Source organism: Rhynchophorus ferrugineus, unplaced genomic scaffold, assembly GCF_030347505.1.
Source record: "Rhynchophorus ferrugineus isolate W39M unplaced genomic scaffold, kcgeb_rfMv2 rfM3, whole genome shotgun sequence".
In the NCBI taxonomy this organism is placed as follows: domain Eukaryota; kingdom Metazoa; phylum Arthropoda; class Insecta; order Coleoptera; family Curculionidae; genus Rhynchophorus; species Rhynchophorus ferrugineus.
Genome location: NW_027472582.1, coordinates 65,714,866 through 65,786,954, shown reverse-complemented (window position 1 = coordinate 65,786,954; position 72,089 = coordinate 65,714,866). Strand labels below are relative to the sequence as shown.

Sequence of the window (72,089 nt, the reverse complement as noted above, 5' to 3'; positions counted from 1 at the left end):
CTAGGTTTGTGGTAAGGGGAGGAAAGTACACAGACAGAAAGAAAGAGCGATATTTAGCTTAGCGCTATGTGTAAGAATAACAATACTTTTCTAAGCTAAAATACATTTGTTTAATTGTACAAACAATTTAACTTTAATGTGGATAATATTATTATTTTATTTATTTCAACTAACATTACATTAATTTATTGATTTATTGGATTCTAGAACACTCTTGATAAATTATAAACTTTTTGAATTTCCCGCCCGAAAACTTCATATATCCATAGACAAATAGAGATTTAATAGGAAATTTTGGAGAAATTTTTCGCGTCGTCCAACGTGTAGATGTCCCTACCTTTAACTTCTTACTTGCTTTAATCGCTACGCTATAAGCCGCTACTGAATCTGATGGGCATACTCAGTTTCTATGGTACGTTTGTTATTTATTTATTTTGAGCGCCATTTTCAGTATGGCTGTCATAAGGAATAGTGCGTTTAGAGATTAAATTATTAGTTTATTAGTATAAATAAGTCGTTAGTACAAAAAGTAAAGTGAATTATTGATCTAGGAAGTGTTGTGTATCCGGATAAACAGATAGTAAAGAAATGCAGAATCGTTTTCGTTCGAAGAAGTATTTGGCTGTGATTAAAAATGATTGATATTATTAAAAATCCCAAACCGAATGAATTAAGTATCAAAGAAATTTATGATCATTACATCATGTTTTGTTGTTCTAAGTTGGGGTAAGTTTATTCATTATAATTAACATTAAATATTAATTTTTTGAATTTTAGAAATCAATCCCTTTCCGAAAGAAATCTATGCAAACGGCTATTAAGAGTAAGTTAACCGATGTTCAATACATGAGGAATATTGCTGTAAAATTTATTGCTCAAGTAAGAACAAATTTGTTAAAGTGACATCAATTTAATAACTACCTTGAGAGGTTCTTTTCATTAAAGAAAAAAAAGTTTAATTATCCATATAAATATATTGGCTTAAGGCTATTTAACCAAGATTGTTTTTTTTTTGGATGCAGCTAATGGATTCAGGAATACACATCCTCGGCTAGTATGTTTTAGAAGTCATTTGAATCGTTTAACATAAGTTAATTTTTTTCATCTCCATTGGCCTTTAGGAAATTGTGAAGAGGAAGAACATGAGGACTCTTTAAATAATTATAATAGCGGGGGATGACTCTATAACTTTCAGATGTTCCTATATATATATATATATATATATATATATATATATATATATATATATATATATATATATATAATATATTATATATTTTATAGATAAATTTACATTATATATTTATTATTATCGCTTATATTTACATTTATTTACTTACATATATTTATATTTAATTGAATTTTATTTAAATAAATTTATTTCAGAAAAAAATTGTTTTTTATTTAAATTTCATTGGTCAATTAAACATAACTTCAAGGCTTTCACGTGCCAAGCATTACTAATGAGCCAATCAAATGTCTTTAATAAATGTCTTAAATAATCAATTATGCGACCTCTGGATGTTGGGCAAAGCAAAACTTTGCGCCAGAGTCCCCTATTGAGTTGCATCTCTATTACTCTATGTGTATATATACTGTTGCTTTATGACTTATGACAGTAATTTAGGCATCTTTTTGTCGAAACTAATATCATGCATTCAAAAAGTCGCAGACTATCAAGTACCCTATTTATCAATCTATAAACTATCAATTCAATATTTCCATCATTTTCTGCAACTTTTTTCCATCTTTCTGATAACATGGCGAAACATTGAAAATTATATTAATTGTTATATTATAAATTATAAATATTATAAAATATATAATTAATTATATTCATTATTATATCATTGTATTCCATCTTATTTCCACGATGAAGCAATGCCCTTTTATAGAATTGGATTATTTTTGAACTTAAAAGTTTCTTGGCTAGTGGAAAAAGTTATAATTTCTATTCATATCAAAATATCCTTTTCAATATCTCAACAGAAATTATTAATTTTTGTTATATACAACTAAGAGCGTATATTTTACTGAATATCTTTTGGCTAGTTTATCAATGAATGCTTACTGCAATTACAAATTTTCTATGTTGAAATAATTGTTTAATCATTATGGATTTTAAATATATTTGAAATTACCTTATTCACAAATTAAATTTGATACCAACATTTCAAGTTTACTACAATAACTCAGTGCAATGACAAAAATACAAATTTGTTCCTTCATTTTAAAATTTTGGAAAAATCAGTCTTGAATGAATCAAGAGATGTTTATATCAATAAGAATTAATAAATTTCATTCTGGTTGTGACCTTATATTTTTTTTCTGACAAAAAATTGAATAACTGAATAGAATTTATTTTCAATACACAGTTCTCATAATATTATTTTGCAAATAAAAGTTTTTGATTCCAATGTTTGATCACCAAAAAGGTTATATTTAAAAAGATAGCTACATAATCCAATATAATTGTTAAATTTCATTCGCAGTATAATATTTAATACTAATGATAAAAACAACGAAATATATCAAAATTTGCCTTTATATAGAATTTTATTTAAACAGTAACATAACTGGTTAACTAATAAGATTAGATTAATAATGTAAGTCGTAAAAATATCGCAGGCAACTGTTTCTATGGGGTAATGGTTAGAGCGTTAAGCCGTTACGTGTAGGTCACGGGTTCGATTCTAGATGGGGGCAACAACTTTGTTCTTTGTGCAACTGTTCTAGTTTGGTTAGAACATTTGTCAAATCACACACGTGATTTCACGTTTATTCTTGTGAAAAGGAAAAATAGGAATAAAGAAACAATTTATTCCTATTTTTGCACCTATACGCTGTAATACCTAATAAAATAACTGCATAATTCATTGAATAAACGACTTCAAGAAATAAATAAGAAACTCACTAAAAGGTAAAAAATAATCAAACTTAGACTTTTAAAACACAAAAAAAATGTTTTAAAATATATACATAATAAACGTTGTAACAATTAAATAAAAATAAACAAAAACCTTATTTAACCTATCTACTACACGTATTCTATATTCTAATATACACACAATTTGGCTTAACACCTGCCTAAACCTATTTATATATATACTATATTATTTTAACTACTATAAGCTCATCAGTTTGAAGTCAGTGCCGAGCCCAAAGAATACAAAAATAATAGTATAATTTTGTGACATATACACAAAATTAAACTACGAACTAATTATTAGTATTAGTTAAAATAATACTGTAAATAGATAGATGGTTTACGTACGTATTAAGCTAAATTGTGTCTCATATTTTCCATTGATTTTAATGGATGACCAGGTAGTCATTTTGATTCTTTTCACTTTTTATTGTTCGAAAATGACTAACACATGACAAGTTCAAGAATCGTTGCCAAAAGCTTCTCGGGGAATCTTCAGCTACCTTATTCTTAAAATTAATGTGAAACAGCGAGCATTCCGCAAATGTGATATACTCGGTACAAATACAGGTATTCCTACATATACTTCCACGAAATTACACATATTGAAAAATGAAACTTCAACGTAAAGTTGGTTACTAATACACCCGATGCGTTTTAATACCCAGTAACACCTGTTTTATAACAACCTGTTTATAACATCTGTTATAAATCCTTTGAAGTTAATTTACATGCCATAATAGAATGCAAATATAGAATAACTCGAAATATTAACTATTACATTTATTTACAATAATTACTATTAACATTTATATATATATATATATATATATATATATATATATATATATATATATATATATATATATATATATATATATATACCTGCCTAAACCTATTTATATATTTACTATATTATTTTAACTACTACAAGCTGATCAGTTTGAAGTCAGTACCGAGCCCAAAGAATACAAAAATAATAATATAATTTTGTGACATATACACAAAATTAAACTACGAACTAATTATTAGTATTAGTTAAAATAATACTGTAAATAGATAGATGGTTTACGTACGTATTAAGCTAAATTGTGTCTCATATTTTCCATTGATTTTAATGGATGACCACGTAGTCCCTTTGATTCTTTTCACTTTTTATTGTCCGAAAATGACTAACACATGACAAGTTCAAGAATCGTTGCCATAAGCTTCTCGGGGAATCTTCAGCTACCTTATTCTTAAAATTAATGTGAAACAGCGAGCATTCCGCAAATGCGATATACTCGGTACAAATATAGGTATTCCTACATATACTTCCACGAAATTACACATATTGAAAAATGAAACTTCAACATAAAGTTGGTTACTAATACACCCGATGCGTTTTAATACCCAGTAACACCTGTTTTATAACAACCTGTTTGTAACATCTGTTATAAATCCTTTGAAGTTAATTTACATGCCACAATAGAATGCAAATATAGAATAACTCGAAATATTAACTATTACATTTATTTACAATAATTACTATTAACATTTATATATATATATATATATATATATATATATATATATATATATATATATATATATATATATATATATATATACCTGCCTAAACCTATTTATATATTTACTATATTATTTTAACTACTACAAGCTGATCAGTTTGAAGTCAGTGCCGAGCCCAAAGAATACAAAAATAATAGTATAATTTTCTGACATATACACAAAATTAAACTACGAACTAATTATTAGTATTAGTTAAAATAATACTGTAAATAGATAGATAGGTTTATGTACGTATTAAGCTAAATTGTGTCTCATTTTTTCCATTGATTTTAATGGATAACCACGTAGTCCCTTTGATTCTTTTCACTTTTTATTGTCCGAAAATGACTAACACATGACAGTTCAAGCATCGTTGCCATAAGCTTCTCGGGGAATTTTCAGCTACCTTATTCTTAAAATTAATGTGAAAAAACGAGTATTCCGCAAATGCGATATACTCGGTACAAATACAGGTATTCCTACATATACTTCCACGAAATTACACATATTGAAAAATGAAACTTCAACATAAAGTTGGTTACTAATACACCCGATGCGTTTTAATACCCAGTAACACCTGTTTTATAACAACCTGTTTGTAACATCTGTTATAAATCCTTTGAAGTTAATTTACATGCCACAATAGAATGCAAATATAGAATAACTCGAAATATTAACTATTACATTTATTTACAATAATTACTATTAACATTTATATATATATATATATATACCTGCCTAAACCTATTTATATATTTACTATATTATTTTAACTACTACAAGCTGATCAGTTTGAAGTCAGTGCCGAGCCCAAAGAATACAAAAATAATAGTATAATTTTCTGACATATACACAAAATTAAATTACGAACTAATTATTAGTATTAGTTAAAATAATACTGTAAATAGATAGATAGGTTTATGTACGTATTAAGCTAAATTGTGTCTTATTTTTTCCATTGATTTTAATGGATAACCACGTAGTCCCTTTGATTCTTTTCACTTTTTATTGTCCGAAAATGACTAACACATGACAGTTCAAGCATCGTTGCCATAAGCTTCTCGGGGAATTTTCAGCTACCTTATTCTTAAAATTAATGTGAAAAAACGAGCATTCCGCAAATGCGATATACTCGGTACAAATACAGGTATTCCTATATATACTTCCACGAAATTACACATATTGAAAAGTGAAACTTAAACGTAAAGTTGGTTACTAATACACCCGATGCGTTTTAATACCCAGTAACACCTGTTTTATAACAACCTGTTTATAACATCTGTTATAAATCCTTTGAAGTTAATTTACATGCCATAACAGAATGCAAATATAGAATAATTCGAAATATTAACTATTACATTTATTTACAATAATTACTATTAACATATAAATATATATATATATATATATATATATATATATATATATATATATATATATATATATATATATATATACCTGCCTAAACCTATTTATATATTTATTATATTATTTTAACTACTACAAGCTCATCAGTTTGAAGTCAGTGCCGAGCCCAAAGAATACAAAAATAATAGTATAATTTTGTGACATATACACAAAATTAAACTACGAACTAATTATTAGTATTAGTTAAAATAATACTGTAAATAGATAGATAGGTTTATGTACGTATTAAGCTAAATTGTGTCTCATTTTTTCCATTGATTTTAATGGATAACCACGTAGTCCCTTTGATTCTTTTCACTTTTTATTGTCCGAAAATGACTAACACATGACAAGTTCAAGAATCGTTGCCATAAGCTTCTCGGGGAATCTTCAGCTACCTTATTCTTAAAATTAATGTGAAACAGCGAGCATTCCGCAAATGCGATATACTCGGTACAAATACAGGTATTCCTACATATACTTCCACGAAATTACACATATTGAAAAGTGAAACTTCAACGTAAAGTTGGTTACTAATACACCCGATGCGTTTTAATACCCAGTAACACCTGTTTATAAATCCTTTGAAGTTAATTTACATGTCATAATAGAATGTAAATATAGAATAACTCGAAATATAAACCATAATATAATTACTATTAACATTTATATGTATATATATATATATATATATATATATATATATATATATATATATTGTGGAAAGCCATAGGTTCAGGAACTAATATAAAGAGTTAATTCGTAGAACAATCCACGTATTATATAGGAATATAACCAAAAAGCTTACCGTTCGTTTCCCATCCTAATACGAGCGTATCATCTCTATATAACGGTTAAAAATACGACGATACGATTTCCACTAAGCGGAATATATTTTCCGGGTCTGTCAGAGGGACAATCACGTCGTTAGGGGGTAGCGCCGCGTTTCCGAGTGTTGCTGTGGCTTCTTGCACAGCTCGGAGGATCGCAGATCGGTCGAGAATGAAAAAGGCGCCCGGCAAACACGCCGCAATGATGACCACGTTTCGATCTCGGGATTGACGACCATCGCTCGGCACGACGTAATGGCCTTTATCCAGTTTAAATTATTTTATTTGTCGTTTTGCGATTTTCATCGGTTATTTTCAAATTTAACAGTATTATGTCCTGTTTATTGATTAAGAAGCTTTAAAGATCTTTGCATTTGCATACTCTCGAATTAAATTTGTCAATAATAATGTATTGGCACTTGGTACCAACAGTTCAAGGTGCAATATCTCAATGCAATGACAGAGTTCAAATTGGTTTCTTAGTTTTGGAAATAACCAACATATCTATATTTTTCTATATTTGAATGGACGTAAAAATAGTTGTAGCAATAAAAATTAATAAACGTTCCTGTTTTAACTGCAATGTAGGTGTTATTTTTCTTTATAGATGGCCAAAAATTGTTTTCTAAACAGTTACCTTAATATTATCTTCCAATTTGTCTTCCCTATCAAAAAATTTATTAATAAAATCTTAATTCCTAAAAAGCGTTAGTTTCACAATGACAACTTGGATAATAGCGTCAATTACGTCATCCAATGTAACTCAAATTAAATTCTGAAAATTAGTAAATAGTATCGAATAGTAATTAGCAATAAAAATATATATACTTGAGAATAACAACACAATATATCAAAAATTGCAATTATATAGAATTCTTTTTAAACAAATACAGAACTGGTTAACTAATAAGATCAATAATATTGCTACAAAACAACTCCAGTTAGGATTCAAAATATACTGTAAGTTAAATGACTTTTTCTATATATTGAGGCTAATAATAATATTTAAACTTGTAAATTAGTTTTAACGGATTTTTTTATTTTGAAGCTTTGTCAAAAAACTATACAATATATTTTATTCAAAGTGTTGTCCATCGACAGCTGCCACTTTTTCCCATCTTTTAGACAACCTACGGAGTCCATCTCCAAAGAAGGTTATATCTTTTCAGGTTATCTACGAATCGATACATTTTTGGTATCTTCATAAGAAGTGAAGCACTTGTCACGACAAATGTCTGAACAAGAAGTAATCAGAAGGAGCTAGGTCTGAAGAAGACAGCGCGTGGGGTAGCATTTCCCATTGTAATTTTTTCAAGTAAGTATTTAAGTTTTCACCGGTATTGCAACATGTCGTAGAGCGTTGTCGTGCTTATGAGAACATTGTTGTGTCTTTGTTCATATTCTGATCATTTTCCGTACAGTGCCCTACTCAAATGAATCAATTTTAGTCGCTAGCAATTCCCTTTGATAACTTCATTAGGATATTGCAGCACATGGTATATCAGCCTATTTTATTTGTCGTCTTGCGATTGTCATCTTTTTGTTACTTATCAAATTATATATGTTATGTCTATAAGCATTTAGTCGCCGTCATTTGAAAATGCGGCATTCAATTAAGGGGATATTTCGCGAACCGATGTACTGGAAAGTCGTTACAGGGTTTTTCAATAAAAAATCCATTTAATGCGAAAAATTGATAGTCGGATCTGGAGAGTATGGCGGATGGATAATATGTCCTAACCAAATGCTTTCAATTCTTTCTCTAAGTTGCGAAGGAGCGTTGTCGTGCTGTAAAATCGCTTTACCGTGTCTTCGGACCCATTCTTGACGTTTTTCGATCAATGCTTGATTGAAACTGGTCATCTGTTGTCGGTAGTGATTACTACTAATTTTACCAGGTCTTAACAGTTTATAATACACCACGTCAGCCTGATCCGACCAAACACAGAGCATTCTCTTGCGACCAAAACGATTCGACCTTGGAGTCGATCGGCCGACTTCGACAGGTAATGAACCATGATTTTTTATGCTTTTTATCCAGTTTTCATCGGCCACCACTATTCTGTACAGAACTGACTTCCGATCATACCTCTGAAGCAGCATTGCACAGAGGATTTTCCGATTTTCCATTTGTCTGTCATTCATTTGATGTGACATCGATCATCCTATGTTTTGGATTTCCCCATTACTCATAATCGGTCGCTAATCGTTTCTTGAGCGACATTTGATGCCTCTGCCAATTGTTTTGTATCTGGGATAGGCCTTCATCCAATAAATCAAACAAAAAATTAACAAAATATTTAAAACAGATGGAAGTATTGTTAATATTTATTGATGCCACCCTTTGCTGAAATAAGAGCTTCTGGACATGGGCGAGAACTACAACTTATTACTTTTACTTAAGAAAATCAGTCTACGTCTTAGCGCTTTTGAATAACTTTAGCGCGTTTAAGATGGTATTATAGTCTAGAAATTTGAAAAACTCGCTTTTTTATATTATCTATGTGTAAGGCTTTAATAGCCTAAAGAAAACTTTTTAAAATATAAATTATTTTCGGAGATATACCTGTTATAGTGGCGCAATCTAAAAGAGAAATTTTAAACGCAGTTTTCTGCATCAACTGTAACAACTTTACTTAAAATTTGATGGAATCTCTATATGCTTCTATCATCTTAAAGCAACAAGAAAGTGAAATTTTTTTTTCGCTAATTTACGCATATTTTGAAAAACTATAATTTGTTTTCCATTTTTTGACATAATTTTTTTTTAATTAGTAATATTCCAAACCTTTAATGTTTTACTTAATTTTGCCCGTCACCCTCACGAATCTATACATTAGAAGAATTTGAGGTACGTAGTTCCATAAATAAATCTGAAGTTGGACTAAAAATGCTAATTCCATGGATAAATAATAACAAACCTTAAACCAAAGCTTTAACAAAACAATAATAAATTAGCTACAGTGATTTCTGTTGACTGCTAGAACCATAAAACAAATAATATTTATAGCTTAAAAAAGTAACATAAAAATAACAATGCCTTTTTATTTCATTCTGTCTAATACATAAAGAACTACGGTTGATATTAAACATATATTTAACAATATGAATGATATATCGACCCGAATTTTAAGTGCTTGTTTGGGATAAATGTGTGTGCAAAAAACCAAAACGATGTAAATATATTATAACATAAAGGACCGAGAGAATTTTAATACTCTGGCTCATCAACTAAATGAATTTTAACAGAATACAAAATATTCTATTATTCGCAATTATAATATTGATATTTAGAAATTACTGGTTATATAATTGTTTATTAATCATATATAACCACTACTATAGCACAGAATATTGTATAAATCCATATTACGTAAGTTTTCTAAATGCCGGCTTCATTAGCGCACTGGTCAAGGCGACAGGTCAGTTCTCCCACTGTTGCGATAATTCAAATCCTACTGGGGCATGGGTGTACTTTATGTTTGTGATCGTAATTGTAAATATATTTAGGCAACAGTGAAAAATTAAACAAGAAAAAACCATCCCAGTCATTCCAGTAACCAGGCTGGGTAAGACCGGATGTCTTCTGGATTTGTCACTGACCAGTCGCTAGGCTTAATGCCGAGGACCGTGGTTCGGAGCCTGCGTTAAATTGTAGGCCCAGTCCAGATAAATCCTCATTAGTAAAAAGGAGACTTTAAATAAACTTTTTGAGAGGCCCATAAAATGTTGTTCATTAATTACCTAGAAAAAGGCAGGACCATTAAAAATGAATATTAAATGGTGTTGTTGAATGGACTCAGTTAAGATCAACAGAAGACTTCGACAGCATATATAGTCAAAGAAAGATATAGTCAAATTAATCAAATGAAGTTTTGTATTGTCTACCAACGACGAGGTCTATTATCTAACCCGCAATAACTACTAACTATTTACAGTCCTCAAAAGGATTCGTGGAAAGACATTTTACTCAAATAACGCAAATTATTCTAAGGAAAAATTACAGAAGATCCAGTATTGAAGGTACTGTTATTTTATTAGTTATGCTCAGGGCTTATTAAAGATGCGAAATCAAACTATAATTTAAAAACAAATTCGTAATTATTATATTAAGTAAGTTTAACTAATATAATATGCGAAATATTAAGACAAAACACTGTTAAACTCGATGGTTTTTATATTATCTACATAAAATAACAGATTTGAGTATTATTGAGTTACCATATTCAGTATGCACAGAAGCTAATCAGTGAATACTCAAACATTCGAAAACAATGAATTGTAAGACGATAAATCAGTTCAAACTATCAGGTAGTTTAGAAATAGATCAATCAACTGTTGCCAGAAATTTCTACCTGTTTCACTAAGTACCGTAACTAGCAATGTAAAGTAGGTCTATTATATAATAGTTACAAGCGTAAAAAGACATAGCTTAGTCCAGAAAAGGAGACTATAAAGTATTACTGGGCATATAGAGGGATCAGCAAGGCTCAGTTCTTGACGATGACGTTAACAGATGCAATGCCATCCTCTTCGATAAACAGTCAAGGATACATTATTTGAAACACATTTTCAAAGTACTAAAGAAAAGCAAAACAGCATCGATAATTAGACCACTGCTAAACGAACATTGTTCTTTGAACACGGTATCTCTAGTTTGCCAGAAAAATAAGAAAAAGTTGTGCCAGTCTTTCTTAATAAATGCCTTTCTCAATAAATTTTAAAGTAAAAAAATATTATATCGAAAGAATGTCTATCTCTATAATTTATTTATTTTCTTATTTCGCCGTCTCGGAATAATACCTAAAGCAAATAGAAAATCGAAATATTTTTCCTACTAAAATGAACGCAGATAAAATAACCTTTTTAAAAACAATATTTGTATTGTAGCTCTATTAAGTTATTCTTACCTCTTTAACGATAATTATTAGAGTCGTTATAATTTCGTTTTAACTTCAAACCGACAATGTTTGTATACAATTAACTTTTTTTAGCTTTAACCACAACAAATGAATTATTCACTTCTGTATAAACATTATAACTATATGTTCTAATTTTGTTATTTTTCATAGTTGAATTTACTCCCAAATTTATAAATATGTCTTAATCATTTATTTAATATTAGTTTAAATATACACTATAATATCTGAATATATAAAAATACGTATTGGTAATTTGGTAACATCTAACTTGCTGCTCTATCATATCACAATCTGTTTCAATTGTTGTGTATTGATTGTAATGTTAATGACAAAGTCGTTTACAATCGAAAAGTTGCAAAATGGACTGAAAATAAATTGTAAAACTTATTATATTAAGATTTAGCTCAAACTCTCGAAGAACTTTCAGTTAGTTCAATTGATGAATCAGCTGTTTTAAGATGTTTGCAGTCCAGCATTAAACTGACACACGTGTTCATTGACAATAACATGTCAACATCACGGTTCCATTCAACATTCAGTGACGAACTGTGTAATCTGAACTGAGGAATGTTATGTCAGTCTACTCAGGTTACTATTACTAGTCAGGTTACTCAGTCTTGCTTTAACAGCTCTGTTGTGTAGACGTCCAAATTTTATTATGGATAAATATACGTCATAATAACGAGCAGAAATAGTGTTAACATTTATTGAAAATAATCGTTCCATTATTACCACTCAGTGGAAATTTCGTCAAAAATATCCTAATCGTCATTAATTCATGAAATATCATTGCATCCATTAAAAACCACTGCATGCTGTGGTATTCATACTGAAAACATGATTGGTTCATTTTTTTTTAACATGGTTAAGGTATTGCAGTTACTGTTACTGCTGAACGGTACCAACACTTAATTCGAAACTTTCTTGTGCCTGAAATGGACGAACAAGGACTAGTGAACACGTGGTTTCAGCAAGACAGCAAACACAGCTCATTCAACAATTCAATTATTGAATGACGTTTTTCTACGAAGACTATATTCGCGAAATGGCGATTTAGCATGGCCAGTCAGATCTCAGCACTAAATTCTAACTGCCTTCTACCAAAATTTCAGCGTTATTAAAAAAAATGTGTTTAATACTACCACTACTACTATGTGTTGTACCAATAGTTTTATAGTAACAATAATAATTCCTAACATATAATATTAATTATCTTATCCCATAAGAGGAAGTATAAAAATCCATATAATCTATATAATCTCACATCATAACAATTTAAATAATTACACATTATTTTGTAATTAGTCTCAGCATATACAATATTCAAAATAAACATTTTCCAAATATTTATTATGTAAATATTTTGCATATTATAACGGAATATTATACCTGATTTTAAATATATTCATACTTCCAGCCTAAAAGATATGTTAATTCACCTGTAAAGCCACATAACAACCCTTAAATATCTTAAGAGTTCGACGGCAATTAACGTGAACGCCCATATTTATAAAATAACTGACCGTAAACTGTATTTCTTATATGTGTTTTTTCAAATAAACTGTTCCAAATAAAATATGAATTAACATATGCGTCAGAGATATGCATCTATAATTTTATGAGATCGATTTTAGAGTAATCTTTATTATTTAATTATATTAAATTACCATATTTTAATATACAGAGGATATATATTGATTTGCATTTAAAAATCAGGTTAGAGTGGCTTCGCAGGCAAAATCCATGAATGGGCTTCAAATTGCTTGCTCATCTACCGTATTCTCCAGATCTGACCCCCCAGCGACTATTTCCTGTTCTCAGATCTCAAACGCTCGCTGGGAAGAAATCTCGTCGAATGAAGAGGTGATCGCCGAAACTGAGGCCTATTTTAAAACAAAGGACAAATCGTACTACAAAAATGGTATCGAAAAGTTCGTAGGTCGCTCTAATCAGCGTATCACCCTTGAAGGGAATTATGTTGAATAAAAAAAGGCCGTGGACTTTTCAATTGACCTGTTAGTAAGAAGTTCAGGATTTGGAGACTGGCGAGATATTCATTCATATTATTTTGATCAATAATGTGAATGGGAGGACCAGCTGAATACCACGAAATTGCCGCCGAAATCATAACGGAACTCTCCTTGTTTGCGAGTTCGGATTGCAGGTACATCACAGCACATTTCTACAATCATCAAGTGTCCAAGTTTTGTAATCGTTGCACCACTTCTTTCGCAACTTAACATTAGCTTCCATTATAAAGAAATTCACAATGATAGACCTTCCATGAATGTTTCTTTTGTGGAGTTCCTGCCATATGGTCATAATCCTTTTCTTCGTCGGTCTCTGTCAATTTATTTTGGGTTTCGCCCACTGTTCCTATTTGTCGATGATGTTTGATCAAGTTTTGTGTATGCTGTTATTACCGAGAACACTGTCGTTTCACGGTTGTTCAAATTTTACACTCCTCACTCATATCTTGGAGAGATTCGAACCTGTAACTATCGCATCAGTTGACCAACACTCCGACTAGTAGTATTTATACAAACCAACTAGTACTAGTTATTTTATTAAACATTTAGTGTAATTAAAGCTTGTTTACTATTAATTATACTACCAATAGATAAAAAAATGCTGGCTGAGTTGGCGCAGTGGTAAAGGCGACAGGACGGTCCACCTACTGTTGCGATAGTCGCCAGTTCGAATTCTGCTGAGGTATGGTCGTAAATTTATGTTTGTGATTGTCCTAGCCAATAGTGTAAAATCTGACAAGGAAAATGATACCAGTCAATCCAGGAACTAGGCTAAATAAGACCGGATGTCTTCTGGGATGGTCTACAAGTTAGTCACTGGCCAGTCGGTAGGCTTAATACCGAGGACCGTGGTTCGAAGCCCACGTTAAACTGTAGATCTAGATAAACCTACGTTGGTAAAAAGGAGACTTTAAAATATTAAAAGAAAATAGATAAAAATGAATATATTGTATCGACTCATTTACAATATAAATATACAGCAATCATCGTATGATACCATATGAAATATTTGATTTATTGACATACTCGAAAAGTATTATATATTTGTAACTATCCATGTTGCTATAATTCAGTAAAATTTATTACTTGGTTTTACATATCTCTAACTCTTATTTGGGCAATTACTAACACATAAATGTGTACAGTTCTGCAATTAATAGTAATATATGTGCTTATTTAACGTCAGCTTGATGCCATATACGTTTTTATTTATTGGATTAATAAGAAAGTAATTACAGCGTCGAAAGAAAGCTTTTTTATATAATTTAATATAGTATTCGGCAGGTAATTCATTCATACACACTACTCTATCAATACAGTTACACGACTTGTTAGAGTTATAGGTGTTATATATTATGCTTGTTCCAGTGAGTTATATTTATACCTACCCGAGTTCGGATTGTCAATTTTTGCAGTAATCGAACAATAACATTACCTTCGATTTACGAAGAACGTCTTGTTTTCGGACATAGCATAAAGTATTAATAATGCTAAAAGTACAGGATATAACATTACAGAGTTCAAGATGTAAGACCACCAAAGGCTAATTAAGTTGCTGTTAATTAACATAGTTAACATAAGATAGTTAATTAACATAATATAACAAAGTCTATTGGAATTTGAATAGAAACTTGGAGTTCAGGCTGAACAGCCACCAAATTGCTATAAATAATTTTACTAGACGTAGACTATTAGAAGCTGGAATCACCAAATCTATGGAAAACTATTCCATAAAAGCACACCATGAAAATTTAGGTAGAAACAGTGCCATTTCGAAAAATTTCAAAGGTAAACTGGCAGGCGATACTCAAACATAATTTGATTAAATCTATAAGCTGTCTAGATGAGACTTTCTTTACGATGGAGGTGTTATGTTATGCCACTAGTACTGATTTAACGACGGACTACACTGTGATCTAAGGGGCTATCTGTTTTGAATGGTATTAATGGTAACTAATAAATAACTAATCTATAAATAAATATATATGTTAACATTAATATTATACAAATAAATAAACAATAACGTTCTAATACAATAAAACTAATAAAAATATAGGTTGCACTAATACTTAAGGAAAATTAAAGGAAATTTTCGGTTAAAACACAAGCAATCTACACAACTGCATTGCGGACCGCTCTTTCGTTAAATCCTAAACGAAGTTATTTGCTTCAGTTCCAAAGCCGTGCAAGTCCTGTGGCTGTTCGTGTTTTACTGTTTAATTTGGAGCGCGGAATAAGAAAACTTTTACAGATCAATGAATCCATTTAGTTACGAATTCTTAAGTTCGGATATAGTTGAAGTCTATTCGCGACAAAGACAATGACGTAGGAAACCAAATACTACCTTCGTCAGACAACGTTTACTTTGCTATCTAGCGAAAGAAAACAAGTTAGAGGATAAATGGAACGTTAGGAAACCTAAACGTTGGAAACAATTATTTATCTGTTGTAAAGTAAATGACCAAAATATTAAAAACTATATTTTAACAATAAAAAATTGTTTCTGTTTAAATTTTTAAATTATTTATAGAAATTCGCAAAATATTAGGTGCTTTCTTTTCTTTTCTTTTTTTTTTCTATTTTAATAAGGTATTTATTGAGAAAAAATATATAATATTAATCAAAATAGTCTCCATAATTTTCTTTTTTTTCCTCCTTAGAAAACAGAATTATATTTGGCGGCAATAGAATTATCAATCCCTATTCTCACTTATTCAGCATTTTGAAACCGTGTGCCAGCTAAACCATGCTACACATCAATCTTCACAAATGATAATCAAAAGACACTTTATCAGGTATTTCCGTAACCAATGTGAAAACTTACAGCTCGGCCACATATTTCTTCAAGCCAAACAACTTAAGTAAGGAATGTCGAAAATACAATGATTAGTATATGAATAACTTAACAACATTAATGGACAAGTTATTATAAATGTAAAGAAATAAAACTATCGAATTTAACAGTTGGATTAGGATTTGGATTAGTTGGATGATGTTGTGTTCTCTACTTTGATATCGCTGATGAAAATTCAATAAATATATCATAGTTTTTCATTTTTTTTGTACTATTTCTCCTTATCAACAATTGGAGCATTTCTGCACTTACTTAGATGTCATTATGTAAAACATCCAATTTTACCCAATCTGTTTATTAGCGTGATTAAAATTAATTGTTTCTTGTCGGATTTTGCACTCTTGTCTTGAAAAATCACAAATATTAAGCAATCACAAACATAAATTGATGACCATGCCCCAGCAGGATTCGAACCCGCGACTATCGTAACAGTAGGTGGATCATATATATATATATATATATATATATATATATATATATATATATATATATATATATATATATATATATATATATATATATATATATATATATAATATATATATATATATATATATAATATATTATATAATTATAACTACAAAAATATATAAAACTTTTGCTGAAATAGATAACGAAAAATAACAATTTGTTTTATTTACATGTCAACAAAAGGAAGAGCAGTGATGATTGATCTGCATCCGTTAGAACATAAAAACTTTACTGACACAGCACGTTTACTCAAACATAAAAGAAATCGAGATTCCATATATTGTATGTACTCGTAGTGGTATCAAATAAACTTCTTCGATAAACACTGGATAAAATGCGTCAAGCTTTATCTTCTATTGTATTATTTTATTGACAACGTATATAACTCCAATAGAATAAATCATATTTCAGGAGCGACAGGGAATAAAATTTATCAGGCATTGAGGGATAAAAGACTTTTACTTACGAAAACAATATTTTGTTTATCTTGTAAGGTTTGGAATTTCAATTTCAATACGTAAATAAAAATTACACGTATAACTTCTCAATAATTAAATATAAAAATGTATAATTTAGATGTATATGTACATTCATTTTGTATATTTTTAGAGCATCATTTTTACCATTTATAATTTAACTACACTGGACACCACATACTAGTCATCCGTTTTAATTTTCTCTGTGAATTGACCAACTGGAAGACTATTCTCAACATCAGGTTTAACCTAATATGGTTTAACCCCTACCACCATTATTCATAGCAACTAATACAATCACAATTACAACAAAATTAAAAAAGAATAGTAAACCAACATGTACTATTCTGGGAAAGAATGGCAGAAAATATACTATCCTTTTTAAAAATCCTGTTGAAAAGTAACGAAAATTCTGAAAATCTTAACCATTGTAATGTTAAGGGCACAATAACTTTGTGGTCATGTCAATTGAAAAGTCCCCGGCCAGACACATAGATAGAACTACTAGAATTAAATCCATATGTTCTTTAGTTAGCTCTAACTCTCAAAAGTTGCGTGTATTAATTTGACAGCTCTCGGATTATTAGTTTGTGAATTAAAGCATTTTGACGGAAGCAACTTTGGTTATTGTGAAAAAAATGGATAAAAAAAATACGAATTGCGATTTCGCATGTCGATAAAATATTGCTTTTTGAAGAGAAAAAATACAGTTAAAGCAATAACTTGGCTTGATACCGAGTCCAGACACTGCCCCAGGAAAATCAATCATTAAGGACTAGTATGCTAAGCTTAGAAGTGGAGAAATGAACACTGAAAACGTTGAATGCAGTGGACGCCCAAAAGAGGTTGTTACCGAAAACATTAAAAAAATCGACAAAATGATTTTGAAAAATAAATTGAATAAAATAGCAGACACTCTGAAGATATCAACTGAACGTGTACATCATATCATTCACGAATATTTGGGTATGAGAAAACTCTGTGCAAAGTAGGTACCGCGCGAGCTCACTTTGGACCAAAAACAACGACGAGTCGATGATTCGGAGCAGTGTTTGAAGATGATTAAGCATAATAAACCCGATGTGTGATAATGGATGAAACATGACTCCATTATTTCACTTCGAAATCCAATCGGCAGTCATCTAAATGGACTGCACACGATGAAGCCGCTCCAAAGCGTGGGAAAACGCAACAGTCGGCTGGCCAGGTTATGGCGTCTGCATTTAGTGATGTACATGGAACAATTTTCATTGACTACCTTTAAAAAGGAAGAATCATCAACAGCGACTATTACATAGCGTTATTGGGTCGTTTGAAGGACGACTTATTCTCCAGATCTGGCACCCATCGACTATTTTCTATTCTCAAATCTCAAAAGAATGCTCGCTGGGAAGAAATGTTCGTCGAATGAAGAGATCATCGCCGAAACTGAAGCCTATTTTGAAGCAAAGGACAAATCGTACTACAAAAATGGTGTCGAAAAGTTGGAAGGTCGTTATAATCAGTGTATCACCCTTGAAGGGAATTATGTTTTACTATGGTAGACCGAGGACTTTTCAATTAAACTGTTATTAATAATAGTAAAATAAATTAGTTTCTGAATTAAGATTGGACTAAGCATAAATATTATTGCGATTACCAAGGTGTAGTGTTATGAGATGCTAAAACCAAATAAATAACTAAATAACCAAATAAATGACTGTTAATGCAAATATTTACCAATGTCATTTAAATAAATTGAATGACTTATTGTTTCAAAAACAACATAATAATGTTGAATGAGAGATAAAATAATGTTTTGAAGTTATGAAGAATATACTATTGCAGCTAAATGAGTTCTGCCTTATCTGACGTAGTCACTAAATATACTCACCATCAAATGGATAACAGCATGCTTTAACTGTTATATCGTTTATCATTTCAAAATGCTAAAATACTTGAACTGAACTAGATCAACAATGGGATTGCTGCCAAGCCAATACATTTCTTTCGACACTTTACCGCCGTATTATCAGGAAGATATGAAAAATGGCTTTTTCAAGAAAATAATAAAATCAGAATATCTATTTAAATAACCGTCTAATACGTTTTTATTTTCGTGGATGTCCAACATATATTTATTTTAAATTTGTATAAATCTTTCTTAATAACAAAACCTCCTTTGTTATTAGTTTGATTCTTGCATTAGAGAAAGAAATGCAAGAATTAAATCTAATATGTAACATATATGATACACCTTTTTTAATTGAATGTTATTTTGTAAATATCATGATTGTCTTGATACATTTATGGTATCAAATAAATTGAGTTAGCTTGGGTGAAAGTATTTTAAATAATTAAAATTATTAGAAAAAATATTCAACATTAGTCCAGTTCATATGCAACATGTTTGATGTAATATTTATTCATACACAGTACGAAATATAAACAACTTAATAATTTATCATCATAAAATATAACAATATTCAGGTATAAATTTTAAAACCATATTACAAATTTTCACAAAACAGAAGCGATATTCAAATACGATAATCTTTATTTTAACTATAAAATAAAATTGCATCTGAGTTGCATACGGAATTCACAATATCGCCGTCGATAAACGGCCATCATTAAATTAAGTATTGCACTCAGTCCTTTTTTATGGCTTATTACATTTTATGGCTCGAAGACATCGTTATCTGAATAATAACTAACTCATAAGCCATGATAGCAGTTCCCATCTGTAACAGAAGTATAATTGATAATATTTTAATATTCAAACCATAGATTACAAACTTAACAATGTTATCTCATGTTACGCTATGTTGAAAATCAGTGAAGATATAATATCTTCTTAATGAATACCCGATCGAATCTCAAATGAATCATCCGATTATTTATATAAAAGACAATTTCAATTAAATAAGTGCCATGATTAGTAATAGGTAATTATTTTTGTTCAGTCTTGCACTATATCGTCAATTGTCTGCGATTCTATTAATTCAATAGATATTTTCCTCAGATGCATTGGATGTTTTGTGAGTAACACTTTTTTTATTATTTAATTATTACTTTGTTACTAGTCGTTTCCAACTAATACACGATTTGTCTTTATGATAACTTAAATCTAGGTATATAACTCCATATAACTAGGAGGACCCATCGGCCATATCTCAGTCTGTGATGAAATAATGTTTATACATGTCATTGCCGTATTTTTTATTAAATACACCTCACTACACAACACTACACAAGATCAAATGGTTTGATTCTTTTGAGTCTGTGTCCTGGTCTGGTGGTATTCAAAAGTAGAAATACTTTAATATTCCCATGAGAATGGAGTATTTCCTCAAAGTTTGTTTTTCGTCCTGCCACCTTGCAATTCTTAATTTCTTGACTAACTATAGGTATATGAAGTTCTCGATGTAGCTAATCAGTCCTGTAGTATTTGGGCGCGCCCACAATAACTCTCAGGACTTTGTTCTGAAAAATTTGTATTTTGTTTATGTTACTCCTTGCCAAACATACTCATAATTGAACTCCATATGTCCATATAGGTTTCATTATTTGATTATATATATTAACAATTTATTATGTAGTGATAATTGCTATTTTCCTCCAATTAGCAAATACATTTTTCTATATTTCAATTCCAGTTCTTTTCTTTTCTTCTTTGTATGTTCCTTCCAGCGAAGTTTTGCATCAAGATCCATTCCGAGATATTTAGCGTAATTGCTATATGGAATGATAGTATTATTTAATGTTATTAGTGCTTGTATGGTCTGATTGTAGGTAAACTTCACATGCACAGTTTCGTTAATTTTTATTTTCCAAGCATGTGTCTAACTACATATATTGTCACTTGCCTGTTGTAATTTTCGTTTGGATTCTTCACTATTGTCTCCGACAGCTATAATCGCAGTATTATCAGGAAATGTCATAATATTCTCCATTTGTGGTATAACACAAGTGTAGAGTACATAAAGCTTTGGCCCCAGTACACCTCTATGTGGTAAACCTGCTTTAGCTGCTTTCATTGTAGAGTAAGCGTCTTTTTGTTTAACTCTAAACACTCTGGCTGTAATGTACCATCTTAGTAGTTCAGTGTGTGTTTTGGTAACATTTTATGTAATTTATGAACAAGACCTTGCCTAATGCCAAACCTTATCGAAGGCTTGTGCTAAATCTAAGAATATAGCTGAGCATACTTTCTTACTTTCGTAGGCTTTTTCAATAATATCTGTTATTCTGTGGACCGGGTCAATTGTTGAATGCTTGTTAATAAACCCAAACTGTTGTGCTGATATTTCTGGTTGGTATTTCAAACTGTTGTATGGTTTATGTGTAGGCTTTTCTCTCTATGATCGAAGTAACACTGAACCTTAATGCCGTCATTCCAAATTATTCACCATCATCATTCAAAACTAAACAGTCATCATTTTGAAACTCAATAATCATATTAGTTTACGAAAATGAAAATGTAGCGAACTAATTTTCAATATTTCATGAGTATAAAGAAATGATGAATTTTTACAACGTAGTTCAAATATAAACTAATGATTCTTGAAATTGTTTCTTGAAACGCTTTTTGAACTTTTCTATTATAGAATTATTATTCAATATAAACCATGAAAAATTGACGTAATAATTTAAATTAATGGAATTTATAGACCGGAAGCTGTTATTCTTCTTTCTCCCAGTTTATGGCTTTTCTTAAAACTCCAATATCAAAAATGACTTATTCATATATGCATAATGATTGTTTACCCACTTTGAAAATCCGCATATGATTGACTGTTACTGCACGCTCATATTATTTCCATATTTCATTCCTATGGACTATTTATGTTATTCTAATGTGAAACATTTTCGATTTGGCAAAAAGCCTGCATTCGATTTCGCATTTTTTTAACGATTTATACGAAGCTATCTAACTGAGGCTTTATACGATATGTATATACTTACTTTCAGCATCAGGCTCTGAGTTATATAAAAGAAATTCATTCCTGTTAGCACCATCTGATGTCTTGCTGCGTGAGTAATAAATCGGTCTATCTGAAACATTATAACAAATCATTAAATTATGAAAATTGATATGAGAAAAAGAAAAAGGGTAAAGAATATAGGAAAAGTATATATATATATATATATATATATATATATATATATATATATATACTGTATAATTAACTGTAGTTTTTAAATGTACTATAATGATAAAATAAAGTATATTTGATAGCATTTTTGTTAAATTATTCTATTTAGATTCAAATTTTGTTTTATGTCAAAGACACACTGAACTAAAACTAAATGTATGTACAAAATAACTTTGAACAGGCTATAGATGACATCATATACTGCTGATCTCTGATTATATGATTTATTTCGTATTTTCGTACATTGGTTTTTTAATGTTATATAAAGAACCCTCGACGTCAAATCAATAAAATATGGCAAGTATTTAAAACTTTTAGTATAGTGTTTGGTAAAAAGTGTAAAAAATTACACTTTTATTAGATATTATTACATATTTAGATATATTAGATATTATTAGATTTTATTAGATATAGATAATAAATATTGTAATAACTAACGAAGTATAAGTGTCATATCAATGATCGGGAAGCTGCTTATTGGAACATCCAAGTAAGACCTCGAAAGGCTGGCAAAGAGAGGGTGTTTGAAGCTGTACTCAGTCCCGTCCGCAGTACCGCCACGACTGAGCGCGAGGTACCTTCGTCGGCTACACGAAACATCATCATAAAGTTTTTAACCAATGAAGGCGTTCAACCATCGGACTCGTTTGAAGGCATAATTTTGGGGATGCTACACTGCTTCAGAATCGAGTGTACACGTGGGTCAAAAAAGAAATTCAAAAAAAAAATTGGATATCAGTTATGGAAGAATATAATCCATCATCAGTAATCAATCAACTTGGCTTCAAAAATATTAGTAGTCACTGGATCCCAAGGTTGTTGACCGACAATCAAAAACAGATCAAGTTGGAAATCCCCGAAAACTCTTCTTTTAGTACTTACCTGTCACCTGTCACTTTGTGATTATTTTTCGTTTACGCCCTTAAAAGAATCACTTGAAGGCAAAAGATTTTAAAGCAATGAAGAAGAATAGGAGCTCAAACTTTTTATAAAGAGGGAATATTCAAGCTTCCAAATTGGTGCAAAAAGTGTGTAGAGCACAGAGGTGACTATATTTAAAAATATTCAATGCTTAGTTTGTCTATACCATTGATCAATAAATTTATTTTACAAAATTACCATTTACATTTGATTCCCCCTCGTAGATGAGGAAAGCGTGCGATTTTAGTTATTATAAATTATCACTCTAGTTTCAATTACAAACACTGGCCAACATTCTGGGCAGCTTTTTAAACATATTGCCTTAAATATTACTAAACTTATACGATTACTAGACATCTTACGATGGTTCTTTCAGCAGTGTGCAATTGAGAAATAATCTGTTAAAATCATTTACAATTCGAGATGTTTCCTCTACACATTTCAAAATAGTAGTGAACACATTTATCATCCTTATGCCACAAACTCCTTGACCGATCTGATATTCACTGATGTTAGCGCTGGATTTGCTGATACAGATGTTGTGAGCAATTTCTAGCATTATTTTTAATATAATTCGCACTGTAGAATATCATTTGAGAATTAATGAAAAAAGACCAAAGTGTTAACAATTGACGAAATGCCTGTTTTTTACCTGCTCAACGAAAACCATTTAGACCAAATGCAGGAGTTCAAATACATGGAAGAAGTAGCACAAGAAAAGAACCATCGCGCATCTTCCGATCCTTCTATATAGCTCTGTAAATTGGACACTGTTACAGTCTGACATCTGTAAGGCTTAGGTCTTTAATATGCGTTGCTTAAGGCAAATTTTACATGTTTTTTTTCGAGATCGTATTAGAAATATACAGTTGAGAAAGAAATTCAAAGACGCAGACTGGTTTGCTTTCAAACTTCTGTCGGGAAATCGAGCTTTTGGATGGAAGATGCAGCAGAAGAACTCTGAAAAAGACATGAATCTACATCATAGAAACCATCTGAAAAACAGTTACTTATAAATGAGAAAATCCTTTATTTTCCTTTCATAAGTTTGAGTAAATTATAATTATATTTAAATGCAATATTTGAACCTAATTAAAATCGAAATGTAATTTCAAAGCAACAAAATAATTTAATTTTCTTATTTCTGTAAAGTCGAATCCAAAAGGTAAGCATGTGTAAAATATTTACCCTTAAAAAAATCTAAATATTTATCAGGGCACGATAGGGAAATTCTTAGGGAACATTAGCATATAAATGAATAAAAATTTCCTTTGTTGGGCCTTTCAGGGTCAAAATACAACCGTTTGGGGATGTTTAAACACGAAAATACCATTTAGATCTCTAACTAAAAAAAAAACACAGCCACTATCATTATGATTATTTGAAACGTATACTATTGTAATGTTTAAAGGTTTATTTTTATTTTTATTAATTTTATTTATATTTGAATGGAAATAGAAAAAAGTAAAGCTCTATAATATTATCAGATAAATATAAATTGTACGTATTATTAGAAAAAGTGATATGAACGAACAATTTGGATAAGGCACATATTAGGAAAATGATTGAATTGTTTTCGCAGTAGATGGCATGTATCTAGGAATATTTATTCACTGATGCCATGCTATAGCGCGTTTGAAAGGTAACATACTAAAGTTACAAAGCTATATTGCTTTCGAAAAGGGAAAATATAGAGCAATCTAATCAAAAATATATGTGCTCTTTATAAATAAATAGTGCTTATGTGAACGCCAACATCAGAGTTGGTTCGCTCTATTTCGTTTGAGGTAAATTAATATTTTTTATCCTGCTACATTGCTACGGATACTACATACCAAAAGAACTTCGATACTTGGACAAACTAACATGAATTAACAGTCAAAAAAACATCAATTTTCATTTTGATGTTTAAATTACTTCAAATTATAATGTGTACAAATACCAATCACAATAATATTTTCATTAATTTTAGTTAAAAGAAACGATTGTTTAGCAGAAAAAGAACGGATTAGCTATTAGTTAGCTATTATGTAGCTGTGTAGTTTAGAAGTTAATGTAAGTATTTATATTTTTTAGTTTGGTATATACTTCACGAAAATATTTTATAAAATTGCTTAACAAATTCTTAACAAATTGCCGTTCAGATTTCAACGTTCAGTAAAACATAATCAATAGTTAATGCAAGAATTTCTACAGATAACCCTAAATTATCACCTTTCTCCCTCTTAAACCTCCCTAAAATACTAAAGGGTGAAAGTTGAACGAAGTATTATCTCAGTTTATTTTCTCTTACTAATAATTACAGGATTCATGCATTAAAACAACCCTCCTGTAAAGAACGTGAGACGAAGCAAACAAAATTAAATCAAATACGATCTTAAATCGTAAAATTAAAATTCTTACTCAGATGTTGATAAAAACTGAAATATTTTCTAAAGATAGCATCCCAGTATTATTCTATATTAAACGAATATATAAAAAAATGAAGATGTCTTGAGCATTTAGTACAAATTATTATCATAATAATTACATTAGTTGACAGTATATTTCTTAGTTGTATATCTAATATCTGTTTTGCTAAATCCAGTTGTTTTTATTTGCAGCCTCATTAATGATTTCCAATAATAATAACTTTTTCTATACTCAACAAGAAAAGTTAAAAATCCATATAATAAAAGTTTTTTGCTATTACATAAGCTAAGAAATGTAAATAACTAGTTTCATTACCCTTTTGAAATATCTCAAAAAATAAAGGAATATCGGTGTTATAAATTAGTCCAAAAATAATAAGAGTTAATATTCGTGCCTTGTCCACCAAATTAATAGTAAACATTAGTGAACTTAAGAACTACTTCAAAATGGTTGAACAATAAAGTGAGTAAGCAAACTCATAAAGAATCATAATTTTGAAAAAAGTTGCAGTTGCAAGGCTAAAAACCTTTAAGAGTTTCTTCTAAAAAATCATAATATAACTTGATACAGGTAAGATAACTTCATAATATAAATAACTAAAAGGAGCCAATTTTAAAATTTACGATAACTATATAAGAAAAACTCAACAAAAATGAACGAAGTTAATTATAGCTCGTTATTCTAATTGTCATTCTGTAAACCAGAACCATTGTCCTGATCTCATATACAAAGGGTTACTAGAGAAAACATTAACACTTTTCATGAGTTTCATGAGTTCATTCAACATAAAAAAGATTCTGACCCTGAAAGGCAAAACGGAAAATCACAAGTTATTATCTGCTAAGAGGGAAGAATTAATAACCATCACTACATGTATATCAGCGACTGGTCAATTTATTCCTCTATTGATAGTGTTTGAAGGGTGAAATGCTCGATCGCGCATCTTCAGGTACCAGTGGCAATGGCAATGAAATATTTTGCTTAGTAAACTAATTGCTGTTTAAAAGGTACTTGCCTTTTAATAGATTAAAATTCCTTTAATATACATTTCTTTACTGTGACTTGTATTTCAATTATTATTCATATATACTTATATTATTATACCTGGTATTCTAAACTAATTACTGTTATAAAATAATCCTAATTATATGACTTTTTCATAATTTTAGTTTAGTCATATTATCCTATAGTATTTTGAATTTATTAATATTGTGTTAATTATGGGGACTTGATATAAAAGTAACTTTGTATTTTCATTAATTAAAGAAGTTATTTTATAAAAATATTTAATACGCTTAATTTTTAAATTAAACAATATTATGGCGAGTCTGTTTTTGGAATCGAAAGCATGGATTATATAGCATCCGAAGTTCCGCAAGACATTATAGTGTGTCCGTTCCTTTATATTCCATATACAGCCAATATACCGACCACAAAATCACTAATGCGGCAGCATATGCAGACAACCAAACCATTATAGCATCTCATGAAGATCTAATAATATCATCAAGGAACCTCCAAATACACCCTAATAAAATACATGTGGCTGAACACATTGCGTAGTAAGACAAAAAATGAATATCAATAATTCTCAACTTCCCCAAGCTGAGATTAATATCTTGGTATACATGTGGACGCCTAACCTGGAAAAAGCAAATACTTGCTAAACGAAAACTTAGACTTAAACTATACCAGACGTATTGGCTTATCGGACGAAAATCCAAGTTATCATTAGTTAACAATGTATTGCCATCTATCATGCCATCATGGAATCCAAATCTGAGCTATCGCTAGCTAAACAGCGTTGCGCGCACCATTGTCGATATTCTGTACTATGTCTCTAATGAAGTGATACAAGGCGATATCCCTCTACAGCATACCCAAAGAAGTTTTGAACATACGTCATCAAGATGTTTAATGTATTGCCTGCCACAATTTGTAAATTCGTTTTAAAATCAGATATTTTCCTTCACATTTTATTCTAGTTAAAAAGGGGCACAGTCTGAAGTCAAACTTGTCAACAATGCTTGCCACGGTTGCCCGGTTGCCAAACGTATGCAAAATTCTTCAAAATAATAGTGATAAGAGCTATGCGATGCTTTTCTTGTTTTGAAAAATTTCAAATCGCTGCTTGTTATTACTCTGATTGAAAATTCCGAAGCCAGACATAAGAGATTGTGTCTCTAATATGTTACTTTCAACAGGAACAAGTTAATGGAGGTTCCCTCTTGTCAGTACAATTCGTTAAAGAGGTTAGCGATTTTACCGTTAAATATTAATTTGGTGTAATTTTTATTCAAAATGTTTGTGTTAAATAATTTTAAAAATATTTAATATCTTTCGATCTGGTTATAGGATATATATAGATTTTAAAACAACATTTAGAATAGGAAATATTTAGAACTAACTAGTTTAACTAGTAACATTGAGCATTACTTAATTACGTAATATTTATATCATAATCATAAGAAACGATTATTGCTGACTGTGCAGATTGTTGAACCACTAAGAGTAATAATTAAAAAGGATTCCTCAACCAGTGTTTTCCATTATTGTTAAAAATCTAAAAGTTCCTAAAATATAAAAATGCTGTAACGTAAATCAAAATAAAATTATGCACGAACAAACATTTCCGTCAAAATAAACGAATCGTACCTGTGTACCTTAAATTAATGTTGTACTAAATCCTGCAAACGGACGGTTTTACAACCTTGTTTACTAGTGCAACCTAGATTTTCCCATGCATTCATTATCGTATGATTGATGAATCACCCCGTAACCAGCAGCTCAAAAGAAAAATCCGTCGTACGACAGGAATTCAATAGATAAAACTTGATGGTAAAACATTCCCCGATACTTGCCGCCACTAAATTCGAATACGGGTGAGAAATTTATGCCGGCTTTTATAGTGTTCCCTTAAAATAAAGGAAGGGATCCCGGCCTTACGGGTTCGCTTCGTCGTAGTATCGGGTTATCGTGAAGATAATTCAGGTCCCCCCGTCTAGAAGAAGATGAAAGTTTATCGGTTTACCAATTAATCTCTCGTTTAGTGACCTGTCACGGAGAAATCGAAGATCATCCGAGATTATGACCGGTGGTTTTTGCATCCCCGCTTTGTTATATGAAATCACGGAAACATATTAATTACTTAACATGTCGATTGAAAATTCTCCGGCCTACCATAGTAAAACACATTTTTTTGGCAAAATTAGTTTTTTTTATTCAACATAATTCTGATTATAGGGACCCTCCAACTTTTCGATACCATTTTTGTAGTACGATTTGTCCTTTGTTTTAAAATAGGCCTCAGTATCGGCGATCACCTCTTCATTCGACGAAAACTTATTTCCAGCTAGCATTCTTTTGAGATCTAAGAACAGGAAATAGTTGCTGGGAGTCACATCTGGAGAATACGGTGGATGAGCAATTCATAATTTTTGCCATCGTTTTCACTGACTTTTGACACGGTGTATTGTCTTGATGAAGCAGCAAAAGAAAGTTCTTTTTCTTCAAATGCGACATTTTTCTCGGCGATTTCGGCCTTCAAACGGTCCAATAACGCTATGTAATAGTCGCTGTTGATGGTCCTTCCTTTTTCAAGGTACTCAATGAAAATTATTCCATGCTCATCCCAAAATACAGACGCCATAATCTTGCCAGCCGACTGTTGGGTTTTCCCACGCTTAGGAGCGGGTTCATCGTGTGCAGTCCACTTGGATGCCTGTCGATTGGACTTCATTGGAACGAGCCATGTTTCAGCTATTGTCACATATAGACGCAAAAACTCGGGTTAATTCGGCTTGATCATCTTCAAACACTGCTCCAAATCATCAACTCGTCGTTGTTGTACAGAGCTTTCTCCAACCCAAATATTCGTGAATGATATGATTTACACGTTCAGTTGATATATTTAGAGTGTCTGCTATTTCATTCAATTTCAATTTACGGTCATTCAAGATCAGTTTGTGGATTTTTTAATGTTTTCGTCGATAACAACCTCTTTTGAGTGCCCACTGAGTTCACCGTCTTCGGTGCTCATTTCACCACGTATAAACTTACCAATCCTTGATTGTTACTTGATTTGAATTGAATTGAATCCTTAGTTGATTTTCCTAGGGCAGTGTCTGGAAATTCAGTATCAAGCCAAGTTTTGCTTCAACTATATTTTTTCCCTTCAAAAAGCAATATTTTGTCAACACGCGAAATTCCTTTTTATCCATATTATTCACAATAATAAAAGTTGCTTCACTCAAAATGCTATAATCCACAAACTAATGATTCGACAGCTGTCAAATGTATACCCGCGTCTTTTGCGGGTTCGGGTTAACTAAAAGACATATGGATTTCTAGTAGCGTCATCTATGTGTCAGGCCGGAAACTTTTCAATTGGCCTGTTATCTCTGTATATAAAAAAACATGTAATATGTGTGTATACTTAATCGTAGCTGTTATTTTGTTTTTCTTCAATATTATTCATCCCCGTTCGCTCGAATTTGTTGGTCAGATCCCCGGCTCCTGGAACTCTGTTCTGTTGCCAAACCAAGCGCCAAGCGCTGAAAGTCGTTGAGGCGAACACTGGAACTAAGCAAAGTGCATGCGTACTACGACTTTGACCCAATTTTGAAACCTATTCATCACAAATGTTCGCCGAATTCAGTTCTGCCCATGCGCATTTTCAATTTTCTCACGAGATTCGCCCCGAACGCTCAGGTCTGTACCCACAATAATGCCTTGCCCAAATCTATGAATTCTGTGAAAATATATTTTATCGGGTTGTATTTTTTCTCTGCGCAACATTTTATACCACTTTTGAGAAACGCTACGAATTAATTCCGTTACCCAATAAAATCGATGGACATTAGTATTTGCACAAAACACTGTCTGGCTTTGTCATAAAACACCTCAGCTATTTTTAGTTTACCGTTACCGTCTATTCAGACGTAGTCCTTAATAAAATCATCACGTCGTCTATTCATTAGCTACGCCCACACATTCAACAAGCCCCATCCAAGTTAATGTTTATTCCAGCCCCACTTTGATTCTTGCGACGCCCATGAGAACGTGTTGTTACCCAAAAACGTTCTTTAAATATTCAAGTGAGCAACATTAGATAAATATTTCGGCGACTGGATCTCTAGATTTTATCGCCTGATAATATGCGCGATTATGTGCTTCCTGGACGCGTGTTAGGCATTATCCTTAGACGATTAATACGCTTTTCTATTTCCATGAACGATGGCGTGAAATCACGAGATTGTGTCAGACATCCTGCGAACGGATCCCATTAATATGAATCAGACATGATCCGATATGCGACGGAGGTAACAAAATTATTATGTAATTGACAGAGCTTAATTACATGACAGACGTGATGCGGCCAGTGTGGTCGACGCTAAATCGATCTGTTGTGGTTAGTTTGCCCGTTAAAAATACACAATTTAAATAGATGCAAATTCGTTTTTAATTAATCAACAATTAATGCGGCTACTTCTAATAAAAACTGCAGGATTTATTAATGACTCTACTCTCATTGATTATTTATTAATTTTGATTGGCAATGGCTCTTTAAGGATGATGTATTCTGTGTAATTTAAAAACACTGAGTTGTGTAAGTGGCATTCTATAAATAATTAATTATTATAATTAAAAACGTTGTTGAAAATGAACAAATGAATCAGGTTTTTGTCCTATAAGTTCTGTTAAGTTATTATTTTCAAACTTTTTGACACTCCAGGCTGTTATTCATAATTAGCATTAGCACTTTTAAATTATTGAAACCAGAACCAGAGTTTACCAGAAGATTTCTTCAAATCTGACTCAGAGAGAGATATGTAAAATTTGCCTTAACTATTGCATTAGAAAGATCTCAAGCTATGAGTTATCAGATTGGAACAGTGACCAAATATCAGAGGCATATAGATATATTGCTAAGATAAGTATTCGAAAGAGTCGGATATTAGTCTTCTTCACTTCTTCACTTTTAGGCACCTTCTTATAGAAGCAAAAGCACCTGTAGCTTGAATAATTCGATTTGTCACATCAGCACTAGATACTACTTTGTCTGTCAGTTGCTGTGATATTGGTCTTTTCCACATAATTATCAAGCCATATTGCCCTGAAATGTAAACATCAGATTGAAGTCATGAAGAATACTAGAAGCTTCAACATCTGTATGAATAATCATCAGCGAAATAATATGATTTTAAACACAGGAAAATTCACTACCCAATAACAGACTCAATGACTCCACAAAACTAACAGGAAAACTGTTAGGTTATTAAGATAAATATCAAATGTAACAGTTAGGTTAAGTTGTGTAACAATGTTACTTTTATATTATATATTTTCACAATTAAAATACAGTCAAGCACACTACATGATAATCAATAAACGTTCTGTCGTGTTAAAATTAAAATTTTAATCTGTAAATAATTAGTCATTACAATTAATAAAGGTTGTGAAAAAGAATAATCAAGAAGACATATTATGCTATAATTTTAATTAATTCATATCGCAAAAAAAGTATTTAGAATTCATATTACTACCGTAAGTCATTAGTATTTTATATTTTTCTTAATCTGTTATTTTTAATAAATATATGGGGTACAACAATAATTCAAAATAGAGTTCGCAATAAGATTAACATATCAATACAGTAAAGTATCCGGTAAATAATCTTTTCGATATAAGATACATGTATAGCCCGTCTAAAAAAACAGCCAATGTACGTCCTCAAAATCTATGATATCTAATATGTAATGTAGCTGTATTGTTGCTTCATCAAACTTAACATTTGATTTACAACATTTTCCGGTTTATTAACTCTAATTATTATCATCACTTTATAGATTGATTCTGTTACAAGTTTTAACGCATTAGACATCATTCTAACTCTTTGAACCAGGATAAAGTGAGGAAAAGTTTTCTACCAGTTGAAAACAAATTTTACACACGATAATAGACAATATATTCGACGTTATCTATGACGTGTATTGACTGTTTAATTGAACGGAAGCTCTATTTTGTTAAGTCAACTGATTGATTACTCCGTTTAAATCAGCAGGCTTGTTTAACATGCTTTTATTTATCTAATTTATTATCTGTACCTTAATTATTTTACACTAACTATCAACGTAACATGTGATATCTTCAATATGTAAAATATAAGGAATACCTAAAATGTAATTACAATCAATCATTGTCATTGACTTAATAAAATTAAGAATAGATAAGATGAATATTTCAAAATGCCAATAATTTTAGAATTCTTACACATCACTGGTTATTTACGACTTTTTCATTAAATATCTTATTGTCCCGATTTATATCATTTTTTAAAAGATTGAAGCATATTTGTATAAATTTAGTATTTATCTTGCATAACATGAAAAGTGCTAATTTAAAAGAAATAGGAGGAACATTATGAGTATACTTTTTTTCGTTTTTTTATGAAGCAATTAAACAGTTACCTTAGACATAATAAGGAAGCTCGTAATCCAATTAAAACTCTTTCTAAAACAAGATAATAACGATTCAATAGAGGCACGAATATAAAAAATGTTATTTAAAATTAAAACAAGTTTTAACAAAACTAATTGTTGAACTAATTTTAAAACATATAATATTTTAATTAAGTACCAAATAATAATTTTTAAAGCTCTTTAAACTGTAAAACGGTATATTTTATGTTTAAATCGTAATTGTTTAAAGTTAAATTTGTGTCTTAAATCATCTCAGGCGTATCTGTTCACAAAATGGATACAAGAAATTTATTATGTGCTTGTTTATACACTCTGAACATTTTTTCACCTTAAAGATGCAATAATACATTGTTAAATTTGTTGTTGAACACCTTGCTGACTCCACCATGTGCAAAGCTAGACTTTATGGACGTGAATGTTCCCTTTCGGTGGGATTGTACTCTTGGTATTGTTATAGGAGATCCACTTTTCTGTGCAATGAAACCGTGATGTTGAAGCAGTTAGAAATGACATTTTTAGCCTATTTGTGTCCACTAAGACTTTTTTATCCTCCAGACCATTCTTCATTATTAGCATCACCAATCACCATCATCAAAACGGAAAATTGTGGTATAAAGCCGCAAGTAATATCACAATAAATCTCAATGTGTTTGATCAAACAAAAAAAGTAATTAATGTGAATTGTTAGCCTTTCATTATTAGTCTGTATACACTGAATAACTCAAAAAAAAATTAATGTAAGGTGAAGGAACGTCAAAACCATCGACTTTATATTTAGATAGTTTAAGAATTGTTTTAGACGTTACGTAATAATCAATGAATTACTCTGTCTCATATTATCATTTATATTCATTAATTGATTATTTAGTAAAAATAAAAATAACTTTTGTTTCAATCCCTATTACAGTATTATTGAAAACGCTAAAAGACAAAAATAAATCTGCTATTGTGTAGGGAATATTATGTTATATAACGTAGCTCACATAATATCGTGACTCAATAGATTGAAATTTATAATGATAATAGCCCTACCAACCCTTGCACGATTCTAATTGATACTTCTTAGACGCTATTTATTCTGTTCTTAGGTTTACGTAATAAGTTTTACCCGTTTTCTATAGTTTATTTTATAATATGAAAGGTCATGGTTGTAGTGATATTAACCATAACCAATGACACACTAACTGAAAAGCAATATAAGATATATTCATTATTGTTCAAATGGCATATTTAGGAGAACAAGAAGAATTAATAGAGGATGAGAGATTATTTGTAAGTAATATATAAAATTAAAAAGAGAATCGATGGTAAAATGAAAAAGCTAGCAATCGAACTTCAATTACAAAGAAGTTATACTCTGAACATAGTAAGGCGTACGTGCTTTGTGTTTCATTAGTTCAGACAAGAAATATGATCATAACTCATAGTTTGTTTTGCACAATAATGTGCTTTTCATTCTGCAACCACCAAATTCGCCCGATTTAGCTCTATCGGAATTAGACTAAGACAATAAACCGCCTCGATGATATCGTTTGAAACCGATTCAGGGTATTAAAACCGATTCAAAGAAGGCTTTAAAGGCCAATCCAGAAATCGGCTTCAACAAAGCCTAGAAAAAAACGTCAGTATTGTATTCAAGGTCAAACAAATTTAGGAAAATAAATAAAAGGTTTAGGTTGTATTTCAAAAGTTTTAATATTTTTTGAATGCAGTTTATGACTAGTTATATGTAATTTTAAGTTATCAAAAAATAGACTTGAATGTCTCGACAAATTTTGAAGTAACTGTGTGGTATACTGTGATTTTGAATTGTTAAGAAAGAAACTTGCTTTTCTGTAAACAAATTCTGAAGTTATTGTCTTATATAACTATAACGTAACCGAGTTTAACGAAACTTAAGATAGATATTTCAGCTTGCAGCTAGTTCGTAAATGAAGATGAAACCATGAGCAAAAGATAGTAGAAGAAGGCTCATAATATAATAAACGTCAAAAGATTTACTGAGCAGAATTTAAAAAAAATTATCTGTTAAAACAGTAAATTAAGTCTGATTTTTTTTGTAAATTTGAACATGTGCTTTTTCAACATGCGATCAAGCGTCATATTTGAAATTTAGTTGAAACTATTCAGCTCAAATGCATCTATCGTATTCAATACTCCCGTAATTATTTTGATTTCTTTATGTCTTCCATTCCCTATCTTTGGTTTTTCATGTGAAATTTACCAGTATTGATATCACAACTAGTATTGAATATATCGAAATAATATAAAATTAGTTGATCTACCAGTTATAGTTAATTATTGTATATCAACTTAATAATGTCACATAATATGTTCTTACCGATGAATACATATTCTTTACCGGTCCTATCATCCCCTTCCACAGCAAATAATCAATGAAATGTAGAAGCCAATGAAAAATAGTTAATGAAAATATATACTATTAACAAGTATTTTTGAAATAATATTCTAAAAAATCTCTAATATCGTCATAAATCTTCATTGATTTCGTCAATTTATTGGAAGATTATGCTCTGCTAAAAAGATAAGATAGAATACTGACTGTATATAATTATAATTAACATGGTATAATGACGATATCAATTATATTTTGATAACTACAGCATTTCTGTAATTCAACTTCTAATTGTGGATCAAATAAGTTAAAATATCAAAAAGCTAGTCCTTCCTGCTAATCCCCTTCTTTCGAATAAGTACACATGACAAAAAAACGAATGATTTTGTGTGTTACGCTGGAAGCATAATTGGGCTTTACTTCTTCAAAAATATAACTTTTCAAGGCAGTAAATAATAATGAAACGATATTGAAGCACAAGAACCCTTGAGGAGATTTAATAGTACAGAACGAAATTAAGACACATTTATATAAAATAATTATGAAAATTTGCGATCAAAAAACTCCTATCTGCCAGCAAAACCGAGTTTTGCAGTAATGATATCACAACTCCTATTCTAAAACAGCGAAAACACTATGTAAAAATCACCAAATTATAAATTTTTAAAAGTATTCTATAACTTACAGTCGAGCATATTTAAACTTTTAACTAAATAAGAAAATATTTTTAAAGATAAACGTTTCTTGCTACCTCTTAACATCTTCAACACTAAGAAAAACAAATTTCTTGTTTACAATTCAATGAAAGCGTCATGATACAGCTTTAACATGATTATAATTATGAAAGTACATCAAAATTAATTCACAGATCCAGTAGTTTCAATGCTAGATATAAAACTAGATCTATTAATATTTTATTATACTACACGACACACTGATTAATCTACTTACTTCCATGTTGAATATAGAGCTGTCAGCTGACTGAAGCAATTTTATAATTTTCTCAACTTCGATGATAAACGATCCGCCATGAAAACAAACGTAACTTAGCCGAATGATTATTAAACCAAATGATATCAGTAAATAGACAAGTTCCCATCCCACCATCTGTCCAGTTAGTATATAGTAGATTTGCAGTAGAATGAAATAAATATTAGCGCAAAAGGACAATAAGATTACGCCTGATAATTTCTTGTTAATTAGCAAAAATAAATTGGCCAAGCTCACATATTGTTCTCTGGCGTTTCTCCAAATGTAGGGGTTTGATTCCTAAAACAGAAGAACAAATATATTGCAATTAAAAAATTGTTCTTATATTAAATATAATATAGTATAAACTCTTTAATTAACTAATATATAAAGTATTTTTAGAGCAAATTATTTAGACCTTACTAAAATTGCAAATTAATTTTAAGTACTCTAAGATATACCGTAATTATGTGCAATTTACCTTTTTGGGAGGTAAAAAAAAACTAAATATGATGTACATAACATTTTGGACTTTAAATTTTCACAGCGCAATAACTTATAATTGTGTAAACCAATTACTTTATCTTTCTAGAATATTTTGCAGACTGTCACCTTTCAAACGTGCTATCGTATGTCTTGAATGAATCAATATTACTAGATATATGTATTCTACAACTATTTTTCTTATATAATTATTACATTGTTACTAGTCATTTTCGACTAACCTACAATTTGTCTTCACGATAACTTAAATCTAGGTATATAACTAGGAGGACTCATCGGCCCTAGCTCAGTCCATGCTCTGGTGTATAGTAAATATTCCTTACCTTAATTTGTATCAAATGCTTAACTCTAGCTTTAACCTGAATCAATTTATAACGAAAACAAATAGAGATTATTGTTATAAAGACATCAGTATAGGACCATATAAAAGTTCTTTGCCAATTAAGTACCTAAAATAAACAAAATTAAACAATAAAGTACCAACTAATATTATAATATTGAGTATATCGAAATATAGTACAAAATTATTTGATCTACCAGTTATAGTTAAATATGACATATCAATTTAATAATGGTACATAATATCTTCATCACGATAAACAAATATCTTTTACCTGTCCTATCATCCCCTTCCACAGCGAATAATCTGTTACTGAAAATATATCCCAATAGCAAGTATTTTTGAAATAATCTTCTAAAGAATCTGTAATATCGTGATAAATCTTCATTGATTTCTTCAGCTTATTGTAGGTCAGAATATTATGTTCTGCTAAAAAGATAAGACAAGCCTTAACATAATATTACCCACAATAGAATACTGGTGGTACGTATTGATCAATTAATTGAAATTAGCATAGTATAATAACGATATAGGTTATAATTTATAAGTACAACTTCTAACTGTAGATCAAATAAGGTAACATGTTAAGAAGCTAGTTCCACTATCTAACCCCCTTGGTTCGAATAGCTACGCATGTCGAACAAAACAAATACCCCACAAGGTATGCCTTTTAATACAAATTTTGAATTTTATAGTACTAATGATATATATGGCGACATAATGGTGTTATTTCTACCTAAATTTGATTATATTAATGTGGATGACATATTATTGCAACAAGAGGATGCTGCATTCCATAGGTCTGTTTCAGTAAGCCCACAAGCGTTCGTGAGAAGTTTAAATATAGTAGCAAACAAATTCAAACATAAAATAGCCATGAAAACTATTGTTAAAAGAGCGCGCATATGCCAGCAAAACCATTAAACGACTTTTGAATATTGTAAGTTTAAAACTTGCCTACATTTTGGCACACCCGTTATAATAAAATATGAAGGTAATTTAAGAAATAAAATCAAGCAGCTTTATAGGAAAAAAACTTTTAAAAAACATAAAACAAAATTAACAGAAACGATACTTTACAGGAGATAGACACAATAATCTGAACACTATGCAAAATAATATATAATCCATCCAAAGTTTGTACATACGTCATCAAGATGTTTAATATATTGCCTGCCGCAATTTGTAAATTCGTCTTAGAATCACACAATATTTCCTTCTCATTTTGTTCAGGTTAAAAAGAGACACAATGCTGTCTGATAATTCGAACGTGTAACGGAACTAGCCTGTCAAAGTTGTCCAGTTTTCAAACATATGCAAAATTTTTCAAAACAATAATGACAAGAGGTTATTAATCGGCAAACATTGTTTTAGTGCTTTGCTTGTTTTGATAAATTTCAAATCGCTGCTTATTATTACTCTTATTAAAATTCCGAAGCCAGACAGAACAGATCGCGTCTCTATTCAGTTACTTTAAACAGGAACCCAATAATGGAGGCCACCTTTTGTTAGTAAAATTCGTTAGAGACTCAGAGATTAAATATATGAAATGTATAAAAACAGTGAGTAGTTTTTCAATACAAACATAATTTACAATTATTTCAAATGAAACTGTTAGTCTGAAAAGTATCGAAGAGGTCTAATGGAACTTCCGTATATTGCTTTTAAAAAAATGCAAATTTTAAAAGCATATGATAAAATGAAGGAGGACTTATTCTTTCAATTTATGTAATTAGGTGAGACATGAATATTTCAGAATGAGACCAATATACCCAATGGTCACTCACTAATAATAATAAAAATAGTGCTATGACAACAAGTTGATTTATTAGTCATAACATTTATTAATAATTCATTGCAGATATATTGTACTCCATGTTGGAAACAGGAATGGTTAAAACATCTTCAGTTTGATTGAACCTGAACAGACACATTGAAGAAGAAATTGACAAATGATGGAATTGTGAACAAATGTTAGATAGACTGAAAATTAACAGTTTACTTATTCAGTTAAATGAAACTTTCTGAATATGATTTGATTCAATACTGCAAATTTCTAAGACAGCGTGAGGAGAGTGGAATCAAGTAAAGGGAAGTATATAATTAATATATGATAACTGTAAGAAATGTTACTGTAGAGTGTAAAAGATTTATGTGTAAAGATATGTGTGCAATTGTTCGAGTATTTGGTTAAAATGTGTCAGAAGAGAAAGAATAGTAATTGTTCTGCAAATATGGGCAAATGCATTAAGGAGAATGCAATGATTAAATCTAGTTTTATCAACAAAGATGTACATAGGTATTAACAGAACAAACGAAGGAGAAATACAATGATATCAAAATGTCTTTACAAGAAAACACTGTAATGAAGGGCACAAGAACTAATCATATAAGGTAAATATACTTTCTAGAAAGTAAAATATATTACGGATATACAATTGTTAATTAGGTGTATTAGGCATCCAGGGGATACAACTACAAACTTGCATATCTCTAACTCCTAAGTGGTATGAAAAAGAGTTCAATATGAATATAATCAAATACAACCCTAACCTACCAACTATTATAGCGTTTATATTATAATATTAAAATAAATTATATTTGATAACAGTATTTATGTTTAATTATTTTATTTAGATTATAATTTTGTTGTATGTCAAAGCCTAACTGAACTAAAACTCAGAGTTGATACGGCCATATGTAAAAAACAGCTTTGGATAGACTATATCTTGTTGCGTATTGGTAACACTGCTTCTGTGTAGGTAAATTGATGCGTATCTATTGCTCAATGAGCAAATAGCAATAAAAGCAAATAAAGCAAATAGTGGGGAGCATTTCCACCTCCAACATCATTAAAGCAATTTGCAGATGCGTCGGTACAAGAAGGTAACAACATTCCGTGAAGAACTGCAGCTGTTGTTTAAAACAAATGGTATACTTGAACACCTTATAAATAAATAAATATTGTGTATATGTCAGGTATTCATATTTATTTTTCCATAACCTCTAGTTGTCCAGTTTCAGCACATTCGTTTCTATTCAGAACAGGGAGATTAGTGGCAGCACTAGCTTATTGTATCAAAATATAATAAAGTATATTAATAGATACCTGCCATACAAGTCCTTCAAATAATTGATATTCAGATTTAACTGAATATAAAAGCCATGTATTTCGTATTATATACTGACGGACACTTTCTAATACACTTTTATGGATTTTAAACAGTTTGTTTATTTTGTTGACATTCAATGCCAAGTGTTCCGCTGGAAATCACATAAATATTGTTCATCTAGTAAGCAGTTTCATAATTCAAACATTTAACAGCAATAAATACGTATCACTATTAGAGTAATGCCATAACATTTCGGAAAATTATCTTGTCAGTTTACCAGCAAAACCTACTTTTATTTTTCTGCATTATAGTAAAGATTCCAATTAGTTCGTTTTGATATTTACTATTACAAAATATAAGTGTTATAATAGTACATTCTCTTTAGAATTACAACTATGCCGCCAGATTACGAATATATTGGAAAATATCTTCCAATATTGCAATCCAATTATTTTCTACTAGTTATACCAATTTAGTGGTGAATTTACGAGTATATTAAAAATAGGTGAATTTTAGTATTATATAATTACGAGGTGAGCTAAAGAACCATATTTCTGGTGTAAAAAAATTTATTTATCATTTGAACCACGGTACACTTATCATGTTGCTTTCCATTGTTTGAGATATCTTGGAACCTTTATCCTTTGCCTTTTACGAAACTGTTTTTATTGCTTCCACATAACTATATGCTTTCCTACCCGATTTTGTTTTGTAATATCGTTATCAGGAAACATAATAATTTAATAACTTAAACGCACATGTCAGGAGAATGTGGGTCACAAACATAGAGCAGTTCAAAACATTCCATGGAAATTAATCTAAAATTTATTTTAGAACTACCACGTAGAAGACAATCTCTTTTTGTAGTAGTTCCCACCTCCTGTTTTGAACTGCCCTTCTTCTAGAGTAGCGTTACAGTAGAATTGTTAAAGCCATATTCATAGTTTTATTTCGATATATCATTATATCGATATTTTTTCAGAACAATATTTTCGTAACCCACATTGTTTTTAAAATATTTTGTAAACCTATAAAATATTTATATTTTTCCGACATATTTCGATTTATGGAAACATATTTGCTCTGGAGAATAATAAACCTATAAAATATATATATATATATATATATATATATATATATATATATATATATATATATATATATATATTATTCGTCTTCATCTCCTCATTTTGATTGACACATTGTTACATAGCATTTGAGGCATAATACCATTCATAATGTGCAATAGATTTGCCATCTCTTTAGTGACACTCTGAACAGGATCTTGTTTAATTTTACCAGAGCTCTTTACAAAGCATTCAAGAATTTATATGACCCTAGAGCAGTATTTTCTGTGCTCTCGCTAGTTTTTTATTTTATCTTTGTTTACTTTTGAATAATTCGTACATTCGTATTCCTTCTCTTGTCTTCCCTTCTCTTGTTGTCCCTTTTCGTCCTTTCTTGAAGTTTTATCTGTTTAATAAAACAATGATATTTTGTATTTTAATATATCATAATATAGATATTTTTTCACAACTATATTTTTGCAACCAACCTACTCTCAAGAATAATAAATCTAGATAATATGTATAAATTAATTACCCCTAACCTACAGAGTTCTTAAGATTCTAAAATTTTTGTGATTGTTTCGTGCAAAGAGTAACGGAAACATCACTGATATCGTCAATTATTTCAACATGAAAATTAAACAATAATGGACGGCTAATATAGCAAAAAAAATCACTAACCCTTTAAAACAGTTATTTTCTAAACTTTGAAGCTCAAAATCTCAAAGTAACACTAATAATTGACAATCTGGGGTAATAAATAATCATTTATTGTACTAATTTTTATCTTCGTTCGATAATTCGCTACAACAGAAGCCACTTTAATTATAAGTTTGAACAAACAAGTAGACCATCACTCTTCTATTCACTGACGTAATAAATATGTAGTTATTGTAGCACTTTTACGTTTTAAAATACTATTGTATGTTACTAAGCATTAATAAAGCCAAACATTATAAATCCTTTATGATTATCATAAACACCATATAAATAAATTAAATTATATATATATATATATATATATATATATATATATATATATATATATATATATATACCAATAATATAACACTGTGAAAGAATGATGATATTGCTATCAATACTGTAAAATCGTAATTATTTTCCTATACTTACCAAAAGCAATAAATAGTATAAAACTGGTTGTCCTTTTAACTTTTCTTCGTAGATTCACTGGCACAAAATTATGCCTCATAGTTATTTCTACTTTGTGCCATTCCTTCACGAACTCTGGCCATTGTCGAGCCAAATTAAAATATAAGACCTTCAGTAGTAATGTTTCGGAATAGAATACCAGAAAATCTGAAATAAACAAATGAACAGTGATTTTATTTATAGATGTTATAGTTATTTTTGCAAGAAAACTTAGACCAAAATTCCTTTAAAAAATTACGTATTAGTCTTCAGTGGATATCTATCATAATGTATATGGTATAAACTTCCATATGGACATGTATATGTGCTTTCTTTTAGTTGCATAAAATATTAAGTGTAAACTTAAATCAAATTCGGGTAAATTGACACGATATATTTTAATAATCATTATCACCAATTTTATTCAATCCATTCTCTAAAAGAGATATGTACTGTAAATTCGACAGGGGGCATTAGGGTTTACCATTTAATCATTACCACTCAGATTTTCATGAATTTGTGACAACGTTGTCATGTTGATTATTTTACTTAATTACATTTTTATTTTTATAAATTTTTGTTATAATTGTATTCAATATTTGACATTAAAAATAAATATGTGTCTAGTCTATTTGAGCATCGTTTAATAGTTAAATAATCATATTGTGGTTTCCAGACGCTTTTGAACTCTGACTCTCAATTGAGACATAAGAAGATTTAAATACTGCTGATCGTAACTTCGGATTCTATTATGATCTAAAATGGAACTTCTTATTTTGAAATAGCTTTAATCTTAATTATTATCGATATTAACTGAGAAATTTGTTCCTAATTTTAAATAAATGCTGCAGAGTAAAGTCAAAGGTGTAGAAGAATAAATGGAAGATAGTGTAAGAAAAAAGAGTAAGAAGGACAAAAAAGCAGGACTGTACGTAGACGTGTATATAAGAAAAAGAGAAAAATATTTGTGCTAAAATAAAAAACCTCACAAAATAGAACAAAGAGAAAATAAAAGGCAGTAGGGTACAAGAAAAGGCAGTTCAGTGCACATTCTTGAATACATGGAAAAAAACACTTGTAAAACCAAAAAGAGAGGCTTCTTCAGAGTCTCACTAAACACAGAGCAATTATGTTACACATTATAAATGGTAATATGTCGCAAATGCTATCGATATTAACTTAGAAATTTGTTCCTAATTTTAAATGAATGCTGCAGAGTATAATCAAAGGTATATAAGAATAAATGGAAGATAGTGTAAGAAAAAAAAGAAAGAATGACAAAAAACAGGACCGTACGTGTCACGTGTATATAAGAAAAAGAGAAAAATATTTGTGATAAAGTTAAAAACCTCATAAAACAGAACAAAGAGAAAATAAAGGGCAGTGGGGATACAAGAAAAGACAGTTCAGTCCACATTCTTGAATACATGGAAAAATGCACTTCTAAAGCCAAAAAGAGAGCCTTCTTCAGAGCCTCACTGAATACAGAGCAATTATTTTACACATTATAAATGGTAATATGTCGCAAATGCTGTGTAGCTTGGACTCAAAATGAAGAAGATAAAGACGAAGAAATATTTGTTTGATGTGCTTTTAAAGTCAACTCGAAAGCAATGAACAGAAGCTGATTAAAAACTTGTTACTACTTGATGGTTATGTTCATGTCGAATATTACAATATAACATTATCAATTTTATATTTCCAACTGGTAGACTTTTCTTTTGTTAAATTCAATACCCAACTTAAGAAAATTCTGACGTTACTGGTATACAGTATATGCATTGAACAAAATACTCATTGGATAATGTGCTAATAGTTATTTTTAATTCAAATAAATAAAAATAGTATTTAAATAATATAACTCCCCAGAATTTGGATGAAAATAATAAATAATTCATTATATATTCCTCACTCTTTCCTCTGACTCCTATCGCTGCATTACAACAATAAAACAATTCAAATTTATGTAATTCCGTATGACCAACAGAGGAAAATACCATTTCTTTTATTTATGGGTACAACATTACTGTACATTCAGTTACCGTATTTGCATATGAAATTGAAACACATTATAATTGTTACATCATTTTTGATTATATATGTTTCTTAAAGTTCGGCTAGCGAGAGACGATACAAGCACAGAATATAAATACATTGTTTAACCCGACTGGTCTTTACAATGATATACAACTACAGTTATCCCATTCAACATAATTTATAATCTAGCTCGAACTAATTTAATAGCACTATTTGGTCGAAGATTTATTTGGTTAGAACCATTTCCACTATCAATGGTCTTATTTCGGTTTTAGACTTGAACATTAATACCAGACGTGGTAATTACACAATAAGATTGTATATAACGCGTGATTCAATAAATAATATTTTAAAAAAGTTCCAATTACTTTGTTACTAATTATAACCAACAATTTGTCTTTATATTAACTTAAATCTAGGTATATATCTAGGAAGACCCATCGACCATATTTTAGTCTCTAATGATATTTATGTGTTAACATTGCTATTTTTCATTTGAGTATCTCCTCATATCTCCTGAAGATCTGGGTAAAGATCTGGGTATCGATACAAGGGTCACTGTTTATATTTCGATAATTGGTAACACTGTTGTCATGTGAGTCCATCTGACGGTTCCATCGTAAAGTTTGACATTTTTGACGATATACGTACTCGGAATATTTTGTCGCACGGACTCTATTTGTTTATTTTATATTTAGTGGAAAATTTCGTCTTGGCAAAAAAGGGAACTGACTCGTGAACATTTTCGTGCTATGTTTTTTACGATTTTCGACGTGGATTATCACAAGAGTGCATCAATCAACATAATTTGACTTTTGGCGATGACTTTTAGCACCAGCATACATACCATTTTATATGAATACTTAGCTGTGCGAAAGTTATGTTCGCGTTGGATCACACGCACTTTGAGAATCGCTCAAAAAAAGGCTCGTGTCGATTTATGCAAAGAAATGCTTAAGAAATTCACTCGCGCTGTTTCGAAAGACGTTTAAAAAATCGTGGCAGGTGACGAATCATGGATATATTCATATAAGCCAAAAAGTAAGCAGCAATAACAGAGTTGTTCGCGCATGAAGCACTTCAAAGAAAATGGTGGCCTGTTTCTTCGGGAAAACCGGTCATATTTCAAAAGCCTCTAGAGCATCGTAGAATCGTAAATTCTGATTGATACACAACCATTTGTTTGCCAGAGGTCTTCGATAAAATAAGGAAAACAAACAAGAGACGCCAGATTATTCTTCATCATGACAATGCGAGCTCTCAAACAAGAGACTATTTGTACCCCTGGTTTGGCACCTGGTGACTTCTTTTTGTTCCCATCCGTGAAGAATAAACTGCGTGTTCAACGATTTTCATCGCCCGAAGTAGCTATTGAATCGTTCAAAAATCAAGTTTTAAAGATACCTCATTCGGAATGGAATAAATTATTTGGAAATTGGTTTAAGCATCGCATGCAAAGAGTATCGATCATCGTGGCGAGTACTTTGAAAAACAATAAAAATATATTCGCAGCTTAACTATTTTTTTTCCTATTCCCGAAATATAAATAGTGACCCTCGTATAGGTTTCAGTAATTGCTTTATAATAGCAATTTATTATGTATAGATAATTGTGATTTTCTTCCAGTTAATCAATATATTTTCCAAAATTTGAACTCCAGTTCTCTCCTTCTCTATTTTACATGTTCCTTCCAGCAAAGTCTTGTTTTTTAATTATTTATTATTACTTATGTTTCTCCGGTCTGATTATATGTGAAATTCATATGCAGATTAGAAATTTCGTTAATTTTCATTTTCTATGTTTGGCTCCAATTATTGTTACTTGTCTGTTGTAATATGCTTGTGGCTTTTTCGCTTTTGTCTCCGATTGCAAGAATCCCAGTAGCCATCGAAGCACATGCAGCCATCGTGTTATATTCCATTTGTTGTATGTCACATAAGCAGAGTAGGTAAAGAATTGGCCCTAATACACTTCCTTGTAATACACCTGGTTTAGCTTATTTTAATGTATAGTCGGTTCCTGTAGAGGATTCCTCTTGTTTGACTCTAAACACACTAGCTGTAATGTAAGGATTTAATAATTCGGTGTATTGGTTCGGCAACATTTTCTGTAGTTTTTGGACAAGGTCGTGATGCTAGTACAGTGCAGACATTATATAATTATATATGTTATTCTATTCACCATATTAATAGTGAAATATTTGTTAATAAACTCAAGCTGGTGTGTAGTTATTAGATTTTTTCTCTGTATAATCGGTTTTTTAAATAGCTTAGATATTAGTGGCAGCACTGAGATAGGTCTAGAGACTTTTATTTCATTTGGTGATTTCCAGTTTTTGGGATCGTGATAATTTTAGCCATTTTCCAAACCTCTGCAAAATGTTTTAATCAAAATGCTGTATTGATCAAATAAGTTTTTTAATTATCTTCCTTAGTAGTTTTTGCAGCAATTGTTCTATTAATAAGTCATAGTCTGGTGATTTCTTTGGATTGACATTAACTTTCGTTACTTCTTTCGGTGTGACTAATGGAATTGTCGAATTTTCAGATTCTATGTCCGGCAAATTATACTCAATATATTTCATTTGGTTTCAAGTTTTTTTTTCTAGACGGTCAGTAAATGCTTCTGCTTCCTCAAGAACCTCAAGAAACTGAAGCGAATACTTTCATGGTCGATTTTTGAACTCCATCTAGTTGTTTATAATTTCAGCTTCTTAGTACTTTTTTAAGTAACAGACGAATTTGCGTTCGATTTATTTTTACTTGTTTTATACATCTTAGGATCAAAAGTAATTATTATTAATTACATTTTAATTAAATCAAGACAAATGTCAACGTTCAAAATTCATGTTATGCTTACCTAAACATAGCTGATCCATACCATTAAAGCAAATGTATCGTAACAGAATAGAATAGTTGAATAGAAGCAATGCAAAAATCACGTAACTGTACAACATCTTCCACGATATCCATTGAAATTTTAATGTATTTCCATTGTAGCTATTAATTCCAGAAACAGGAATGTAACTGAATATCTGTGCACATTTTAATGGAAAACGCATGGCAACATGAAAAGTATTACAGCACTCTTCATTTTTTAAAATAATCTCCTCGGTTCTTCTTATCCTGGTTAATATATTTTTAAAGCAATTCATTTTTTCTAAAATATAAAAAACTAAAGTAGTAGGTAGGTAAGTGGGTAAGAAAGTATTGATAAAGGCGGTGGCAGGTGATTTACCTTTTTTTTAGTTTGCTTTATAGGTTAAAAATGAGTTTACCATGTCATGTTCAGGTATATTATTTTTACTTATAGCGCATGATTGCCATATTACTGGATTATATTTTTATCAATTTAAAAGTGTTAACGAAAGCTTGGAAAATGAGAGTGAATATGATACAGCTTGCTCAGCTTGCTTGGCCAACTTATTATTCACAGTACTGTAACCAATGAGAGAAATTCTGAGATGTCTAGAAGGTTTGAGTAATGGATAGACCATGGTAAATTTTCTGATATAAATACTTAAAGAATAAACGAAACCCAATGAAAAATTAGAGTAGCTGAATAATAAACCTGTTTGCAGATCATCAGCCATTTATTTACAGATCTATCATGTCGAAACGAAAGTAGTACATGATCAACAATTTACTAAAAAACACACATCTCTCTTTAAATATATAATATCATTGAAAATTTTGAAAAAGATATTTTACGACATTTCAATATGGCCTCAGAAATCAAAATTTCTCTTAAAACATGCATGATTATTGTCACAGTGATATTTAAAATGTGACAAAAAAGTGTCACTTCCATCGATGATTATTTATTATATTTAGACATCCAAAATGCCTACCTAATATAAAGAAGCTAATTCATATCCGAATTTATGTACACGAAATTACACTTAATGGACTCCATTTAAATTAGTTTATACAGTTAGTTAATCGTATTCTATAACTCCATTTAAAATAAGTCAAAACATTCAATACATTAAATATACCTATTACCTCTATTCCAAGCAATAATCAAAGAACAAAGTCACTACTATCAGTATATCATGTTTCAGATACGATATATTGCAATATGAATATTTTAAAATAAACGTGTGTCCAATGTCTTACAACCATTAGTGTACTCAGTGCGATACCAGAAATATAAACATGTAATTTTCCTGAAACACATACGGTCTCCATAATGTTACTTATACATATTTTATTCGTAGCTACATTTAGTTGACAAACATGGAAAGTTGAAAACAATGTATCAAAGTCAATCATAAAGTCACCTATAAAAAGAAAAAGCAGTTTCACGCAATAATTGTTGATAATTTAATGGAAATATTTTAAATTGAACTTCTGTTACAATAACAATTCAGTACATAATTTATCCAGCGAAATGTCTTTTGTATAGAGAAATTATTTTAAATAAATGGAATTGATTATTAAACTTCTAGGGATAATTTGATACGTCATATATATAAGCCATTTGTTGGCATATATATAATCATAGATTACCCATAATATTTTACAAATTTTTCCCATCTTTTCTGGAAACGTGGCAGTATCATGTCGAAAAACCAATGTTGATTTGGTAACCATCCTCATTATCGCATTTCTTCAACGTATGCCGGTCAAGTCATGCTACATCAATATAAATAAGTAGTAATCAGAAATAATTATATCTGGTGAGTACACTAGATACGGCAAAACTTCCCATTCGGTCTGCAACAATCTTCTCTACTTTACTTCTTTTGTTGATGTGTATTCTTATACAAGATGATGAGGATATCTGTTCACTATTGCTGACCAATAATACGTCTTTGAATTTGTTCAGATGAGGTCAGTAGACATCTGCAGTAACAATTTCATTCGGCTCAAGCAGCTTGTAATATACTACACCTTGCTGATCCTACTACACACACAAGACGTTATGGCCATTAATATTCTGCTTCAGTGTCGATGTAGATGGTTCTTCTGCAATAGCACATGACTAGTAGTTTACAAATTTCGCCAAAAATTAAAATTAGAAATATTTCAAAACTTGGCTGGTACTTCTTTCGCAAAATGAGGATCTGAAGAAGAAAGTTTTATACCTTAAAAGATCAAATAATTTTACTACAAAACGACAATAATATTATTAATAGACTGGACACACTGACAAACAGTGAACAGTGAACATAACAGTGAAACAGTAACAGTGAAATAAATAAAAGTGAAGTAACACTGATTTAACTACTTAAACTTCGGATAAAGAAAGTGATTAGGAAACGAATTATGGCTTTTTAACGGTAAGGTTTTTAAAAAATCTCCAAAAATATCTTGCATAGTTGCTTGTTATACATAAACACTAGTGACACCACCAGGGGTCAGTATCAAATTAAATGGCGAAAGCGTCGCTGACTGAAGTATATACTCCAAGTAGAAGTCGTTTTTACCAAATGTCAATTCAATATCTATGAGTATTTCATCCGCAGAGCATCCACATTTCAACGAGTACTGGATAAACTCTTTGAAATGTGGATGAGATTGTGGCAATCAACATGCTGAGATTCTTCACGACAATGCTAATTTTAAAGAAGGCGACGCAAATGTAACCCACTGCTTCGGTGAAAGTATGTTGATTAATGATGGTGGTTTTGGAAGTTTCTCCTGGTAAGTTCTCGATGACGACAGCCGCGTTTCCTAATGGTGACATGCAGAGGATAGCCCAGAAAAATGTCTTAAGAGTTGTGGAGAAATCACAACACATTCTTATTTCATTATCATCAATTTGTACCATACCGTTGTAATATTGATAAAACCTACAGTCCTGCGCTGAAATAAATCACTATAATAGTGAAAATGGTAAAATACTTCGCTATATCGGCACACATTTTCCCCAAGGATATCTACAATGGTCCCAGATAGTAATTCAGTCTGCAGAAAAATATCAGTTTGAAGTAAGCCATAATCACGGCGACGGCAAAAGTACCTTTCGCTATTAACAAAGGATCTAGATGATGCCAATACTTCCGCTTGGTCGTTGTTGATACCGTCGAAATGAGACGCTAAGCAAAATAAAAAGGTGAGCAGGAAAAGACAATTACCGATAACAGCATGCCAGTTCCAGCCAAAATAACCCTTTGGTCCCATCAACAGCATCATCCGTGTACTATTCCAGACATGACCAGCAACAAAAACCATTATAACCGGTTCCAAACCAGAATGGGGGGGTTTCCTTTTCTGTCCGACTTTGTCCAGAATGGACTAATCAAGATGTCTGATTATTTTTTGAGTAAGCAGTACTAGTAATGTGAAAATATATATTAAAAATATAAAATTATAAAATATTTTGTATGATTGTAAAATATAAGAAAAGAACATATAATTAAAATAATACTAGTGACATTGGTTATTTTCCCTATTCCTTTTCGGTAATAATATCATTAAGTAAAGCTTTCAGTTCATGGATTTCTTGTTTTAAAAGATCAAGCTCGCTTGCAGCTTGGTTGGCCTCGTCTTTCTCACGGAAATACCGCTGCACCAGCAACGACATCAAAGCTGGATACTCTAGTTCGTTCATATTCCCGTCCAGCGAAGACTTGTTGGGTTTGCGCTGACAGCATCCCCCCACCTCGTTATTCCCAGCCGATCTTGTACCGTTCATCATCTCCATAAACATAGTAACGCCACCGGGGGTCGGTATCAAATTAAATGGCGAAGGCGTGGCTGACTGAAGCATATACTCCAAGTAGAAGTCGGTTTTGCCAAAAGTCCATTCAACATCTAAGTTATCGAGTACCCTTTGGAAGGTGGACGACATTGTAGCGATCAACATGTTGAGAATCATCACGACAATGATAATTTCAAACAGGGCAAAACAAATATAACCCACTGCTTCGGTGAAAGTATGTTGATTGATGATGGTGGTTTTGGGTGTTTCTCCTGGTAAGTTCTCGATGATCACAGCGGCGCTTTCTAGTGGCGACATGCAGAGGATAGCCCAGAAAAATGTCTTAAGGGTTGTGGAGAAATCGATGAATGATGAGACTTGTTGCGTTTTCATTTCATTATCATCAATTTGTACCATACCGTCGTAATATTGATAAAACCTGCAGAGTCCCGCGCTGAAGGAAATCACTATGATAGTGAAAATGGTAAAATACTTCGCCATATCGGCACACATTTTCCCCAAGGATATCTGCAACGGTCCCAGATAATAATTCAGTCTGCAGAAGAACATCAGCTTGAAGTACGCCATAATCACGGCGACTGCAAAAGTACCTTCCGCTATTAACAATGGATCTAGATGATGCCAATACTTCCGCTCCAAATCTACTTGGTCGTTGTTGATGGCGTCAAAATGAGACGCCAACCAGAACAAAAAGGTGAGCAGGAAAAGACAATTACTGATAACAGCATGCCAGTTCCACAGTTTCTTAAAATAACCCTTTGGCCCCATCAACAGCATCATCCGTATACTATTCCAGACATGACCAGCAACAAAAACCATTATAACCGGTTCCAAACCAGAATTGGGGGGCTTCCTCTTTTGTCCGGTCTTGTCCAGATTGGATTCAAGGAAGATGATTATCAGGAATACTATGTAAGCGGCAATGTGACTGATCATTTTATTCAATGGTATGCTCCAATGCTTCGTCAGAGTATGGTTGGGCATTATCAAGCACATCAGGGCAATGACAGGGAGCGCGAATATACGAATTAGTGGTAAAGAGTAAGCCACGACGTCCGACTTCAGCTTGTATTCGTGCCAATCGCCACCCCAAGTTGCTTCAACTATCTGTTGTGTATTCGGATGAGCTACGAATGTTTTTTGTTTATAGTCCATGGCTAAAACCAGTCTGGGCAAACTGTAGATGCGCGACGACATACCAGCTGACTGCTTCAGTATCAATTCCATTTCGCTGGTACTGCGGCAGCAACCGATTAGATCAACAGCAAACGTACTAATCTCGTTGGAGAGTTCCGAGTAAGCTACTCGAAATTCCGGCACCAACATCGAACATTCATTCAATTCTTGGGATAACTGAAAAGCTACCAGGATGGGATCGCTAGCGGAGTGACAAATATACGCAGGGTTAGACACAGCACGGTATAAGTTCAGTCTCAGGCTTTCGGCGTGTAGCAAATCATCACGCTCTAAGTGCACTCTACAATCTGAACAGCGACAACTGGCTGGGTGAGGTTTACTGATTGTATGGCCTCTTTGTATAAGCAACTCTGTAAAAAAATATAAATAAAATGTGGTGATATGAATATGATTTTGAAATTTCTGCAACCTAAAAAGGTGGTAAACCTTAGATGATTATGATGTAAAGAGGTCAATTGAAAAGTCCCCGGCCTACCATAGTAAAACACATTTTTTGAAAAATTTAGTTTTATTATTCAACATAATTCCCTTCAAGGGTGATACTCTGATTATAGCGACCCTCTAATTTTTCGATACCATTTTTGTAGTACTTCATTCGACGAAAATTTCTTCCCAGAGGGCATTTTTGATTGAGATCTGAGAACAGGAAATAGTCGCTGAGGGCCAGATCTGGAGAATACGGTGGATGGATGGATTTTTGCCATCGTTTTCACTAACTTGTGACACGGTGCACTGTCTTGGTGAAGCAGCAGTTTCTTTTACTTCAAATGCGGCCGTTTTGGGCGATTTTGTTCTTCAAACGGTCCAATAACGCTATATGATAGTCGCTGTGGATGGTCCTTTCTTTTTCCTTTTTCAAGAGATACAAAATACAGACGCCATAACCTTGCCAGCCGACTGTTTTCCCACGATTCGTAGCGGGTTCATCGTGTGCAGTCCACTCGGATGACTGTCGATTGGACTTCGGAGTGAAATGATGGAGCCATTCTTCATCCATTCTCACATATCGACGCAAAAACTCGGGTTTATTACGCTTGATCATCTTCAAACACTGCTCCGAATCATCAACTCGTCGTTGTTTTGGTCGAAAGTGAGCTCGCGCGGCACCCACTTTGCACAGAGCTTTCTCATACCCAAATATTCGTTTCATTCAGGCATCCCGTTTATGAAAAATTTAATAAACATGGTCAGTGTGAGGTTCTCCATAAGAACCTTAGAACACGACAACACCTTGATAAAATCCCTACTCATCCACAAACCCCGGTAATAAACAAACTACAACAGTCCCAGTCGTAACCCAGGGTCTCTGTCGCCTACGAAACAATCATACCCCGAACCTGAAGCGACATCAAGAGCCAAAGACCATTTGGTCCTAGCTTGTCAATCTGGTAAAAGAAAAAAAATCACCATAATTAGTGGTGAAATAAGCAGTCGTGGGTGTATCCGGCCTTCTTCCAGTATTCTTTTCATCAATCAAGTTTTGAGGATTTATACAATTAGGAACGATTCAGTTGACCACTTTATTCCATATTTCAAGAGTATTGAACTCTTGTATTTACTCAAATGGTATTGGTGTTTTTCGCGAACGATTTAATTTCTTCACCAACTGTTGGTACCTTAGATACACATCGTCTGTCAACACCTCCTTCAAAATTTGTTTATATAATAACAGTTTATTGTATTTATTCCGATTGTCGTGCAGGCAATCACCACATATTTGACCTTAAGATAGTTCTGCTGATTTGTCCTTAATATGATCTTATCAATAGAAGGTATTCTATCTATTTGTATGTAAAAATCCATAGGAGCAGACTTCAAAGAATTTATTTTTGTTTGCTATTTCTTTATACACTCGGCACTTTATTTGTGGTCTATTTACGGTTGTTTCGACATTTTGTTTTTTAAGGCACTTCTTATTTTACACCATAAATCATTTGTATCTATCAAATCTATCTAATCTATTCAAAGTTTTTTTGCACGTGTCATCAAGATGTTTAATGTATTGCCTATCGCAAGTTGTAAATTCGTTTTAGACTCAAACAATATTTTCCTTCCCATTTTATTCTAGCTAAAAAGTGACACAAGGCTTTCTGATTAGTTCAAACACGTAAACGAATGAGCCTGTCAAAGTCGCCCGGTTGTCAGACGTATGCAAAATTCTTGAAAGCAATAGTGATAAAAGGTTATAACTCTAACCTATAAACTATTGAAGCTGAATAATTAATTGTAGTTTTTAGATGTACTATAATGTTAAAATAAATTACATTTGATAAAATTTTTGTTCAATTATTATATTTAGATTAAAATTAAGTTGTATGTGAAAGCCAAACTGAAGTAAAACTCAAGAGTTGATGTGGCAACACTGCGACGTTTTGATGTCGCAAATTTAAATGACGTGTGTACAAAATAACTTTGAACAGTATGTAGTAAATATTTTATATATATTCAGTATGAATGCTGTCTGAATATAAACGTTATATGGAATAAATTACGCCATTTATTGTAAGGATTGTCCTTTAGAATTAATTTATTCCAAGTAGTATTATTATGGTCCTTCCAATAAAACAGCTAATGCACGTCATCAAAATGTATAATGCAACGTTGCCGCACCAAATTTAAGTTTTCGTTTAGTTTGAATTTGCCATTAAAATACAATTTTATATAAAATAATGAAATGTTATAAAATATAATTTATTTTAATATTATAGTACATCTATTGCATATTAATTAAACAATTACGTTAGTTTGAAGGTTAAAATTATTCTATTATGTTTATATTGAAATATGACAACAATGTCGTCCAGTACCAACACAAATCGAATTTTATGGAGCGATTTGTTTACATGTTCGGACGAAAAATACACCATTCTGTCTCTTTTTAACAAAAGTAATGCTAATTAGTAAAATGAGAAAGAATAGTGGAATTTTACGTTTATATAAACTGAATTTGACAAACCGTTCGACAGTGTTGATGACGTGCATTGACAGCTTTTATTGGAAAGGCTATATATGCTGATGAAATCTTTAAATAAAATATTTACCGATAATCTCAAAATGTCCACATTGAGCAGCAAGTATGAGAGGGGTTACATAGTCGGGAAAATCAGAGCTATGGGTTACACCAACAAATTCTAAACTCGGGGCTATTTGATTTAATCTTGTTAACAAACTCTCCAATATCTTCCGTTGGTTATCTTTGACAGCATGAAGCACACAATCTCCTATATCGATTCCTTGTTGAGTCAGAAGAAACTCCACCATAGGTTCGGAGTGGTTTTGTACCGCTACCAATAATGCGGATACTCCTTGGAAATTTACGCAATTTATGTTAAAGCCGGTATTCTTATCCAAAAAATCTTTTACGCTGAGTACGTCGCCTGTAAAGATCATATTTTAGATGAAAAACAGTAAAAAATAATTGAATAACCAAGTTGTGTATCCTTATAAATATATTTAATTAATTTAAAAAGCTTTAAAACGAACACATATACCTGAAGCAACAAGTTCAAAAAACTTTTTTTCAGATTCCTGTAAGTGTGGCAATATAATGCTGGGTTTTGATCTAACAGCGTCGCCTTCTTGAGTGAGCCGGCGATATGGTCCACTTCCCTGTTTAGATGGTGCTTTAAATTTATCCTCATTTTCGTTTATAGACATATTGGCAAGATATTTATTATTATTTTTTCATACCAGAACTTGATATATAAGAAGCTTATATCGTATAGTTTCAATGTCAATGTTATAAATCAATTTAAAACAAATTTACCACCATTAAACCAAATACAGGATTCTGTAGCATGTGTTCATTAACAAAAACATATTAAATGATCATAAACGTCTTTAGATGGCGCTCACGGACTTTTTTGTAAATTTAGTATCAATATAATATGCGCTATTAAGGTGAAAGCAAGGTACTTAAAAATTAATATACATTTTAAAATATATAATTAGAAAGTTATATAATATATAATAAGGATACAGAAAAAATATCGATATACCTATATTTTCTGAAAAAAATATCGTATTATTGGCCGATGTATCGATATATCGATATTTTGTTAGACGATATGTTTATTTATTTTTCGATATTTTTTTTCGAATATATGATATTTTAGATTTTATATGAATATATGATAGATATTTTTTAAAGGGTTATCAAAATTTTTGTAAAATATCGATATTTTTTATACTTATTGCAAAAAAATGTCAATATTTTTTTCCTCGAATATATCGATATTTAAAATTTTTTTAAAATATCGAAAACCTTATATCGAAAAATTTTTATATATCGATATATCGAAATTTTGGAGGACAATACCCCTAATATCTAATTTCTAATGTCCCTATATTAATGGATGTTAAATGCATTTTTCAGTAAAAGAAGAAGAAGTAAAGTCAACATTCAGAAGTCAGCTGTTTTATTGATTTAGTGAAAACAACGTAATGGCTAGCACGTCTAGGTGATATATATTTAATTAAATTTCATAAAAACGATTAGAAAAATTAAAATTTATTTTCAAGATATGATGCAAACAAAGTGTGCTGTAGTGCTCACCCAGAGGCCCCCCTGATTGAAGATTACAGAGCTGGCGATCAGATTTGTTCAGAATGTGGTTTAGTTGTTGGCGATAGGTAATTGCATTTTAATCTTTAAATTAATATCTTATTTTAAAACATTTTTAATTAGAGTAATAGATGTTGGCTCCGAATGGCGAACCTTCAGCAACGAGAAGAGTGGAGTGGATCCATCTCGTGTTGGTGGCCCAGAAAATCCACTTTTAGGGGGGTCAGATTTAACAACTATGATAGGGCCAGGAAGAGGTAATGATTTATCTTCTTAATAATATTTTATTATTATTGTTAAGTTATTGTTATATTTTTTATAGGAGATGCAAGCTTCGACTCCTTTGGTGTTTCAAGATATCAAAATAGAAGGTCCATGAATAGCTCAGACCGAGCTCTTATTAATGCATTTAAAGAAATAAATGCTATGGCAGATCGTATTAATTTGCCCAGAACAATAGTTGACAGAGCAAATAACTTGTTCAAACAAGTGCATGATGGTCGTAATCTCAAAGGTAACATACATATTTTATATTATAGTGAAATGCGTGATATTTAAATAACAACGTTTTTGTTATTCGTTTTTCCAGTATTTATTTTTATTTAAATATAGGTGAATATTAAAATGAGTCATAAGTAGGGAATGCAACCCCAACCTGAGATTGCATATTTGAGATTTCATTCTTGCGAGATCTCTTGTAATTTTTAAAAAAATTATTGAAGAAATTGAGTTGAAGAACAAATTCTCTATAACCCCTTGTTTATTGTTATTACTGAACTGAAATGACAAAATATGAATTAATATTATATATTGACTGCTAATATTTCTTATTATTTCTATTCTTTTTAATTGTTTTCAAAGATCAAACTTTGACTGATATATTTTATCAGACTCAGAAATTCCACAGTAGATTATAATTTATATGCTGATTGTTTTATTATCTACAGATTTACTTACAGATTTTTAATTATGATAAAACAATATCATTTATTTAGTTTTTTAATCCTGATAAGGGTTTATTTATCTTTCAAAGCAAAGGTTCATCAGTAACTGCAGTAGGTCTGTCAGTTTTGATACCATTCACCATACTGATAGAATGACCCTACAGCCAGAGCAACATTTCTTTGTTTCTTTAATCTATGTGGACGGTATTGTTCTATGACAAACAAATATTTTAATACTATTTGAGTTTAAAGACTCTGATTAAAACTGAAGTGAAAATTTGCCTTTGATGCACAATATGTTACTTTATTGTATGAAGTTATCATGTTATTAGTAGATTTTCACAGTGAAGAGATCAATTTTTCCCAATTTACTCTTTGGTATTAATATCGTTTAATTAAACGCAATCTCGCGAGATCGAGATTGCATTCCCTATTTACGATGAAATAAAATAAATGTTCTAATTCATCTATCTAATTGTAGGTCGTTCGAATGATGCAATTGCTTCAGCGTGTCTTTATATTGCATGTCGTCAGGAAGGTGTCCCACGTACCTTCAAAGAAATATGCGCTGTTAGTAAAATAAGTAAAAGGGAGATTGGCCGATGTTTCAAACTTATATTAAAGGCCTTAGAAACTTCTGTAGATTTAATAACTACCGGAGATTTTATGTCTCGATTTTGTTCAAATTTGTCCTTACCAAATATGGTTCAGAGGGCTGCGACACATATCGCTAGGAAAGCTGTTGAATTGGATGTTGTTCCTGGTCGCTCACCGATTTCAGTTGCCGCTGCGGCAATTTATATGGCGTCTCAGGTATTTGTAAGCTTATTTTTTAAAAAGTTTTAATTATTACTATTACTATAATATCATTTTAAACATCGGATATGTGCGTTGTATTTGTCTATCTTACTTAAAAAACCAATCGACATATTCTGTTTGTCAATGTTATTTTCTGACAACCTCCTGAACAAAAGTATCTAACTATTTTAACAACAAATGTACCTATACAGCACGCTGAGATGTCTATCTTCAGTAATGATAATGACTATTAACATCTTATATTGGATTGATGTATATGCTTTTTTTTATTTTTAAAGCTATTGAAAATATTGCATTTTTTGATTGTCCAACTTTTGCATAAACGTAGAAATGAGATTATTTTACTTTCAAAATAAATAAATTCATACTATTCATTCATTCATTATGAAACTCATCTTTAATTTTCAGAAATAGGTCATAAAAACATTATAATTTGACCTTATATTATTTGCCTTAAAATAAATAAAAGCAAGTGTAAAAGAAAATAGCAAGAGAAAGAGAGTGTCATATATATATTGATCAGATATAATTTGATTTTTAATCCTTTAAATGATTTTAAATACCTGTCATAAATATTATACCAAACATTGATTAAAGAAGATTAAAATCCTAATCAAAATTTCTTCCATAGCTACTAAGACAGATTTTGAATATTATGAGTTTCCATTGGAACTTTAATATAAAAAGAACATTGTTGCATTCCCTAATTTTTAGATCTTCTTTGGTCTTTGATGATGATAATATGTGTAAGACTCATGAAATATTTTGTTACATAAGATTGAAAAATCTTTATATCAAGCCTGTAAAACATTAATACATAGTCATTATTTGCATTTGTTTTTAAATTTTTTAGGCGTCTGAAGACAAGAGAAGCCAAAAAGAAATTGGAGATATTGCAGGAGTGGCTGACGTAACGATAAGACAATCATACAAGTTGATGTATCCGCATGCACCAAAATTATTCCCTCAAGATTTCAAGTTTGCAACACCTATTGACCAACTACCCCAAATGTAATTGTATAATTTAGGCACCAAGTGCATACATTTACAATAGATAATTGGTATTATTGGTTTACCTAATTTTGTAATTATATAAACAAATTCTAAATAGAGTTGTATACATTATTTTTATTGGTGTAAAAGTTATGCACTTTATATGGTTAACAATTATTTTATTGTAATTAGTATAAAAGAATATATCTTCAAATTAACAAAAACTGATGAGTGTTAATAGCAAATAAAGTTAAGCGACGATATATTGATTATTGTCTAAAGGAAGCTTAAATTGAAATTTATTAAATACTAAACAGGAAAAATTGTTGATAGCGTTATTTGCTATAAAGCACTAATGATATATATGTATCAAAAAAATATGATAAAAATAAGTTTTACAAAATTTTTTAAAAGTATTTTTTAGATTTGTTTACTTAAATAAAAGCTATTTAAAAAGCATACAATATTTTTATTTGATTAATAACCATAAAATTTACCAGCACTTGTAATATCAAACCTTTTAACTAGTATTGCTTTCAGATAAACGGCAATATTTCAAGTATTTGAAAAAATTGTATATATATATATATATATATGTGTAAATAAATATTAGCTTTTGTAATGATAATGTGCCTTAGTATGCTTCTACTTCGTATATACTTTTGTCACATATATATTCACATGCATTTTAGAAATAGCTTCAAGCGTGGTGTTTAACTAGTGTATATCTTAAAAAATGTCTAATCAATAACAACTAAAATTATCTTTTCTAATTAGCTTTAATAAAAATATAGAATTGACTAGTTGCCCCCCTGTCTTATTGAACCTTCATATATAATTACATCTTACATTAGATGTACTTAGTACGATCTTAATTTACAAATTAACATATTACTACTATTCTATTGTACTTGCATTAATACACAAGGCAAGTAGGGGATTGATTCATTGATGCGTATTTCTAAAAAATTGTAAAATGAAAACTTACATTCTTATATAATTTTCACAGTAGTTATACCCATCAGGTATGATTCATTTTATCTTGGCCTGAGTGAATTGAGTTCGAGTTGAATTGATGACATGAGATTAAAAAAAGCCTAATTCCTCACATGTTAAAAGAATACTTCTTAAACTGTTATAGGTTAAATCAAGATATTTCCTATTAGAAACAACTGTAATATTTGATTGAAGTATTTATCAGCGCCTTCTTGATAGGCATTTTAACTTTACAACTCCCTCTAATACATTTAATTTTTACAGTATATAATTTGTTGTTAGGTACTTCCTAGAGGTTCATATTGTAGGCAAAACATAATGAATGCACGTATTACAAAAATCAAATTTACAATTACAGCGGCACTGTCAGTAATTTATTTTTTTCGTTTAAACTTCAAAGAATTATACCAATTCTAGTATGTTTATTTACAATTTATTTACAGAATTATTAATATAACTAGTTGGAATTTTATATTTACTAAATTTTGGCAATAGCAAAAAACCTGGTATTTTCAAAATCCAGGATTATTCTTTGCTTCTAGATAACACCTCATTAACTTCTTGCAATGCTTCCAGGTCTATCTCCATATCTGATTCTTCTTCTTCTTCTTCTGAAACGTCAGGCATTCTTTCTGGAAGACTATTTACTATTTCATTGGCATCAATTTGCTCTTCCATGTCCAAGTCTATTAACAACAAAGATATTAGAGAATGCAATAAAAAGCAAAATAATATAAATATACCATCAATCAAATCTATTTGCTCAATGATTTCTTCATTGTCCTCACTCTCATCTCTGTTTGTGCCTTTCCTAAGAGTATTTAGCATTTTACTGCAATATAAAGTAACTATATTATCAGCCGATTCACCACTTTGTGATGACGCTGAAAACTGGTCTTTTGCATCAGACAGTAATTCTTCATGTACTGCATCCAAAACATATTTGTTAACGATTTCTCGGCATTGATCAGTAAAGCTTATCGGGAGCCAGCCATTTTTTATGTCATACTTTGTACTAGATGGAAGCTTTGGTAGTTTTGATAACATATCTTGAACTTCTGGTATTAAAATATCGCAATACTAAAATAAAAACATAATTATAGACAATCGCTGGGTTTATAGAAGACATTCCTACCTGATAAAACATTTGCCTTGCTGGAGGAATCGAGTTTGGTCTAATTATGTAATCCCTTTCAGTTACACTTCCAGAATTAACACGGTCTTTAAATAATTTTGCTAAAAATCCTCTTTTTCTTCTGATTTTTAGTTGAACTCCCTCTTTAAAATCAAAATTTTGTGTCATATAATACTATATATCATAAAATTACTCTAAACAGACCTTTAGATCTAATTCTGAAATCCAATACTTGATAAATGCGTGAATTAAAATCACTTAAAGGATCATATCCTAGTCTTATCCAACAAACTCTCCAAGGGCCATTTTGACAATAATAAGCCACACAAGGTAAAACATATTTTGCTGTATCATTACTTATTCCAGTTTTATATATAACTGCTGACTTGCTAAGTACTGGCCTCTCTTGAAATAACTGCAATTAATAAAGTATGTATCTCTCATAACAATGGAATTAGTAAGTAAATTCACATGAACTGAGTTATTATTAGAACCAATACCTTCTTCACTATCTCTAAATGTCTTTGTAATTGTTTTTCTTTAATAATTTCCATTGCAACTGCTGCTGGTTGATCAGGCACCTTTGGACCAGGCTTCAGGAAATTAAAATGTGATGCCGGTACGGGCATCTGCTTTTCTTTCTTTTTTCTTACAGAACAATCAATTTTGTCACCTGGCCGCATTAAAGACATAAATAATTTTGAAGAATTGCTTCGGAATTTAACCTGTGGCAAATCAAACTTTGCAAAATTAGAAGATACTAAATTAGTTGGCTGTTCACTAATTTCTCTTTTTCTGAAATAAAAGAAATATAATATAAGAAAATTAAAATATATGTATAAAAAGATTCAATAGAAAATCCTCATTAAAAATTCTTACTTAAGCCATTCTAAAGTTGGAAGCCCATTTGGTATTATCTTATCATATACATATTCAACTTCAGAATCCTCATTTTCTGTTGTATCCTTTGAAATTAAAGGTAAGTACTGGAAGTCACACATTCCTTAAAAATATTTGTGAATTTTTTACTCAATAATTAAGATAATTAATAAATTACATACTATTGAACCTAAAATTGACATCTGTTGCATTTATTATTTCATAAGAACAATTTTCAGATGTAGTATTATCTTCACGTACTTTAACTAAAATACCAACATTAACTTCTTTATCAGCTACACATCCTTTATTAAAATGGCTATTTGGATGAAACTTCAACTCAAGCTTAGTTTTTCCTTCAACACACTGTAGAATAAAATTAAATACTAGAGTAAAAACAATGTAACGTTGAACATACCTTTTCAATTTCATTCAAACCTCCTAGAGTGTCAATGGCTTTATCAACATTCTTCACATTTCCAGGATACTCGATTCTAACCAATGGATTTGAAAAGGTATATAAATTATTCTTGTCCAAATTATCACATATGAATCCTTTGTGGCTGCTAAAAAAGGCTGTTGAATTTTTTGGGATAATTCTAGTTTTATGAGAACGAAGTATTTCGTTATTTGATGAATTATCTTCGGTACTATTTGTCTTGTTATCTTCAAAAAACATTCTGACTAAGCTATCACTGAAATATAATAAATATTTTATATAGATATCTGAAATGTTATTATTATTATTATGTTATAAAGATTATGCCATATAACTTTATTTTCACCTAACATGTGGTTATGGTTATGATTTTAAATTTCTTCTCCAAGTCTCAAAATGGTCTCAAACTAGATTTATTAAATCGAATTGAATATATGTTATAAACCGGGATATTAATTTAAAATTAGGTCCGTGTTATTAAATTACTTTTTGAAGGCAATTGTTTATAAAAGAAATTTAATGTTAATTAATTATGTTATTAATATATTACTAAAGGTTAAATATTTAATTGAGTGACGAGTCACAAATGAATCAAAAAAGGAAGAAGATCCAACATAGGTAGCGGCCATTTGTCGGTATAATTATTTTAAAGATAAAGTTGGGGAATTAACAAAACTTCCAAGAAATATTAAATTTTAATACAAGAAATCTAGACATAAAGTAAGATTTAAATGTTTAATATGCTTATTATTTTAAATTAGTTTATGGTGAAATACTCACGTTTTAAAATTTGTACATAACCCAACTTTATGTTTTAGCATTGGTTTCGATCTAGAATTTGTTAAAGATGTCGGCTGCTCAGATTTTTAACAGAATTGGACAAGTTGGTTTAGGAATAGCTTTGGTTGGAGGAGTAGTTAATTCTGCTCTTTATAATGGTATGATTTTGTGTTTCTAGTCTTATCTTTTTATTAGCTACCTATAATTTATGTGCCTATTAAATATCTTTGTTTTTAACTGCAGTTGATGGAGGGCATAGAGCTGTTATATTTGATAGATTTGCTGGTGTGAAAAAGCAAGTTATTGGGGAAGGAACTCATTTCTTTATCCCATGGGTCCAAAGGCCAATCATTTTCGATGTTAGATCAAGACCCAGAAATGTCCCTGTTATTACAGGAAGTAAAGGTATGTTTCATCAGTGAATTTGTTAGAACAGAAAATATATAAACTGCTTTTCAGATCTGCAAAATGTTAATATAACTTTGCGTATATTATTTAGACCAACTCCAGATCAACTTCCAAAAATTTACACAGTACTTGGTCAAGACTATGAGGAACGTGTTTTGCCTTCAATTACAACTGAAGTTTTAAAAGCAGTAGTTGCTCAGTTTGATGCTGGGGAATTAATTACTCAGCGTGATCTTGTGTCTCAAAAAGTCAGTGATGATTTGACAGAAAGAGCTGCACAGTTTGGTGTAATCCTAGATGATATTTCTATTACTCATTTAACATTTGGAAGAGAATTTACACAGGCAGTAGAATTGAAACAAGTTGCTCAGCAAGAAGCAGAGAAGGCTAGGTATATTAATCATTATTTGGATGTTTCTAGCTGCATTACTAATCTTTATATTTTGCAGATTCTTAGTAGAAAAAGCTGAACAGACCAAAAAGGCTACAGTTATATCCGCAGAGGGAGATGCTCAAGCCGCAACATTATTGGCAAAAGCTTTTGGTAGTGCTGGAGAAGGTTTGGTTGAGCTTAGAAGGATAGAAGCTGCTGAAGATATTGCATATCAACTATCCAGATCTAGACAGGTTTCATATCTTCCAGGTGGTCAAAACTTGTTATTAAATGTTCCAACACCTGGAAATTAATTGCTTTTTTCATAATATTTGGCATAAGAATTACAGAATGACCGGGTTAATTATAAATCTAATATTACCATTGTTGACAAATCTTATGATATTTCATGATTTGGCATGGCAATTCTGAAAGAATTATAGACTTGGATCTTAATTCGTCTGAAAAATGTACTGAATGTAACAGATATGCTGTTATTATCTTACTATGTTACATTTTTGTTATATATTCAATAATGTACGGATAGAATAGTTTATTATATTTTTAATTCAATATTGTTGTTTTTTTTAAACCTTGTTTACAATATCTTCCATGTTTAACCTTATGAAGTACATACATTCCTCAGTGATAGCACATTTAAAGGGGTTAAGAACAAAAGAAAAAGGAGGATTCAGTAGCTTTATAGTGATCTATATTATTATAAATAACCGATATAAAGGAAAATAATGATGGATAAAGTAAATTAGTCTATACCATTCTTTAGAATAATAGTCACCATCTGTACTATTAGATTTCGAGTAATAAAATTCCACGGCAGTTGAAAATTTCCACGAACGAAGGTTGGAATCAAAGAATACATATACTGCCGTAGAATTTAATCAACTGCAACTGGTTAGGAATTGGTTATTAAGATATATCCAGGAAACGTTGACAATCGTAGATTCTATTTCTTGATGTTAGTGAGTTGGAAAAGATTAGAGATCATATTAAGAATGTAACTTATTCTTTTAAAATACTATAATCAGTACATAGTCGAGGAATTAATCCAGATACATAGATTATAACAATTTGGGTATTTTTGTCGAACATATTTTTCAGATTGATACGAAATATACCTTTTGGGTGAAAGATCGCCAAAAGCACGGATTATGAAAGCAATCTGAGGAAAGCAAATCAGCAGTAGTATTATTTGATGAAGTCCTGCAGCATCCACAGCAATATATTGGCTGAAAAATATACAATATTCTGGCCGTCTAAAAATGTATTATGAGTTGGATTGTGTTGCTGTTAATTGATATATAAAACGTTATAAAGCTACCCAATAGATAGTTGCCTTCTGAAGATGATATACACTTGTAACCATTTAAAATTAGACCCTTTAAAGTTGCTATTGACTGAATAATTTTTGGAATTAATTGGGGTGATGATGAGTTAGATTCTGCGGCTAATTATTGATATATGTAACGTTGGAGCGAGAGCCAATAGTTTCTAGCATATATTTTTATAAACATAGAGCAAATGTTAGGTACTTTAAAGTTAACATTTAAAGTTGATTTCTAATATTAGTTTTTTTTTTAAATTTAGAACCAAGCTGACTGTATACATAATCAAGTTTAAAGAAAGTTCTCCATTATGATAAACTTTTGATATTAAAATATTACTATTCGCTTTCATTGGTTATTAATATCCTATATGGAATTAAATATTATAAAGAGCTCTCATTAAATTTACATTGGAAAGGTTATTTATGGCCCTTAAAGAAATAATTTCGGTCTGGAATTAATCCATGTCTTATATCTGGATAATCAGGTTATAATAAAATATATTTTCGACTGATGTGAATGAAAAAATTTAAACTGTGGTATACATAAATTATTTCTGTAATTGATTACTTGTAAGTACTTGTTTCTGTATTAATATATTTCTTGCTGTAGCTTCTTCCTTGGGAATAATAGTGTTACGCCAGAATATGGAATAAATTAAAAAAAAAACTGATGAAACATTAATGATTTAAACTTGTTTTTAAACATGAATATTAAATCAATTTCGTACAGATATAAACTTTTCGAGAGAGGGGGTTGGTGGCGACGTCAAACTCCCCTTTTGCCAGCGGAGACATGACCAACAAAACCAGGCTTGACGATTCTAAAATGCAAATGAGCTGTGAAAGACACGACGCGACCTCCAAGAAAAGCGCAGCGTAGTTTTGGAATAATACTCCCCCCGTAATTAATCCGCCTTAATTACCCCCGCGAAAACTGCTTCCGAAGGGGGGCGGATGGGGTACCGTTAATAGCAGCCGCAATTAGCGCCGGCTTCTGCTAATAGTCGGAAAATCATCTTTCAGGTGCGGGAGGTAATCATTAGACCTTGTCTTCGTGCCCTGGCTAGAGGTTACGCTTTAAAAAGTGGGCGTACTTTTTTTGAATAACTTAATTTTTATATTTAACTTTAATATACCGCTGTCGTTATCGAAATTTCAAGGTTAGTTAATGCTTGTTTTTCATTAAGATCAGGCATATGTTTGAATTATTTCTATTTAATTGGTAAATATGTATAACTGAAAGTATTGAGTAGTATGAATTAAGTAATGTGAATACGATCTTATTAATGATGAACATCGATATATTTTGATAACCGATATAATAAAAAATAAAATATAAAAGAAAAGAATCCGGCTTGGTTGACGCAGTGATCAAGGCGACAGGGCAGTTCTCCCACTGTTGCGATTGTCGCGTGTTTGAATCCTGGTGGGGCATGGATAAACTTTATATTTGTGATTGTGATTGTAAATGTCTTTATAGGCAACAGTGGAAAATCTGACAAGGAATAACCATCCCAGTCACGTCAGTAACCAGGCTAGGTAAGACCGGTTGTCTTCTGGGATGGTCTCTAAGTTGGTCACTGACCAGTCGTTAGGCTTCATGTTGAAGACCGTGGTTCGGAGTCCACATTAAACAGCAGGTCCAGTCCAGATAACCCTCTTTGGTAAAAAGGAGACTTTAAAATATATATAAAAAAGAAAAAGAAGAATAATTATCATTCATTAATCAGACATAAACTCGATGTAGTTATTATAAAATATTTTAATCCCTATAATTTCATCATAGTTGATCTGGTTGTTCTGTTGAAATCTCTTATATTAAAGAGTGAACTATTAAAGAAAGATTAAAGTATTTCTAGAGTTTCCCTTTGATTATGCCATTAAAATTAGAGTTAAAAACCGTTTTTAAATGATTGTTGGATTGTTCAAATTTCTATTATTAATGAAAAATATATTTTTACAATATTATCGTGATAAGTAATATATAAATATATTGCAATATGACGTAATAATATTGTGGATGTTGTTTATAAAATATATGGTGCATGTTTTAAAATTATTGTTTACTATGGAGCATCTTTCTATAAAAATAATTCTCTAATAATGACTTTACTATATAAAATAAAACTAATAATGATGGTACATTTGGATAGGGTAAGAAAAGAAGGGATCAATAATACTATAAACTCATTGCAACCACAGCTTTTAGTTTATCTAAAATAGAAAGACTAAAATAATCTAATTTCTTGTATAGTCCTTCGGATAAAACAGCCAATAGACGTTATCGACACCATCGAGAGTATTGTTAAATTCAGTTTATTAATGGGATTTTATTCTTTTAAACTCGGAGCTTTAAAAAAAAGATAGAATGAAGTTTGAATATGTAATTAGTCTATAAAATTCAGTTTATAAAAATATAAAATCCAATTTAAACGCGGAGTATTTTTCTTTCTCATTTTATCAATTAGCATTACTCTATAACTTGATTATAGATCAGAATCAAAGTCTAATGCGTTGTCATATGTCAATGTAAATATAATAAAACAACTGAAACCTACAAATTATCGTGGCTGTTTATTTAACTGTAGTTTAAGTCCTTCAATAAATATGCATTAGGTGTAGGGATGCCGAAAAAATATCGATATATCCCTATACTGATATTTTTTGAAGAAAATATCGATATTTTTGGAACAATCAAACATTTTCAAACGTTTTATCAAACGATATTTTTCGATATTTTCTTTAAAAAATTAAACATACTTCGTAAACATTAAAAGAAAACTATGAAACTATGAAATACATTAAAATTGAAACTTAATTTTGACGATTTAGTGTATTTTAGTACTTAATTTTAAATGTTTATTACAAACATCGCAATTATTGCAAAAATATATATTTAAAAATAATTATCGAAAACGATATATTGACATTTTTCAAATATCGAAATATCAATATTTTTCTCGACGGTCGTCACCTCTATTTAGATGGTCTATGATGTTAATATAAATTATATTTTATAACGTTATATTTGTGTCATTATTTTATTTACATTAGTATTTTGTTGTCAAAATAATCGACAACTTAAATTTGGTGCGGCAACATTGTATTATAAATTTTGATGACGTACATTGGCTGTTTTATTGGAAGGGCTATAGCAAAGATGACAGTAATTCGATCTTTTAAAATTATTATTTGGATTATGGTGATTGTTGTGAAATATATCCACATAAAAATAATTATTTGATTCAATTATGACATTCAATTTGGATAAAGTAAGAAGATGAATAATCATATCGTGAATAAATTAATGCGAGTTGCTGCAACGCGTAATACCTAAGTTTTGCAGAAATCTAAATTTGGTACAGTTTGCTTGTTTAGGTTAAATGAAAACAGTAAAATAACCTAATTTTTTTAAAAGTAGCAATGACAGTCAGTTAATATCAGTGTCAAGCACGGTTATATCAATATTAAAATAACACCACAGAATAAACAGTGATCTATCGTGTAGGTTGTTTAGTTAAAACTGTAGTATTAAATAAACTGTTACTAAAGTTCGTGTAAATGTTAAAAAAATATATTTTCGTACTAAATTAGAAAGTGTAACTTTTAGTGTCATACTTTACGTATAATCATACTATTTAATTTAAAATTTGTTTCAATGAAACCTTTTATGAATGGATGTCCTTTCTCCAATTTGGATATTCAATATTCTTCAAATATAATATATATTAGGTATTATTAGTCCTTGTTAAACACGTTAGAAGGAACAGCTAGCCTATCATCCAATTTTGGATCTTTTAAAAATAGATCATAACTGTATTTAAGCAGCTCAAAACGGAACGCCCCTTTCTAGAATGACGGTGGCGTTTAGTAACCGTTTAGGCCCATCAAATGGTAAACTATTTGGCAAATTACACATTTAAAATAAAATTATCCTAATTAAATATTTTCGATTTTGCATGCTTTCCAAGTCCCATTTGAAGGTTTCACAAAAGTGCGCCGACAAAGGTGCCGCCACGTGTCTTCACGCAACAGTTCCTTTGAAGAAGGGATTTTTGCATGGGATTTGTAAAGGGGTCCAGGTAAAAAATCATATGTCCATTATAATTTTTGCTTTTTCCATATAGCTGTGACATTATACGTACATCAAATATTATTCATGCTTGTAACTCTAAACATTGAATTACCCTTCTCATAGTTTAGAGGTGGCCCCAATTTTTTGTTTGAAAAGTGGACAAGATTTTGTCGAATTAACTTATCAGGCCTGAAAATTAATTTTAAAGAATTTACAACAAACAGTGTTACTGTGTATTAAATCGCATAAAGCGTTAAATATGTGACTTGTCTCGATAGAAGAGCCAGTATAGAAAGAAGGAAGAAAAGCTAGTAGAGGGCGCTGTGACTTGTATCGAGTGGGTATAAATTACAAGGGATTAAAATAAAGCTTCTCTTTTGTACTAAGGCCATAAGTGGTGTATTAATTCCGTCCCGTCCCGAATCACAAGTGATTCGTAAAATAAAATACATTTGTAATCAACTTCATAGAGTAATGAGAGAAAACTCAATAGGAGTTAAAATTCTGTTTTGCTTTGCCCATCATCTAGATGGGGTTATATCGGTCATTCAAGTAATTTGATTGGCCAATTTAAATCTATATTATAGGCACCTGTAACAAACATATTTCGCTATGAAGACATTTAATTGGTTCTTTGATAAAGTTTGCACGTAGGTGCGGGACGTAACAGATCTGACGTCACGTTTAATTGACCAATAAAATTTTAAATAAAAAACAATTTAATTTCTGAAACACATTTATTCATTGATCGAATGAAATATATATATAATCTGTAAAAATAAATATATATATATAAATATAAATATATATAATATAAATATATATAATCATATACAACCTTGGAACAAATTAAAATTATTTCTTCAGTCTTTTCCCTTTTCTATAATTGTATAGTGTCATCAATTTAATCTATTAGATATCTATTATTGATTTACCCAAAAGTATACAGTACACCTTATTATTGTGGCAATGTCACGGAATAAAATAAAAGAGTTTAAAGTAAAGAGACCTTATAATAAAACAATTTTCAAGGGCATAAGATATCGCCTTGATTCGTTTATTCATATAGGAACATCTGGAATTGAACTTATAGAGTCATCCCCCGTTTGTATAGAATGTAGATTATTTAAAGAGCCCTCGTGTTTATCCTCTTCACATTATCCAAGGACAATGAAATGAAAAAAATTAACTTCAAATGATTTCTAAAACATACTAGCCGAGGAGGTATATTCCTGAACCCATGAGATAGATCCAAAAAAACTATCTTGGTTAAGAAGCCTTAAACGAATATATTTATTTGGATAATTACATTTTTTTCTTTAATGGAATAAACCCTTCAATGTAGTTATTAAATTGACGACACTTTAACAAAGTTGTTCTTACTTGGGTAATACATTATACACCAAAATTCCTTGTGTATTGAATATCGGTTAATCCTCTCTTAGATTAGTATTCATGGGCTATTATAACTATTATTTGGTTGGACCTGCAACTATTGATACAAGAAGAAAAGTAT

The 72,089-nt window shown here is 30.7% G+C and overlaps 5 protein-coding genes across 6 annotated transcripts; 2 read left to right on the top strand and 3 right to left on the bottom strand.

Moving 5' to 3' along the window:
* Positions 1-20,085: 20,085 nt before the first annotated feature.
* On the bottom strand, positions 20,086-46,863 carry LOC143193703 (gustatory receptor for sugar taste 64f-like). Its single transcript, XM_076400018.1, has 8 exons — positions 46,779-46,863; positions 42,903-43,088; positions 42,109-42,174; positions 37,863-38,017; positions 37,572-37,697; positions 36,727-37,044; positions 22,415-22,504; positions 20,086-20,190 (listed from the first exon to the last, which is right to left on the bottom strand). Exons 1-8 carry the CDS (start codon positions 46,861-46,863, stop codon positions 20,119-20,121), a joined length of 1,098 nt encoding a protein of 365 aa, XP_076256133.1. The 3' UTR covers positions 20,086-20,118.
* A 4,390-nt stretch (positions 46,864-51,253) lies between these two features.
* LOC143192435 (short transient receptor potential channel 4) lies at positions 51,254-56,553 on the bottom strand. The gene is made up of 3 exons (XM_076397785.1): positions 56,315-56,553; positions 55,865-56,200; positions 51,254-53,173 (listed from the first exon to the last, which is right to left on the bottom strand). The coding sequence occupies exons 1-3, from the start codon at positions 56,478-56,480 to the stop codon at positions 51,354-51,356; spliced, it is 2,322 nt and encodes a 773-aa protein (XP_076253900.1). The 5' UTR covers positions 56,481-56,553; the 3' UTR covers positions 51,254-51,353.
* Positions 56,554-57,137: 584 nt separating this feature from the next.
* Positions 57,138-60,601, top strand: TfIIB (Transcription factor IIB). Of its 2 annotated transcripts, none has more exons than XM_076399945.1 (6): positions 57,138-57,283; positions 57,345-57,455; positions 57,511-57,644; positions 57,710-57,901; positions 58,813-59,144; positions 60,004-60,601. In XM_076399945.1, the coding sequence occupies exons 1-6, from the start codon at positions 57,267-57,269 to the stop codon at positions 60,163-60,165; spliced, it is 948 nt and encodes a 315-aa protein (XP_076256060.1). In that variant the 5' UTR covers positions 57,138-57,266; the 3' UTR covers positions 60,166-60,601. The 2 variants fall into 2 exon arrangements, with proteins under 2 accessions (XP_076256060.1, XP_076256059.1); XM_076399944.1 differs by having other exon boundaries at positions 58,813-59,150.
* A 945-nt stretch (positions 60,602-61,546) lies between these two features.
* On the bottom strand, positions 61,547-64,185 carry l(2)37Cd (general transcription factor IIIC subunit l(2)37Cd). The gene is made up of 8 exons (XM_076399942.1): positions 63,572-64,185; positions 63,336-63,519; positions 63,154-63,277; positions 62,775-63,069; positions 62,479-62,689; positions 62,275-62,417; positions 61,883-62,219; positions 61,547-61,825 (listed from the first exon to the last, which is right to left on the bottom strand). Exons 1-8 carry the CDS (start codon positions 63,830-63,832, stop codon positions 61,665-61,667), a joined length of 1,716 nt encoding a protein of 571 aa, XP_076256057.1. The 5' UTR covers positions 63,833-64,185; the 3' UTR covers positions 61,547-61,664.
* Phb1 (Prohibitin 1) lies at positions 64,174-65,726 on the top strand. Its single transcript, XM_076399946.1, has 5 exons — positions 64,174-64,312; positions 64,411-64,530; positions 64,616-64,777; positions 64,832-65,171; positions 65,230-65,726. Exons 2-5 carry the CDS (start codon positions 64,440-64,442, stop codon positions 65,465-65,467), a joined length of 831 nt encoding a protein of 276 aa, XP_076256061.1. The 5' UTR covers positions 64,174-64,312; positions 64,411-64,439; the 3' UTR covers positions 65,468-65,726.
* Positions 65,727-72,089: the final 6,363 nt, after the last annotated feature.

Coding starts and splice junctions, on each gene's coding strand:
- LOC143193703 (XM_076400018.1), bottom strand. CDS start 46,863: ATGGCTGCATGTGCTTCGATGGCTACTGGGATTCTTGCAATCGGAGAC. Junction 43,089..46,778: donor AAGCATATTACAACAGACAA/GTAACAATAATT, acceptor TGTTTATTTCAG/ATTTTCTGGTATTCTATTCC. Junction 20,191..22,414: donor CTCAGAGCCTGATGCTGAAA/GTAAGTATATAC, acceptor CTTCTGTTACAG/ATGGGAACTGCTATCATGGC.
- LOC143192435 (XM_076397785.1), bottom strand. CDS start 56,480: ATGTCTATAAACGAAAATGAGGATAAATTTAAAGCACCATCTAAACAG. Junction 56,201..56,314: donor TTTTGAACTTGTTGCTTCAG/GTATATGTGTTC, acceptor TGATCTTTACAG/GCGACGTACTCAGCGTAAAA. Junction 53,174..55,864: donor TGGACATTTTGAGATTATCG/GTAAATATTTTA, acceptor ATTTTTTTACAG/AGTTGCTTATACAAAGAGGC.
- TfIIB (XM_076399944.1), top strand. Junction 57,645..57,709: donor TATGATAGGGCCAGGAAGAG/GTAATGATTTAT, acceptor TATTTTTTATAG/GAGATGCAAGCTTCGACTCC. Junction 59,151..60,003: donor ATATGGCGTCTCAGGTATTT/GTAAGCTTATTT, acceptor TAAATTTTTTAG/GCGTCTGAAGACAAGAGAAG.
- Phb1 (XM_076399946.1), top strand. CDS start 64,440: ATGTCGGCTGCTCAGATTTTTAACAGAATTGGACAAGTTGGTTTAGGA. Junction 64,531..64,615: donor TAATTCTGCTCTTTATAATG/GTATGATTTTGT, acceptor TTTTAACTGCAG/TTGATGGAGGGCATAGAGCT. Junction 64,778..64,831: donor TGTTATTACAGGAAGTAAAG/GTATGTTTCATC, acceptor ACTGCTTTTCAG/ATCTGCAAAATGTTAATATA.